Source organism: Cinclus cinclus, chromosome 2 (assembly GCF_963662255.1).
Source record: "Cinclus cinclus chromosome 2, bCinCin1.1, whole genome shotgun sequence".
NCBI classification, from domain to species: domain Eukaryota; kingdom Metazoa; phylum Chordata; class Aves; order Passeriformes; family Cinclidae; genus Cinclus; species Cinclus cinclus.
The window spans coordinates 88590723-88662811 of NC_085047.1; the positions used below are offsets into that span (position 1 = coordinate 88590723).

The 72089-nt window shown below is 39.3% G+C and overlaps 3 protein-coding genes across 3 annotated transcripts in view; 2 read left to right on the plus strand and 1 right to left on the minus strand.

Annotated features, from left to right (window-relative positions):
* The first annotated feature begins 10794 nt into the window (after positions 1-10794).
* On the plus strand, positions 10795-42787 carry SLC9A2 (solute carrier family 9 member A2). The gene is made up of 12 exons (XM_062515047.1): positions 10795-11080; positions 16669-17132; positions 22417-22667; positions 29195-29412; positions 30817-31019; positions 33540-33629; positions 34905-34975; positions 36432-36593; positions 37182-37278; positions 38197-38328; positions 40299-40389; positions 42417-42787. The coding sequence occupies exons 1-12, from the start codon at positions 10795-10797 to the stop codon at positions 42785-42787; spliced, it is 2436 nt and encodes an 811-aa protein (XP_062371031.1).
* Positions 42788-51211: 8424 nt separating this feature from the next.
* MFSD9 (major facilitator superfamily domain containing 9) lies at positions 51212-55840 on the minus strand. The gene is made up of 5 exons (XM_062515048.1): positions 55756-55840; positions 54455-54498; positions 53111-53240; positions 52521-52730; positions 51212-51999 (listed from the first exon to the last, which is right to left on the minus strand). Exons 1-5 carry the CDS (start codon positions 55823-55825, stop codon positions 51212-51214), a joined length of 1242 nt encoding a protein of 413 aa, XP_062371032.1. The 5' UTR covers positions 55826-55840.
* Positions 55841-68332: 12492 nt separating this feature from the next.
* Positions 68333-72089, plus strand: part of TMEM182 (transmembrane protein 182) — a 19353-nt gene continuing 15596 nt past the window's right edge. Inside the window, exons 1-3 of the mRNA XM_062515049.1 lie at positions 68333-68825; positions 69270-69369; positions 70824-70922. Coding sequence (XP_062371033.1) covers positions 68685-68825; positions 69270-69369; positions 70824-70922 — 340 coding nt within the window. The 5' untranslated portion in view covers positions 68333-68684. The remainder of the gene's footprint in view (positions 68826-69269; positions 69370-70823; positions 70923-72089) is intronic.

Here is a 72089-nt window from a genome sequence, read left to right on the forward strand (position 1 = left end):
CAGCTTATCAAGGCAGGGAGTATTTGTGCCCAGCTCTAGGAGGCAGCATCTACAGGCAGTGATTGATGGGTCTGGGTAGCAACAAACAGGCCTTTTGGAAGTGCCTTCTGCTTTCCAGGAGCCCTAAATAGATCCCAAGGTGCCATTGCTACAGGACAAATGAGGCACCCTAACAATAAAATTATGATTACATTTTTCTGAGGAGTTGAAGGGGGTTTAAGAGATTTTGGTCTTGATCAGACCAGCATCTGTACACATTTTCTGTGATGCTAGGGCTGAACTTGTTGAAAGTTGTTAAAAAACACGCTGATACTTTTTAGTCTAGTTGTGTACCAAGATACTTGCATGGGCTCTAAAAAAGCAATACCTAGAATCAGTGCAGCTGTGTCATCATCTGTATCATGAACTCCATGCCCATGTTTATTTAAGAAGCCCATCTATTTTGCCTTAAGAATGCATCTGCTCACATGTGTGTGGTACTGAGCTGGTCTGGGAATCCTGCTGCTAGGACTGGAATGCATACAGGATCAAAATCTCGTTAGATCTTCACTACTGGACTTCATATGGCTTCAAGTTTCAAGGTGTTTGATTTCTGAGGTAGAAAACACAGGTACAGATGCCTCTTTCCTCTCTAAGGTTTTCCTGTTAAACAACTGCTCTGGTTTATTCCACACACTGTGGGATGGTATTTGCTGCCATTACAGAACTGGCACCAACATGCTGGTCGAGCTGAGATGAGAACCAAACTGCTTATGTGACAACTTTACCTCACTACAAGACAAGCAGTGGTTAATCCTCAGAACTGGCATTTCTCAAGGCACCTGCAAAAGGAAAAGGGGATTTACTTATTTCTATGTGTCAAGAGGTGCTAAACCTTGCTGCAAATTATGTCAGAAATTTTGTTAATTCTGTATTTTGGCAGTGTGTTCCTTCCTCAGAAGGCATAGCCAGAATGTCACACAGGAGGAATTTAAAAAATACTGGTAGTTAATGACTGTGAATATAACTGCTCCACCTTTTTTTTTTTTCCATGACGCAATGTTCCAAGAGAGACTGTTGCATAAGAAAGTAATCAGAGGCAGGTTAAATTACAAGGAAATGGATACAATCTTCTCAATAAAGTAATGCTCTCCTAACATGGCTTCTATGAGTATATTTGTTTGTTGTAAGCATTGGACATGCTTTGCCATTCCCCTGCACTTTTCTACTAGGGTACTTAGGATAGTTTTCTTTAGGGAGTATTTTTTTGTTTGTTGGGTTTTGTTCTTTATTTTTCTTCCTAGGGTGTTTTTTTGTTTGGTATTTTTCTCTGTGCAGACTTTTCTCGGATTAAAAAGTAAGTTCACATTTTAATGCCCATATGTAATTGTAGGATCAAATCCTACTGCTTTTTTATGACTTTTAAATGCTTGCAATTAATTTGAAAATTCTAAGATCTAAGCCTCTATTCCTAGCTGAAATGATTTATAAATACAGGAACAGATTCTATTTGCAAGGTTTACATTAATGAAAAAAGAGGAAAAAATTTCAAACATAGGACTGCTTATTAGAGCTAATTACATGGAAGATATATAGAATGTAAATAAAATTATACTCATATATATGGGCATGTATATGTGCATATGTGTAAATGTATTGATATGGATACTAAATATACATAAAAGGAAAAGAGGCTGGCTGTCAGTCATTGAAGAAGCAATGAATTTGTTCTCTACTAATCTATTAGCTTTGAGTATACTCAAAACCAGGGTGTAGGTAGATGAGGAGGGTATGGGAGCCAGTGATGCTGTGATTACCAGAGGACTGCAAATACTGAAGCTGTTCATCAGAAAGTTAACTGAAATAATTTCACTGAGACAAAGAAAATCTGGCATCTCCCTCATTATGCCAACATATCCAGTTTGTTTCTATACCAGTGAGCAATCATTAGTTTGTTAACAAAAATTTCCACTCTTCTCAAAGCTTTCAAAGAAGTGTCCACATTTTCCATTCCTGAAAGCTCCTGTATGCATCTTCCCAGTTTAAAATGCCATAAAAATTATTTGAGAAGTTTTATATTATCAACAATTTTTGCTATTACTTTTTTTTTCTTTTCTTTTCTTTTCTTTTCTTTTCTTTTCTTTTCTTTTCTTTTCTTTTCTTTTCTTTTCTTTTCTTTTCTTTTCTTTTCTTTTCTTTTCTTTTCTTTTCTTTTCTTTTCTTTTCTTTTCTTTTTTTTTTCATTTGGAAAATTCTGATAATGAAAAGGTTGTACCTATTTCTTGATAGTCTTTTGGATTGTTAAATGAGTCATAGGGTTCAATAATACCATCTTTGAAATGATGATAAGGCTCTTTCTAGGAAAAACAAATTGATGCCTGGCTGCTGCATGCTCTAAGCACTGCAACTTTGCCCTCTAAGCCCCACACACTGATGCCATTCCACTTTGGAAGTGCTAAAATCGAGGCTGTAGGCTGGGGAGGGTTTCTTGTGCAGCTGAATGCCGTACCTTTTATCTCTGGAGTGCAGAGGCAAAATTTAACAGCTGTAGTCCTCTTGACTCTAAATTTAGGGTGTCTTCAAATCAGAGGTTTTCTTCTAACTCTCACAGCCTCATTGACTATTCTACCAAACACACCTCCTCTTTAAGCAGCAGTGGGAAGGATGGACTTTCCCATGATATGTCTTCTTGAATGAATGAATGAATGATTTCTTTAAATACTTACCTGATTGTTTTGTGCTAACTTTCCCAAGAACAGGATTATGTGAAGAGGTGAAGAAAATTTATTTTTACACATGAATCATAGGAACAATGAACTGGAATAATTTTTATTGAGAACAAAACACACATAACATTCTGTGTAGACTTTAAAGCCAAACTTCACCAAGTCAAGTGGAAAACCTATGTTCACACCAGCTGCCTATTGGTCATAGAGCCAAGCAGCTAAGCACTTAAAGACTCTGGAAGGGTTTATGAACCTTCTGCAGTGAAAATATAGTGACATAAGAGATGCAAGCAATGGCTAATTGACTCCAGCGGGTAGGCTGGATAAAGCGAAATAAATAATGGAAACTGAGTAGAGAGAAACAAAACACAAGCCAGTGAAAAGAATAATTAATCAACTCTTGAAATGCATCTTTCTGAATCCTAACAAAATTGTACAGTCTATAAAAATCACCACCTATTCTAGGTTAATTCTTTTTCTAGATAACATATGCTTACTATTTAATTCCTGCATACACAGTATTAGTGTACAGACACTTACTTCTCTGGCTGACTACTGCAGCAATTTGTAAACTACCTTTCAGTGCAATTTAAACTGCAAAACACCTTCTTTGTGTTGGGGCTACTTCAGCTCTCAGGAACACTTCCCTGGCTTCAGTGGGATACATACAGCATCACTCGACAGAGTCAGCTTTGAGGTTTATAGAGAATCTAAGGCAGTTTTTTATGTCTTTGCTACAGGATGGCTCCTTGTATGGATGACCTGAGGAAGCAATGGGTGCATTTATTTGTATATTGCAGGTGGGCTCTTGGGATAAGGAGGAGAAACAAGAGGGTGTCAGAAAGATGGTACAGATGAGAAGGGGCTGTAGGATGAACGGCTTCCTATACCACAAATGAATGCTGTTCCAGCTACTGTTATCAACTGGACTTCATCACTGCCACACATGGCATTCTGTAGACATCCCAGAAGACATTTCTAGACTCCTGCTTAAGATCTGAGTTTTCTTAGAAAAGTCTTTATCAAGGCCCTGAATGTGACCTACTATACCTATTCAAACCAACTCATGTCAGTGGAAGGGGAAGAAGAGGTTAGGTTGTGCTTAACTGAGAAAAACGTGGTAGTTGATTTCCTGCAGGACAGAGCCCAGCCTGGACACATTTTTTGCTTGCTTCAGAACTGCTTGGGAAACATTGTAGCATTTATTTTTAAATGAAACTTTTTCTGGGGAGAAAAAAAATCCACAGCCCCTCAGCATGCTTAAAGCAACACTTGTTCAACACTTGTGCCATTAATCTAGTGGCAAAAAGGGAGTTGGAAATGTAGCTTAGCAGGACTGGGTCACTCTTTACCTTGCCCTTTGCAAACAGAGGTTACACCTCTACGTTTCAAAGGTTGCCAGAGTTGTAAATATGGGTTACAGCACTAAAGGAATCGCTTCAGCCTCCAATTTCAACACTTGAACTCATGGGAAAGCATTAAGAAATATGTTTATAATATCTGCCATAATCTATCAAACTCAGCTTTCAAAGGAAATTTCTTGTTGTTGATGGCATTGTAAGGCTAAAACTGGAGGTGTTCTTTTAGATATTAACTTTTTTTATCCCCAAAGTTAAACATTTCAATTAGTATTTCTGTATTCATGGCAGTGACAGGTGCTAAGTTTGAGAACAGTGGCTACTTTTGACAGCCAGCATGGGGGCACAGCCTCAGAAATCATTCAATGACTAAGCGTCCTGGTGCAGAGTGAGCTAAAGAGGGGATTTACTGTTTAAACATTAAACATGTGCTTAGCTATTAAACAATTAGATTGTTCTAAGCCTTAAGAGAAGGAGGCCAGCCTGTAATCCTGAATTCTAAATTTTCAGCAAATGTGCCCAACAGTGTAACTTTTCAGTGATATTCAGATCACTTGAAACAGAAGTAATAAAAGGAAAAACAGTACAAGCACTCTGTAGGCAACTCCTCTTGATTTTGCCTGTGTTATGAACAGAAGGGTACCTTACCTTGAAGTAATAGCAGAAATTAACATCATGGGTTATTAGTCTTCCTGGGTTATATATGTCCCTCTGGAGCTAGAAACATGACTTAGCCCTCCTGCAGTAGTTTATGAAAGATTCCTTTTTTTTGTTCTTTGGGATGATATTTAATTCTGATGCCCTGCAGTGCTGCTAAAATCTCATTGTTATTTGGTGTGAGGCACAAAAGGCTGTCCAGAACTTCCTGGTTGAATCTGCTAGAGATGCTTACTCATGGTGAGCAGAGTGCTGTGTACACACCTGCTGGATGGGGAAAGCCTTAGGAGAAGTCCTTAGGAGAGTGTTCACATGGGTGCAATTACTCTGATACCAGATTAGTCCTGGCTTTGGGGAGGTGGTTGCCTTTGATCCACAGAAGCAGCAACACATTACTCCCTCTGGGCTTCATGCTGGAATTACTGTGACTGGTGCTGTGGCTGATGCTGTGTGGCCTAAGGAAATCCCAGGAAAGCAGAGTTTGTCACTCTGAATTCAGCACTTCATTCATGCGGCTACTTTTGAAGACTGAAAAAAAGTTATGCTCCTTCCCTTGTGCTCTGCATCTATAGCCAGGCAACCTGCTGCTTCTACCATCCCTGGAGTCCTGGAATATTAGGTGGCTGTCCCCTTTCTGAACTCTTTCCAATTAAGTAAAACAAGTTGTGCAGATACAACAACTAATAGAGCAAGGGCCTTAAAATGGCTAACCAAAGTTCAGACCTGCAGGGCTAAATTGCTGCCATTAAAGTGCCCACATGAGCAAGGTATAATGCCTCTGGTGGACCTGGTTTATGGGGACAGTTGCTAAGCAGCCCTGGAAAGGTCTGTGGAAAAACACATCCTCAATGGATTGTTGATTTTTTACTGATAATAAATCATTTGATAGTTGAGATATTCATTCACTAATTAATGGATTTAGAGACAGAGTTATTCAGTCAAGGCCCTTATGACACAGCTCTTATAAAAAGAGTCTAACCCCTAATGGAATAGGTTTTGAGAAATGATTGTTAACCTAATGCATGTAGGTGAGTGACTAGCCCCCACTCCCAGAGAAAAAACACTCTCAGTCAAGCATGTTTGTATTTTATAATCCTTAAATCCTTAAAATGAGGCTACTTATAAAGGAGTAAAAAACATCTACGTCTCATCTTTGGTGTATATTTTCACTTAACTCCTGGAAAATCATGGTTGCAGGTACTACAGGCACAGGCTTTCCTTGTGTAATTGTGATTCCCATCCAAATGCAGTTGTCAAGATGAACCATCTCTTTGCCTGATATAGCCCAGAAACTTCCTTCCTTTTTTCTAAAGGAAATACTAGATTTTTAAACAAATTTATTTTGGTAACACACTAGTGTATTTCAGAAAGGTGGTCTGTGTTTAAGTCTCCTGTGCATTAGGGGAAAATAATTTTGGGGAAAACTGGAGAAAATCTTTGGCTGTTTTAGAGAACTTACTAGGAAGAATGGTGAACATTTTCTTCTGAACAAGGAGCACAGATCTTACAATACTGCTGTATGGACTGTGCCAGGGAAAATTTAAGAAGTGTGCAAGAGTAAGCTTCTTTGCACAGGGCTAATTTTCATCAAAATAAAACATCAGCAATAGAACATAACTTTTTTTTTTTTAAATCTGCTGAAATTGTCTGTAAAACTATGACAACAATGAAGATCGTGGACAAATATTTATTAATATATTTATGAGTTTTCCTTCAACCATTTTGATTCTTGATCATATTTACAAGAGAAGACCTATAACATTTCTTGTAGGGGATCCAGTTACCAAAATGGTTACATTAACATTCCAGAATGCTTCTCTGATGACCAAGACAGGTGAGAACATCAAGAATGAAAATATGACTTCAGAATTTTTAGGAAATCCTTAAAGTATGGAGCTAAATTTAAGATACAGTGAAAATTCTCTCTTTTTTTAATTACTTCTTTTGCTTTTCATTGTGAAGACAAAGTTTTTATAATAGCAATAGACTGATCTTGCCTACTAAAAAAGATAAAGCTGGTTGAATAAACAGGCAACATACAACCCCGTAACTCAAAGCCATGCTTACAATAAGGAAGTCCCAGTGCCTACTCCAATGACAGTAAAAGTAACCTGTCCTAACACCTGTATGAACCACTCAAGCTACTGCAAACTTGTGTGGTGCGTCTGCCAATGCTTCCCTTTCCCAAACAGCAATCTGTGAGTACCCTGGGCAGCCCCTTGCTCTGGCAGCAATTTCCAGTAATAATCAATAAATAGATTAAAAGGTAAACAAACTGAATCATGTGAGTTAGCATCTTGATGTATGAAATAACATGCACTTTGTCACGTGAAATGCTGTTAGCACTGTATCTGGCAAACCAGACAATGCCTGCAAGCAGAATTAGAGAGATGAAAGTACACCGGGCGCAGATGGCACGGCACAGCACGGGCAGTGAGGCAGCAGTGGGGGAACTGAGGGAAGGAAGGTCCTCTATGGATCAGCTGGAATCAGGCAAGTGCAGCGTACGTGCTTTCTGTTTGTGCTGTCATTGAAATGGTGCGGAGAGACCTGACAGAAAATTGTTCTGAAGTGGAAGCAGATGCATTGAGCTGTCAGGTGCAGAGCCATGACGAGACACTGCGGCGCCAGGAACACACCTTCACGTCTTCTCTATAGCACTCCCTGAGCCTGAGCCCCCTCCTTTCCCTTCTTGGGCACCACTGAAGATCAGGGATATTTTTCTCTCTGTGGTGAGGTCCCCAGTCCAGGGCTGGGCACAGTGCGAGGGCAGTGAAGCTGCTGCTGCTGCCTCATACAGCCTGCCTGGGAAAGGCAGAGGTAATAGGAATATCATACCCCATTCTGCTGTCTTAGGCAAAGCTCTGCCTGGATACAAAGGCCTTCCACCTGTGGTGAAACTCTCTACATCTATGGGACCAGGGCTGGTGGCAATCCAAAGCGGCATGTGTCAAAATATTGACAGAATCTTCACAAGTACTTCATTACCTCATGCCTTGCTGAGCTTCACTGCAACCATTTCAGCTAGATCCAAAGTCAAATAGGGTCTACTCCCCTGCTGCATCATTCTGTTCTGTAAAGGCAATTCCTATTCAAATGGTGGATATTTTCATCTGTACAATCCATCCATAAAATACATTACTTTTGTGTAATAATAGACTATCATCTCTAATAATTAATCTCAATTCCCATTTTCTTTATTCTCTCAGTGTTTTAGGGTCTGTGTCAATGCATGATTCCCCTTTTTATTACTGGCATGTAAGTAAGTCTCCAGCCTGAAGATTAATGACATATTTCCCCCTTTTTTTTCTTTTAAATTCACATTTACCAACTTCTCATTTTCTTAATATAAAAAGAAAGTTAGCCTATTAACTAGACCCACAGCAGTGTCAGAGCTAGAAGGATTTCTGGTGTCTGTGCCCTTTTATTTTTGGAGTTGAGGACAGTAAGAGAACATAATGGCAAATAATGACAACTATCTGGATAGTGCCCCAAGGAAGGGTCCTTTTTCCATATGTGGGTGAAATTTTTTGACTAAAAGCACATGACCTGGGTGCTGAAGCATCTCTCTGTCTCTGCCAGCATGCAGCAGCTGTGTTCTGTCATCCCTCATTTCCTGAAATGAACAGGGCAGCAATGAAGAACATTTTCCATGAGAAGGGACCTTCTTCCACTTTTGTATGACTCAGTCTTTTCTGACTCAAAGTCTTCCTTCCCCTCTTATGGCAAAGTGAAATTCCTCAGGCAGTTCACAGATCAAACGTCGATCTGGTGGCAGGTGCACCTGCAGGGCTGTTGCACAATGGCTCAGTTCCCTGCACTACAGTGTATTTTGTCAGTGTTATTGGAAGGGGGTATGAATTTTAACATAGATCAGAATTATGAGGTGATATTAGAGAAAAGGGTCGATGGGACAACTTGCCCCTGCCAGTACTTGAGAGTACTGAAGATAAGTCTCAGCCCAGTGCAGGGTCCTGCAGGTAGATAACTAGAAGGGAGCCTAGGAGAGCAGGTATTGATGCTTTTGTAACTGTATTTTTCAGAAAGGTTTTTCTTCATCTGCAGAAAAGGTCATAAAATGTGACATGCAAGTACCATTACAGATCTTGTATTTTTAGATGGAATTAAATTTATTATTTATAATAAATAGTGCTATCATCTTCACCTGAGGGCTAGACTTCTCTTCTTATGGATGGTCTGACTGGGACAAGGAGATTCAAAAATGAAAGACCATTTTCTTTTTGTATTCCTTTTCCATACAAAGGAAATGTTCTCAGAATTGGCAATATTTATATGTTTCTCTTATATCAGAGAATCTACTAAAACAAATAAAAGAAGATGTGAAGATATTGCATCAAGCTAGAGACGTTAGATGGTGTATATACTGTTTTTTTTCCCTTGACCGAATTGTAGATAAATAAAGAACATTTTTTTTATTAATATAATGTCTTAAATTTTGTCGTTAAATCCACAGGCTTAGTGTCCTTTTTTCAGGTTCTGAAGGTAAATGACAACTACAGATACTCAGCTAAGTGATTCTGAACTTTAACACCCTACAGAAACAGTAGCCACTGATAAATCTGTGGGAAAAAATAGCTCCTATTTCCTGCTTTAGTTTTACTGGAAAGCAAGAAATACATGCTTTGCTATAGAGGCACGCAGAATGTTGTGCTTTAAAGATTTTATGAGTTTGAGCTTTGGAATACTGTCTTACTCATAAGTGGTGAAGTCATGAGTAAATCACGGGTGAGATTCCATTCTTTCAGGAAATACAGAAACCTGGTGCTCAGCACTATCTGATGGAATCAAATCCCAGTGCCTTTAGAAAGAGGATTTTGCCAATCACATGTTCAATATTTGCAACACACACCGACACACGCATAAATATATTATCACTTGTATATTTGTACACACATATATGAGAATATATGTACGAGCAATCATATATGCTTATACAATGTGCACTTTTAATTGCCTCAATTAATAGAATGTATATCTCTTAATTAGCAGAAATGGGATTGCACCTATCACATCTTTGGGGGAGGGGGGAACATATAGACAATATACTATACATTATTTCATATATTAAATATATAATATACAACTATATATCATATATCTATGTTCTATATCAGGCATACACATACATATGAACCTACATACTTATATGTATATGGTGTGTATTCTTTTAGCTCTCCAAATTAACAGATTTTTACTCTTTATTAGTGTGAAAGAAATGCTGCCTTTCACATATGTGGTAGAAGCACCTTTTCTGCATTAGGTAATAAATTTGGCAAAATGCACATATTCATACACATGTATGTAAAAATTATTTTAATTATATATATATATATATGTATATATATATATATATATATATATATATATATATATATATATATATATATATATATAAAGACATTTATATATATATTTAGACGTACATGTATAGATGTACATGCATCCATATAAAGTCCCTAAATTGCTTTTAGGTACATGTATTTAGAGACTATATATGTATCCATAGGCGTGTCCGTACAGAGTGTGCTAACACTTTAGATTAGTGCATATAAATATATGTGTACGTCCTTATGTGACCGCACACATATATCCCCCTCTTAGAGTAATCTGCAGTTCAGGGAACACCCCCGGATCTGCCTACACCTGTGCAGCCCCGTTCATTCCCGTTCATCCCCGCAGGTGCCGGGGGGCAGGAGCTGGTGCCGGGGTGCCCGAGCGCCCGCTGACGCCGGGCGGGGCTGGGACCCGGAGCTCAGGAGCACGGTCCCTCCCGCCCGGACCGGCGGCCGGACCCGGGGGCGGCGGGGGCGGCCGCGGCGGAGCCAGCCCGGGGCTCGGCCCCGCGGGGGCGGCCCGTGGGGGGAGCGGATCGGATCGGAGCGGAGCGGATCGGATCGGAGCGGGCAGCCGGCGGCGCCGGCCGGGGCGCGCCCAGTCAGTCACCGGGGAGGAGGCGGGGCCGGCGGCCGCGGCGGCGGCAGGTGCCCGCGGAGCGGGGATGGTGGCGGCGGCCGGCGCGGGGCTGTAGGGCAGCGCAGCGCAGCGGGGACGCCATGGGCAGCCGCGGCCGCCCCCCGCGCCCCGCCGCGCCCCTGCTGCCGGCGCTGCCCGCGCTGCTGCCCGTGCTGGCGGCGCTGGCGGCCGGCGCGGCGGAGGCGCGGGCCACCTCGGAAGGGCGGCTGCCCGGAGCCGCGGCGATGGGCACCGGCACCCCTCCGAGCCCCAGCGGCACCGCTTTCGAGGAGACGCGGCTCCACGTCTTCACCCTGGACTATCCCCACGTGCAAATCCCCTTCGAGATCACCCTCTGGATCCTGCTGGCCTCCTTGGCCAAGATCGGTGAGCGGGGCCGTGGGGAGACCCTCCCTCTCTGCCGGTACCTGGCCGGGCCGTGGGGAGACCCTCCGTCCCCCCCTCCGTCCCCCCCTCCGTCCCCCGGGGCCGGTGCGCTCGGCCGCGCTCGGGCGGTCCGTGCCCGGCGCGGGGCGGACGGACGGGGCTGATGCTCCTCCGCGGAGCGGGATGCCCGGGCGGGATTTCCCTGGATGTAGTCGGGGTCCTCTCACTTAGGAAAGGTGCGGAGGAGAAAAGAGACGAGGGAACCCCGGGCTAGGAGAACCCTGAAGCCCGGAGTTCACCCGGTGCATGACTGACTTTTTCTTGATCGCTCTGCTGTCATTTGAGCAAGGTCTTTTTTCTTAAAATAACGCCGGGTATAATGACAGTCTCTAAGCGGAACAGCAGATCGATGAAAAGCAAATATTTATGAGGGTTGAGTATGCCTCCTCTTTACTCTGCTTTTCCACCATTCATTTACGTCCCGAGAAAAATATAAAAGACGGAGTAAGAGTAAGGAAGGCCACCTCTTCCCTCATGTGGAAAACATTTGCATTACATAGTTTCACTGAGTTTTGTGCAGCTTATGTGTCATGTTTTTAGTTAGCTTCTATGTCCCAAACAGAGAAGTGAGTACAGCATAATAATCTAAAGGATGTCAGGTAATGGTGTGCTGGATAGCTGCTTTAAATCCGGTAAATCTCTGTGAATTATGAACTTTGTATCTTCTTACTTAGAAGATAATGTAAGGAATAAAGCTCTGGAAACAAAATAAGTAACTTTACCCACACTACAGTTGTTTTATTTGGACCTCTGACTTTGCAGCACAGATTATCATAAAACATATCATCATGCTCATTCTGATAAAACATTTTTATCAAAGTTAAAACTTTTAACCTCTGCTTGTGACATTTAAATGGGCAGTGTTTCAGTTTGGTTAGTGATCAGGTAATTAGGATTCTGAAGAAATAAAAATTTGTACTCACCTCCTGCCATGTCTAACATTGTAGCTGGGGGCCTGACCTTTGACCCAAGTAACTTGGTCTTCTATCATTATTTTCTGCAGAAATACTGTGTTGCAGCCATTAAGCAGGCATCCATCCTGATGCATGTGCCTTAATACATTAAAGGTGTATGCTTAGTCTTAAATATGTATTTAGGTGTTTGCAGAATCGGGACTGAGTTCAAAAATGATACCCTCAAATATATTGTGAACTGTAATAATCAGGAAATGGGGAGTTTGGTAGAGAATTTAGCCCGTTGAGTACTGAAATTTTCCCTGGCTTCTGAGTTTAGATAAAACTTTAGATAAAGTTTTAGATAAAACTCTTGAATAAGCTAAAACTCATGGAAGAGTTTCTGTTTTATTAAAGGTTTTTATTAAAAGGGAAGCCATTTGAAACATGTAAGTACACATAAAGACACAATAATATATAATTTCTGTAAAACTATATATTCCGACTATCATGGTATTTTTGCTAGTGCATAGGCATCTAGAAAGTTAAAAAAAAAAAAAAGAGTTGCCTGACTGCTTTAATTTTCCAGTCTGATTCTAGTAAGTAAGCAAGCAAGCAAACAGCATAAATGAAGAAAAACACATATAATTTTAAAATCCTTTCAGTTACACCAGATGAAAGGAAGTGTGGCTAATCTAGGGCATGCTGTTGTCAGTGCATGTGTACGGAGAGATGAGGGCCAGATCCAGGAGTGGCCCTAGGTGTGGCAGTGCTCAGCTTCACCACACCTTTCTGCAGGCGCCCTGACTCCAGGACTGGAATTAGGAACATCCAGTTCTTGCTCCTGGAGCTCTGTCTGTGCTTCCTTATCCAGTGAGTGCATCAGGTAAACCTTCCCAGGTCAGGCTCCCAGCGCTCCTAAGTTACATTCCACATCAGATCTTCACCGGTTTATGCCTTCTTTTCTATTGAAGGTAGCCCAGACAGGCAGTTTTGAACCACCAAGATTCCTAAATGATGCTCTGCCGTGTCCTACTGGCTACCAGGAGTGAGCCACATGTCTCGATTCAAAAGGATGGAGATGGGTTTCCCAGCCCATCTCACTGCCTGTGGCCCTAAAAGGGGCCCTCTGAGAGAGGAGGCTCTCTGATGCATTCCTCTCCTCATCATTTCCTGCTGGGTAGCACAGGCATCTTCCCCCTGACATGCCAGGCAGCATGAAATCCACCTTGAGACTCCCTCACTGCCCAGGAAACTTCGGTGCTTAATCTGGCATCACGAATTCCTTTCTCGGGCTAGGCACTGAACGTTTACACTTGGCACTGCTGAATATCAAACCTTTATGAACAGATCCCTAAGGTCTTCTCAGCTGTGAGGAGCTCAGAAGATTGGGTCCTGTATAACAGCAGCTCTCTCAGTGTGTGAAAGAACCTGAAGAATACTCAATTGCAGCACCTGGTTATGAATTTTTAAACAAATATATTTTCACAGAAGTGCAGTGTCACCAGAGCTGAAATGTTCCAGCATTTGCTAATTTTTGTAGGGAATTTACCTGAAAGGTTTTTCTGATCCTGCCTGTGATCATGTTGCTGTAAGCTTGGTTTAGAGGGAACAAGAAAGGCAGCATAAGAAAGGAAAGCCTGAGGTTGTCAAGGAAAACTTGAACATTTTGACAAGGTGCATTTTCACTTGGATATTAGGATCATGGTGCTTTTTATTCATGTCCTAACAGGAGCACAACTTGAAATCTAATGAATTGCCTTGAATGGAATTATTTTATGACTACCTCTACTTATTTCTTATTTTGTGTGTTGATACCAGAGGTGTGTTACTCACATGCTGATGAACTCCATGAGTATATTAGAGGGGATCATTGCACCTGAATATGCTGGAGTCCCTAAGCAGTGAGAGTAGTCTACATAATCCCCAGTTTTGCTTAATTTTTATGCTACTAAACCTACAAAATATTGTGTAACTGATCCAGAGTCCCATCATTTCTGTGTTTAATCAAAAATGCACAATGAGAAGTGTTTTTTCTGGCAATTGAGCTGATACCCTTTCAACCCTGCTCCCCTGAAAGAAGGTTTAAGCTGTTCAGAGGTACTCATCTCAGTGGCATTTCTAGCATCAGAAAGCACTGGAATTCACACGACCCCCCCCCCCCCCCCCCAAAAAGGAAACTGGGGTTCTAAGAACTTTTATCTTGAAACATACTCGACTTTAGCTAAGTGTCCTGCTGCTGCTGTTTTTGCTATGATATATGGAGGAGGCTTACTCAATAAACATTTTCCATGCTGTTGAAGCTGAGTCACTGCATAACCTGAAGCCCAAGGACAGGGTCAGAGGAGAAGAAAGTAACTGTAGTCTTGATTTTCAGCATGAAAGTCTGAGTATTCCTGTCTGGCAGAGGGTCTGCTTCCAGGGTGATCCTGACCCTGTGGCTGTGAATCCATCAGAGCAGGGAAGGCAAGGCATCTGCTACTGACTTGATATGCACTGGATTCTAAATCCTAGGTCTCCACCCTCAAATCAAGAACCATAGCCTGTCCCTAGTCACCCTTGAATACTTTTCATGGAGGCAGGAAGTCTTCCAGGAGTTTTGATGCTGTTTACATGAATAAAAAGCATATCTAACTTAGTGGGAGGCTTTCCATTACCTTTAAGAAAGAGATGGAATCCCAAATCTCTGAGAGGCTATGAACTTTCAAAAGTGATTTGTAAAAAGAAAAGAAAATATCTTAAATTTTTATTCACATTAAATATTTCATTGCTGCTGTATTACAACTGGTTAGGATTTTTTGTTTATTTGTTTTTGTCAAAACCTGCATTTACAAAGTTTCGGTTCTCTTGAATTTTTATTGATAAATTATTTAAAATTTACTTTTGAAGGGTTTAAAAAAACCTTTGGCAAAACCTTCTTACTCAGGGTAAACTTCCTGACCATTGTATTGGAATTGTATTTCTGCCACTGCAGAAACTAAGATGAATCATAAAATGTTTATATGGAAGTGGCTGAAAGGTGAAGAGGCAAGTCTCCAACTGCAAATTCTTGATTTTTCCAGGATCATTACCTTCTTCTGCCAATATAGGACATTGGTGATCCTGGTTTTTAAGAATGGCAATGAATTTGGCAGTCCTTCTAATGAATCATATCGGCTGTTTCTAATTATTTAAAGCACTCAATGCTCATTCTAAAAGGAAAAAAATCCAGCTTGAGCTTTTTTTGTTTTTAAAAGTAGCTTTAATAGTTGCAGAATATATAGTTAAAAAGTCCGTAGAATAAAGCAACTTTCCTCTTACTCCTTCTTAACATTTTTTTTCCTTGTTACAAGTTCACTGGAAAAAAAATCCATAGTGAAAGGAGAATTAACAAAATAAGTGTTACAAGATACATAACCCTGAAACTGGGAAACTGGATGCAAACTGTACCAGGATTGCAGCAATTTAACTCTTTCGACTACAGGTGTGATTTTTTTACTGAAATAGTTTTACTGAAATAGACGCCCGTTATTACCACACCCAGTGTTTCCATGCAGCTCTCATTTAAAATAATTTAAATGCTTTTTAGTTAGGCAGGGATTGTGGGATCTTGTGGGTGTGGATCAATTTCTATATAATTATGTGGGCCAAATATAGATAAGGAGGAGTCTGGAAAAGATTGGCATCACTGGGACCTGGAATGTGACCTCGGTGCATAAGGTTGATCATTCCATTAGATTGGCCAGAGTAAGTTCCTTCAAAACTTTTCCCATTCATTACCAGAATTATCCTTACAACAGCCAATTTTTATAAGCAATTGGAATATTTAAATCAAAGCTGCATGACTTTGAGAGTTTTAGAAGGCTAAGTAACATCCAACCACTAAGTCCTCATTCAGAACCTTTCAAAATTTATTTCTTCAGTACTTTACACAGGCTTTTATGAGAGAATACTAACTACTACAATTCATACGAAACAGAAGAAATGAACATAGTAACACAGGCTGTGACTTACTGTCATTTTATGGAAAACATATTTATTCTTATGAAATTAATTTGGAGGCTCCACTCAAAGTAATAGCAATTGTATCTGTGAACGTTTCCTCCTGGTGGTCGGGGAAGTGATCATGGGTGACTGGGTGGAGGTCACATGTGTTAGTTCCCCTCACTAGCTTTGAGACTCAAAAAGTAAAAATGAAATTGAAGTACTCTTTAAACTCCTTTGTGAAGCTGTCCAGAGAGGAAGCAGTGGTTAGTATGAAGTGTTTTTTTTTCTCTTTCTAGAAGTAATTTACCCTAGAGAAATGTTTGGATTGTGTTTCTGGAGGATTCAATATTTAAAAAAAAAACCCCACAGTATCACAAAGAGAATCCTTGCACACAGCTGCTCCATCTAGCCTAGCTGTTAAGTGGAATATCTAGCTATTAATTTGTCTCTCCACCAAATCAATTGACTTAACTGTATATTCAAACGGAATATAAATTAACAACATTGCCTTGACCCACTGTGGATATCCAGTTCAGTCTTTGCAATGAAAATGAAATTGCCCTGCAATCACTGTTTAAGATAGAAATGACAATAGCAGAATCCAGAATAATCTTATGGATTCTGTGCAAGTAACAATTTCCCTTTCTTGTGTTTGAATTTCCTTTGAAGGCTTTCATCTCTATCACAAGTTGCCCTCAATAGTGCCTGAAAGCTGTCTCCTTATTCTGGTCGGATTGCTTCTTGGTGGGATTATTTTCGGAGCAGAGGAGAAGTCCCCACCTGTAATGAACAGTGATGTATTTTTCTTGTATCTGTTACCACCTATTGTACTCGACGCTGGATATTTTATGCCAACTCGTCTGTTCTTTGAGAACTTTGGTACCATATTCTGGTATGCTGTGGTGGGCACACTCTGGAATGCCATCGGCATTGGAATTTCCCTGTATGGAATTTGCCAGATCAGTGCATTTGGTTTGACTGATATCACTTTGCTGCAGAATTTGCTCTTTGGCAGCCTCATTTCAGCTGTGGATCCTGTGGCGGTGCTAGCTGTCTTTGAAAATATCCATGTCAATGAGCAGCTTTATATCCTGGTGTTTGGAGAGTCTTTGCTGAATGATGCTATAACTGTGGTAAGTTACTTGATAAAAGATTGATTGATAAAACTGATATATGATTGTTTACATGCCACTCCATTGTATCTCTTTGGTTATTACAGTTTGCTACTAGATGGAAGTCAAGGAGTGCTAGTTTGTCTATCTAATTCTTTAAACATTAGATATAGAAACCACAGTAGTCTTACTACGTGAGAGTAATGGTAGCATATTTGCTGTAGGGATTTTACTACTGATCACTCTAGCTTCTGTATCTTTGTAATTCTATTACTTCTGTAATCTGAAACTGTAGGTTTTCCTCACCTGCAGAAATGTTGTTGGACAGGAAGGGGAAGGGACCAGTGTGGGGTGTCGCAGTGTGTTAATGGGGGAATGGCAAATCATGGAGATGGCACAGGACCTGGTTGAGGTTAACTTTTTGCATGTGCCCATCCACTTGGAACAGCCCTGAAATCACCAATACATGTATCCCAGGCTACAAGTGAGATAAGACAGTCACCTGGAGGTAGTAATTTCTAATCATTAACTAGCTGAACTGGGGTTGTCATGCTGACCTGAAGACAGCAATCCACAAATTCCATTATCCCCCCAGTGTCCCTCATTTGTACCTGATGGCACTGTCTGGGGCATTACTCCCATTTATCCATGCCTTGAAGTCTTGCTCATGCCAACCATGTCCTAGCATGCTTTCTGCTTAGTGAGACGTAGAAGTACAGTTTTTCATATGCTGGAAGTATTAGAAAGATTCATGAATTGGGTCTGCACTTTCCTGTCTCTGTCCCCGGCTTCTTATTCCAGTCCCATTCAATGCAAAATTGTCCTGTTTTCCCCTTTTCTTGGACTTTGCCTTACCTTTTTTCCTTTTTCATGGACTTTCTGTCACCTGCTTAACACATGTATATATCATAATTAGTTTTGAGCCTTGGTATTGATAAATTCTTGTGTGTGTGTGGGAATACTGTTATGTTTTCACCTACGCTGCATGCATTATTTGAATCGGTTGCTACCCAGTCAGCTGAATCACATCTCCTTTTAAAGGCTTCCCTGAAAGCCTATATTTTCTCATTAGCTTGCTGTTGGCTGCCAATGCTAAACTAGTACTTTAAGCCAGTCCTGTAAATAAATAGGTGTTCATGCTGAGTTTCAAAAGGCTTAGCAGTTCAGCCATGGCTGGGTCTGTCTCTAGTCATTTGAATGGCCACTAGTGCAATGGATGTCTATTCCAAATATTTTTTTTTTCTGTGGGAAAAGGATCTGGTTATTTAAAACTTGTTTTTCAGTGGATTTTTCCAACCAAAATCACTTTTTTTCAATAACAAAGTCAGCCACTGGGGCAGCAGTTAATACAGCATGATTTGCTAAGAAAACTCTGCATTCTGATCACTGGCATATGTGCTATTTCTCAAAGGCAAATTTCTCAAAACCACCATTTTTATAGGGGATGGCATGGCAGTTTAATGGGTAGCTTTCCTGTAGGCATCATTATGGCCTTCTTTGGAGGTTTCCTTATGGCCTGCCTCCCCAGATGCCCTAACAGAGGGAAGATAATCTGTGGAGTCTCTAGGGACAGTCCAGTAATGAGCTGGCCTTACATATATTTATGAAGGAGTGAAAAGAATGTTCAGTACCTTTGAACTTGCTTCCTATTGCTTAAAGGTAGCACTTGGACAGAGATCAAGTTGTTTCCATGTACACAGAATTGGTCTGCTAATGGTTCCTTGTTATGTTTTTGCACACCTGCAATCATGTGATTGAAAGCTAAAGTGTGACCCAGGCCATCACACATATTCCTGGGGCTGCCCTTAGAGGACCTTGCCTTCCCTGCCCATAGCAGATGCTGCCAGAGCAGCCCTTGCCAGCCTACTCAGCCCTGAGCTTGGAGGAGGTGATGTTTTGTACTCTCCCTTCCTCTGCCCCTGTTTGACAGGGAGCTGATAACACCAGCAACCAGCAGAGCTCAGAACTTTCGGCTTTCATCTTCTGGAACTCTGGGAGTCCCACCTGCCCTGGCTGAGGGGCCTGAAGTGGGATGTGGGGATTAAATAGAAAGGAGGGGAATGCAGGTTGGCCATCCATGGAAGCTGCCTAATTCCTATGGCCACTGCAATATCAAATAACCAGGGACTATGAAGATAGGCAGTGCAGAACAGAGTGGCTTTATTAAATGTGCATTTATTAAAATAGCAGTGTCATCTGTGCTTTCCTGTCCAGAGAACATGCTACCACACCTTCATTTTGTATACAAAGAGAGGTGTGTTTTTTCAGGAGTGTCAGTTCTGCTGCATTTTTCAAGTGGTCTTCCATGCCTAATAGTTTTTGCGATATGTCTGTGCATTTGAATGTTCATTTTCCCCCACTGGTGGAATTTTGGAATTTGAGTTTGGCAGAGGACAATACTTGACAACTGGATTCTTGATCAGAGTTGGTGCTTTACCAAAAAACTGAGTCCATAATGAGCAAGGTGATAATAAATGATAAGATCACAGCTGAGTGTTAGCAGCTCAAACTCCAGTTCTGGGCTTAAAATCAGAAAGAAGGAGCCAGTGTCATTATAATAATATCACTCCCATGTTAGAAAACATTACAGCAATACTTTGTACTCTGCATCTGCTGACAATATTTTTTTGGAGTACTTTAAAGTAATTTTAGAATTAAAAACTTAATGACTGTGAACTGATGAAAATAAGCAATTAGTGTTTCAGAGATACTCTGAGACAAGATTAAAAAGTGATCAGTGACTAATATTGCATGGTGTGACCTTCAGTGAGTTCAACTGAAGGCTACTGAGTAAGTGAAAATCCTGAACTTCCAAAAATCCCCCTGTTCTCACACCAATGCATTGAAAATATGACAGGAATTGGCGTTTGATGCACCTGGAAGTTTAGAGAAAGCTCACTAAAATTGAACTGCTGTAGAGTAAAAGGGAAGCAAACCTGATTTTGATCTCATTTGCAACAGGGTAAATAAAAAACAATAGGCCTGAGGTTAAAATTCACATTCCATAGTTGTAGCTGCTGCTTTAACCATGGCTGTTAAAGGAGAAAATTACTTTTCTTCTTTCAGATAATGTACAGCATTAGACTTGAGATTTATGATGATGTCTCCATGTGGACCAGCAGGGTCCATTCTATTTGCTGGTTGAATGCTTTGCTGTGAAGATGAAGTGACATTACGGAAAGGCTTGGATAGATCAAAATCTTCTGCTTTTTTACAAGAACCTTGCAGTTCTCTTATTTTAGAGACAAGCCTTGTATGTATTTATATAGTTACTTTTTAAAATATAAAAACATACTATTTAAAACTCCAATTAAGTAAAATAATCATCTTCCCTAATATGTACCAACAGAGTATTCTGCCAGGTCAAATTCTGTAGGTGTCTTAGAGAAAAACACAGCTCTAGGATAGTCCCAAATTTCAACAAGTGACTCAGGAAAACTTCTTGCACACAACAAAAGTCAACAGGATTTTTCAGTCCTTGATTAACGGAGTCCTGGGAGTCTGTGGAATAAGAGGTCCTTGTACAGTGACCAGCAAGACACTCCTACAGTCAGTAGGTTTAATTCTGGTATACTTCTCTCCATGCAAATCCATAAGGTCCTCAAATCAGAACAAGTGGAGAAACTGTGGAGGCCGTGACATTGCTTTCCTCTCCTGCACACTACATAGCAACAAGGACTGGGGAAAAAAGGCTGGGAGTCTGCCTCAAAGCAGCAAGGGGTTTGTCTAGATGGAAAAGGACACTTCTCCCAAGTGGACCCATCCTGAGAGCATCATTGTTATCAAATAAATAGTTCATGATCCTGCTCTTATTGTATTTGCTGCTTTGTAATGAAAATTACTGGTGACCATTCTATGCTTGATTTAACCTTCTATTTTCATGCTTGCTCTGGTATATATTTTCTCTTTTCTGTTTCAGTTTTTTTTTCTTTCACTTAGCCCAAAGGACCCATAATAAGCCATGTCTTTGCATTAAACTTTTAGTTCTGTAAAACTTACCCAGTTTTGACTAAGAAGGGCTGAACAGCTTATGCTCTATCCTGTGAGAGAGAACAAGACTGCAAACATGAGAAATCCTTCCACAGCCACTACTCAAACACCCACTTTGTTGGCACAATGCAAGTACTGATAAAACATTGTTCTCTCAAATAGCATTCCTGATAGAGAAACCTGTTTGGTGTACTAAGAAGTCCAGAAAGAAAGCTGATATTTAACTCCTGCAAGCCGTCCAAGATTACTGGTCTTCACTGGCTTAGTCTGTGAACCCACTGTGATAGCAATAGGTGCCTGTGACCAAAATTAGTTCTGTACCAGGGGACAGTATAGCCACCCTGGTACTGCAGGGCTGGGAGCATACATGAAACACCAAGGAATGGTTAAATCTCCCAAGTGGATCTGCAGATGGGGAAATCCTTTAAAGTTTCTTTAAGAGTAACTGATTCCATTGGTTTCTGTTTTGAAGAAGCTAAAATACTGGGTATTAGACAAATGTGGACTTTAGATTGTTCTGTTTCCTGTATAAAACAAAAACTGTCTCTGTCTAAGAAAATGCAATAATCCCATTGACCTAGTTAGTTTTGGAGGATGGTTATAAATGCTTTGACAATTAATTTGGGCAAACATATGGCAACAGGTTTTTAACAAATGAAATCCAGATCTCTAGAAATACTCAATATTTTGAACAGTCTTTAAATCATTGGATTCCTAATGGTCAATAATTTTGAGAAAGAACACTGTCTTAATGAATACCATGTTTCTTTTACTCCTCAAGGAGGTCACAGTCCGTCCCCAGCTGCCTCTACATCCCCTCCTACCCCAGCAATTTAGATTACTCTGTGATCTAGTTCAGTACTCTACCTCTCAGTGTCATGTAGACCAAACAGATTTGAAAAAGCCCGATTTTTCACTGGTTATGAAACAGGGTTTTTTTTCTCCTTCTGTTTTATTTCTTTTAGTCTGAGGAAAATCTGAAATGGACATTTGTGGAGAAACTAGAAGCTCTGTAAAGAAATTATTTTGAAGAAGAATTAGATAGATTTATGGTCTTGGCCCCTAGAGCAGTATGGGTTAAGAAATCTGTCCCATTTGCAAAAATGAGGGTAATTATATTTACTTGACTTTGTGTGTTTCCCTGGTATATATGGATAACAAATAATATGCCAGACATAAACAACATGATATATAAAAAGCAAATTCAAGGTAGATAGAGAAATGCAAAGTTCAACATTTAAGCTGAGGAACATAACAACATGAAGGGAAATTAAGAATAGTTCAAAAAGATAATGTGCTTTCTTTTTCCTCATAGGTCCTGTACAATTTGTTCAAGTCTTTCTGCCAGATGCGCACAATTAAGGTTATTGACATATTCGCTGGGATTGCTAACTTCTTTATAGTGGGGATCGGTGGAGTATTGATTGGAATCCTTTTGGGATTTGTAGCAGCCTTTACCACCCGTTTCACCCATAAAATCCGAGTGATTGAGCCACTCTTTGTCTTCCTGTACAGTTACTTGTCATACATAACAGCTGAAATGTTTCATCTCTCGGGCATCATGGCGTAAGTACCCCAAACTTCAGTAATCATAGCATCCAAGTAAGAATACCAAAGGAAATTGGAGAGAGGATCAGATTTTGCAAACCTTGCCCATGTGGCATTGTTCCACAGTGCATGGCAGAGTTGCTGGCTTGAGGATTTCTGGCCTCTTCCCTCCTGCTTCCACCCCATTCTCTCAGCTTGCCACCACACCAGCTGTGTCACTAAAACTGCTCATGGCATCACATTATAAGCCATATCTTTGAAATGTTCCAAGTAAAAAATATTCACTTGTATTTTCGGTGGCTTATTTTTAACCCAGGTCACTTTGGTGACCTGTGTCCTGATGTGACCCTTCAACTAGTCATAAGGGCATGGCTAAGGAGTGGTCCACAGTGATGTAGAGGCAATGGTGGCAGGGAGGGAGTGGCAGCGGTAGCAGGGAACTTCATCAGCTGCCTTCACTATCAATGCCAATATATTGTGAAACTGTGTTTAACAGTTATGTGAGCAGCCAGTAAGTACCAATCAATGAAGGAAATGTATATATCATTAAGGCAAACTTCTGGATTGCAGGCACAATAAAGATTGAGTGAATGTAAAATTTGCAGTCCAATGGTAATATAATCCTATAGTTTAGTATCTTGATACATGTGCCTGTGTGTTGCAATGTTCTCTGTATACATCATTATGTATAAAATAATATTTTTCTTCCCACTTCCAACAGATAGAAATATTTTCATTTCTGGTATTCCACTCTGTGTCTTCAGTAAAAAAAGAGCACAGCCTCTCTCTTCACTCTGTTTATACTGTAACAAGTTCAACATTAAAAAGAGCCTTTATGACATTTGATAAAATTAAATGTTTTGCTCTGGTTCCAAGTAATATTTTTAAAGTCAACTTTCTTTAATGACTTTTTTATTGTTCTAGTGGCAAATATGAGTCATTCAGGGATGAGGAGCAGAGCTTTTTGTGTAAACTCAGATGTTACTGCTGAGTGTCACTAATACTTGATAATACCTCACCTGATTATTATCTTCTAGGCAAGTGAAGATAGGTTTAATATCATAGTCATGCCAGTATAAGGTTTTCTGGGGCTGGGAAGCAGTTTACAAGAAAACTTATGGGTGATGATTTTAGTTGTATAAAAATAGGAATAGGTCATGGAACAGCAGGGGTTGAAACTTTAATGTAAGTAAAGAGCTAAAGATTGCATGGGTTGCTTTCTCTGATATGAGCCTAAATAAAGCAACATATGCATCCACTTTGACCGAGTTCATAAATGTGCCATCATCTCTTTTCATAGCTTCTATTCATAGCGTTTGTGTGGTTTCTAGTTTCCTCCACCTCTTAAGCCAAACGTCCTTGACATCCTATGATCAAATACTTACAGGGTTTCTAAATCAAAAGCGTGTGGCTAAACTGTACATGGAAAAGATTGTGGCAGTGTTTATGAAAATACTGATTTGGACCTGCTGCATCCGGGACACAATGGAAAGGGCATGGTGGGTCTGCTGGTGGGCCAGCGGACCCACCACATGCCAGTGCCTGCCAGCAGCACACCAGTGCTTCCCACAGCAGCAAAAAACTACTCATTTTCGTTTGTGCAGTTTGTGCCCTGAATGGGCACAGAACAGAAGAGGAAACAAAAAGTATTTTTGCCCTCAAAAAGCGCAATAGCAAATAATTATCTTTAAAAAGTTAAGCATATTTTATAATAGCTGACAAAACTGTGTACAGCAGTAACATCCCGGCTGAGATGGAAGGGCTCTCTGCTGCCGTGTAGGGTCTCAGCTGCTATAAGGCATAAACCTTGTCCCCTCACCAGTGCTCCTGACAGCCTTGCAGCTCCTGCAATCTCTGCATCCCCTTGGAACAAATCTAACCTGTTCTTGTCACATTTCTTTGGCCTTTGAACTACAGAAAGTAATTTGCTCCGTGTCACAGTGCATAAACGCACACCAGTGTTGAGTTTCCTGTTGTTTTCTGCAGCAACTGACTCATGTAAGGATTGCTTGGGTCTGATTTAAAAGTCAGCTCTCCTGAGCAAATGACCTTGGAATGTCCCTTACAACCGAGATTGTTTATTTATTATTTGCTTCCATGGCCGTTTACAGTTCAGCCTATGAGGAATAATTGCCTGGTCTCCCCTTTTTAGACCACATCCACATGAGTCTGTTAAACTACTGATTCCCACTTCTTTCATAACCAGGTTTATACAGATACTCAGTGAGACCTTGTAGTTACGTGCTGTGCCATACTTTAGAGGAAGGACATGAGCAGCAACGTACAGTGTTACCAAATAAATAAGATACACAGATTGCCTCATTCCTGGGCAAGTAGGAATTCACTGGCGGAGGAAAAGAAGGGAATGAAAGGCACTTGTCCCTCTTCTGATAAGTTTGTGTACTCATTCTAAGGACAAACGATTCTTGAAATGTCCATGTATAACCCCTGTACCACGTTACTTGGCTGGAACAGTGAAGGGACTGAACCATATCCCTGTGAGCTGCAGTGAGAAAATCCTCTTCAGAAGGAGAGGAAAGAGTTCCTACAGTAACTAGAGCTGGGCATGAATGAGGGTCACAGGTTTAAAATATACAGATGTGAATCTGAACTTTATTTGCTTGTTTCCATTTCTAATTACAACACTGCATTTTGTGCTTACTAATTTCTCATAAAGGCTGTGAAGCAGCAGAACTTCTAATATAATTTTTTTTCCTTTGAAACAATGAATTAGCAGGCTGAAAGGAGCAAACATTGAAACTACTGTAAATTTAGTAGGTCAAGGAAACTTGAGGATTGAGCCCAGTGTCCTAGTTTATTGCAGTTCTGACAGAAATGTACTGTTTATACAGTGAGACTTTTATTCTTCAGAAGTACAGAATGTTGCAGGTTAATTACAATGAAGTGGTTTTCCCTTCCCCTTCTTGACCAAGGCAGCTACTCAGGTCACAGACTTGGAAGCCAGAATTAATGTATGTGGATAAGAAATGTAAAATAAAACACATCTGAGCTTTGGTTTTGATTATTGTGACAGTAAAAATTTAAGTTTGTGAAGAACTTATTATAATAATGTACATAAAATCTTACGTAAAGACATTGAGTTTATATTAAATAGTAGCATTATATCCACATACAATTTTGAAATGAAGGAGACTTGAACATTTTTTTCTAATGTAGATAAGTACTCTAAAGAGATACCTGATACAAAGTGAGCGGTGATTAGCTGTGGAATATTACTTGCCTGAAGAGTAACAAATCATATGCAGCTCTATTTATTATAGCATTGTCAAGCAACCTCAACTGCTTGGCACTAATTGAATGAATGCAAAATGTTACTGAAAATAAGTGTATTGTCCCTTTAAATTCTAGTGGTTAAGCATGGTAGGTGTTTTAAGTTACAGCTTGCAAGGATTCTGATTAATCTGGTGGCAGATTCTTATCAGACATCTATTTACAGTGTCTCCATTACCTCAGGTTCCAAAAACAAACCATGTCCAGAGCACGATTCCCTGCTCCCCATGCTGCAGGGCTTTCCTAAATTACTATAATCATGAAAACTATTTATTTTAAGAAGGTAATAAATAGTAATAAATAGCGTGTTTCACTGTGCCTTTGATGCAGACCTGGCAGCCCTAATGCTTTACAGCACTAAGCTGCTGCTTTGGGACTCTAAATGACTGTGGGCCTAGAAATGGCTGTTTTCCAGCCCACCCAATGCCTTCTTGCTCTTTTGGTTTGCTGCCCCTGCACTTGCCAGCTCCACTGAGTGTGCCACTGGCTGGAGTAGCCAGGCTGCATCAGACTTGTTACTCTTGTGCAGATAAGCAGTGTATACACAGGAGAGCTGTCACAACCATGGCATAGCCTGAGATCTTCGTAGTTGTATCAGTGCAGTGAAGAGCTGGTTTGCCACGGAGTAAGAGACTTTCGGAGGGTCAGAGTGTTACGTAGATTCGAGAAGATTTGTGCATGTTCTTTTGTGGTTGATCATCGGAACTGTGTGCCAGTTGAGTAACCTGGGAGTGTTTGACAGCTTCTGGGCTGGGAGGGTATGTCCTGACCAAGTTGCTCTTTCTTGTTAGGACAAAATCCATGTGTGTTCCAGGTCCTCTCCCACTTTATTGCTCAGGCACATAATATGGGATCTGTTGTGAGCCCCCAGTCTGGGAAACTGTAGGACCAGAACAGGGAGGAAAGCTGTGAGAAGCATCATCAGTTTGTCAGTATTGGCAAAAAATTCAGGACCTCTGTTATCCTAACCACGTGCACAAACTAGAAGTGTTACCTTACCTACTGAGTGTTTCAGGGAGAAAGCTGGCATGCTTATGAAATCCACATTATATCTTCCACAGTGGGCCCTGTGTAACCAGGATGAGCTCTGTTCCCTGGCAGCATGCTACCTGAGGACCACATAGGATCTTTCTGTTCAGGACTGTGGTGAAATCATCTGACAATGAGGAGAGGGTTGATAATTATATTAGCACTAAATATAGATGGGGGTCTGAGATAGTCTTAGTGAGACTTTCCTCCTTAGACTTGGAGTTTGCTTAGGGTTGGAGCTATTCTTTGCATATCAATGGACATTTTATTTTGTGCTGACTAGATCCTTTTCCACCAACTAGTGTAGCTGGACAGAAATTCAGAGTGAAGGCCAGGTTAGGTGCACTATTCTGCCTGTATTTGTAAGACACTATCTGCCCCATGAGACTGCATCTGCCCCCATATCACATCTTCTTCCTTGGGTTTTATTCACTCTGATGTACTTCAGGGCCTCTGGTGCTTGGGAAAGGTCAACAGAGTATGCTGTGTTTTCTCCCAGTGTCCACATGTCCTCCCAGACTTGTCCCTCACAAGTATCATTGCCCAGACACTTCAGGGATGTAGATACGGCTCCATGTAAGAGGACAAAACTTCTGGACAAAACCAACTTTAATTAATCAAAAGAAATGTTTTCAGAGTCTGGTAGTGACTAGAACCTGAGCTGCTGCTATGGACTCCGTCTTGCAAAATGCCAAGAAAGTTCACTGTATGAAGATCCTTTTGAATTTACTGCTGCTACTGGGATTCCTCCCAGAAAGAACTTTGCCTTGTGAAATTTGTTTAAAATCCCTTACTTAGAAGAAAGAATGCAAGCATGTGAGTTCATAATATCAGTGAGGTTTTTCTGAGCTCTGCCCCAGTCTGCCTCTCCATTTACATTCTGGTTGAGGGATGTTTAGTTCAGAGTGATTCAGAGATGGGCTTCTTGGTTTAGAGGCAGGACATGCTTAGCAGAAGAGTTTCTGCAGTGAAATCTCCACAAAAATCTCCCACTTGAGTGATTTCAAGAGAATTTTTCCAAGATACTAGCAAACCTGCCCTCCTCCCCCATGAGAGACAGAAGTGTAGAGATTTCAGCTTGAGAAAATATCCCCAATGTTAGCAAATAATTATATCTGAAGACTTGGTGTAACTGGAATAAATAACCATAGATGAGTTGGCTGTATTCAGAAAGACACTGCAAATACATGTCTCTTCTTTGTTTAGATTTAGTGTGCATGATTTGACTGAGAACCCATACATGGATGTGTATAATGTTTTTAACTGGGAAATCAGAGCAGATGTTGCCCTAGACAGTAGAACCAGGAACAACATCTGTTTCACAATGTATCTTGCCTTAGTTGTCCTCCCAGATAATTATTACTCAGCTCAGACTGTCCTTCCCTACACTGAGACACCACCTTGAAGTTATCCTCCAGCCAGCTCTGCTAGCTACTCTTAAACTTGTAAATGTGTGGCTGAGAGGTCCTCAGCCATCCCTGATGTACCATCAGCAATGCCATTCTTTGCTTTTCCTGAGGATTAACAAACTCTCTTTTCTAACACAGAAAATGGACTTACAGATGTCTTCACAGTAAGCCCTTTCTTTTCTCTCATGTATTAGCTGAGATGCTCATTCCATTAATTTGTGGATGCTTTAAATGTGCAGCAGCAGCAGTGTGATTTCTGGTGGTGTTTTTCTCCTGTTCAGCCCTATGTGCAGTCAGAGCAGGCCTAAACTGGTGAAGGATGACAAATTGTCTGTAGCCTTGCTGCTTACTTTGCTTGGAAAGAGGAGCTGGCTACTGTCACTGCTATTGAGGTGGGATAGATGCTAGTAGGGAAGGAGGGAGGTCCTGCCCTGCCCCAGGATATGCAGTTTCCAACCTGTCTGATTTCCCTCAGCAGCAAGAGATGCAGCAAGTTTTCCAAGGCTGTCCCTATCTCTCCTCATTTCTGCCCCTTTCAAAACAGTGTTGGAGTGACCCCTGCACAGATCATGTGCATTTAGTATGTGAAAAAACTCTTTATACACTGATGTCTTCTCAGAAAACTTCCCATTGCAGAAAAAAATATTGTGCCCAAAATTGTAGATTCACCAAGCCTTAAAATTTGAGATTGGTTATGGAATAAGTTATGCTTTGCATTTTATAAAGAAATATGGAAAATTAATAATATAATGTAGATATAAGAGAAGCTAAAAAAAATTAAAGCAAATGAAATATGGGATAATGTTTGCCTTTCAGGATTACAGCTTGTGCCATGACCATGAATAAATACGTGGAGGAAAATGTTTCTCAGAAATCGTACACAACGATAAAATACTTCATGAAGATGCTGAGCAGTGTCAGTGAGACTTTAATCTTCATCTTCATGGGTGTGTCTACAGTTGGGAAGAACCATGAGTGGAACTGGGCCTTCGTTAGCTTCACCCTCCTCTTCTGTTTAATCTGGAGGGCACTGGGTAAGCAAGCCTCAGACTATGGGTCAGTATTCTTTGCAAGTGAAATGTTTTATCTCTTGTCAAGTAGAAAATGCCAAAACTTGGACAGAGACCCATTAGTTTGTAGGCTGGTTTTTGTATTAGCAACATGCCCTATATTGCAGGGTCAGCTTCCACCTTTCCCTAAAATGGAACCTAAAAATCAGTTTTGCCCTGATCCTGCTCACCTAAAGTGAGAGGCAGTCTGCTTCATAATCACAGTACATGTATTTAAGTAAACATTTATTTACAAATAAGCAAATATTGGCAAAAAGAATTAGTAGTCATACAGAAATTTAAAAGTTTAGGGGGTGGCATTCTTGTTGTTTGTGGTGGTTTTTTGTCTTTGGTTTTTTGTTCTGTTTCTGTTGGGTTTTTTTTTTTCCTTTGTTTTTGGTTTCGTTTTCAATTTATGTTTACTAGCTTTGGGATTTTCACAGTCATTGACATAAATAGTATCAAATCAAGAAATGCTGTAATTGAAGTGTAAAGAAAAACTTCTGTAAGAAACTAATCCCTCCTGAATTTACAGTACTAGCCCTTTTACCTAGAGAGCTAAGTGCAGGGCAGGCTGGTGGGTCTTAAATCTGCTCCTCTCCTCAGCTTAATCTCTAGTGATTCAGTCCCTGCATGTGTAAAGGAGGGTCATGCTCTAATCTGCAGCCCCAGGTCCAGCTCCCAAGTCTCCTGCCAGAGCAGAAACCTGGGCTATTTTCCTATTGCACCTGCAACCCCACAATCAATACTTTATGATGAAAAGCAGCCAAACAGCCTGATTCCCACCCAGCTCTTGTCCCCTGTGCTTGCTCTCTTCACCTGCCTTTATACCTTTACTCCAATCTGCCACATCTCTGGAACCTTTTTCCAAGGTACACCAGCATGCACTGGTGTTTCTCTCTCCATCCCCAGTCCTGCATCCTTCCTGTCTGTATGAGTAAAATTAAGTGAACTGGAGTTTGCAGGGTTCAAAGGACAGATTGGTGGAGGGGACAAATCAGTTTTCAAAATAACCTCAAAAATCTGTGAAAAGCAATTAGAAGTCTGGGTCTATACTGACACAGAGAATTATTGCTGTTCCAGAGGAGTAGTCTAGCAGTCTTGTGGAGATTTATTAGGTGCTTCAGGTCCTAAGTTCAGCTGACCCAAGGCTTTTAGCTCACTAAATATGTTCAAAATGATGTTCCTAAGGATTTTTAATTTAATATTATGGTATTTCAAGCTGCTGCGTAATGTTTCATTTCTTCAGTAATATAGCTTGAAGAAGGAAATAAAAGGTAAGAAGGAAATAGAAGTGTTTTAAAACAAATATTAACATCGTGGGCTAGTTCTGTGTAATTTAAGTTCCCTTTTTCCCCTCCTCTCTGTATTTCTGTTTTTCCCCCTCAGGTGTTTTTGTTTTGACTCAGATCATTAATGTATTCCGGACAATACCTCTCACTTTCAAGGACCAATTTATTATCGCCTATGGAGGTCTCCGAGGAGCAATTTGTTTTTCACTTGTATTTCTGCTTCCTCCTGCTGTGTTTCCCAGGAAGAAATTGTTCATCACTGCTGTTATCGTGGTGATATTCTTTACTGTTTTCATTCAGGTAGTACCCTTCTTCTCCTGGATTTCTTCTTTCTCAGACAGGTTGTAAATAAGCCATGGTTAGAAAAACAGATTTTTCTAACTTACTGTAAGGAGCATACTTGAAGGTACTCTCCATAGTCATAGTATAAAAAAATGCTATGCATACCACAAAAAGGTAGCATAAGTATGCCAGATATTAAGTACTTATGCTTACATATAAGTAGTATTAAGTATTTAAGACTAGTGAGGTTGGAGTAGTGACAAAAGATAATCTGGGTACAGCTTCAGCACTAATTCCTTTTTTTGTAATGTTTAAATTTGTGCGTTTACTCAGGAGTTCAGTGTTGGATATAGTGCACAGTGAGCTAAAGACACTGAGGGCACAGACAGGTCTGGGTGATAGGAAGTGATGCTGCAAACCAGCTGGACATCCCTCAAAAAAGCACCAGGTGTGTGGAAGGACACAAAGAACTTGTCTCCAGTGACCACCTGGCCATAGAGACTGAAACCTGCAAAATGCAGAGGAGGCCAAGCCCATCAAATAAATATATCAGACTACTCATTATCCAGAACAGTGAGGGAGATGTGAGTGGCTAATAATGAAATTTCAGAGCTGTGGAAAAACATATAAATATAGAATTTTGTTACTCTGCCTTTTAGATGGAAAAAGGTGCTTTGGGAAGCAAGTATCTGTGTTCATGCTTGGGAAGAGGGGCAAGGTGGAAGTCAGTTGATTTTAGCTGTGAAAACTAATTTAATAATTTAAAATATGGAGATAAATGGAATGTGCTATGAGATGCAATTTGATTTATCAGAGCAAAAATTGGCATCATTCTTTCATAAGGCAATTTATTTTCTACAGTAATCTAATTTAACTGGAATATTGTAAAATCTTTGGGGAGGGGGTGGCAGAGGAGATTGTTAGTGTTGCTACTGATTAAACTGAGGTTTAGATTGATATTAGGATGACCGTAAAATGAATGAGGAAGGAGGTGAAAGTTTCTCCTTTAAATGGAAATAGAAGCAAATTGTCCTTTGGGTCAGAAAGGATCTCTGGGGGTCTCTAGTCCAACCCTGTGCTCAAAGGAAGGCCACCTCAGATCATGTTACTCAGGACCATATCAAGCTGAGTTCTGAATCTATTGATGGATGGAGATATCCCAGCCTCTCTGGGCACTTGCTCAGGTGTTCAACCACCCTGGCCAGATAATAGGCTGATGAGATATTACTAAAGGAATTCCTCAGGGATAAGTTAATACTCTTGTTAATTGACCATGGCCCATAAATGTAGGAGTTTTTGATGCTTATGTTTCTTGATGACAGATTTTGAAAAGTGTACTCAGGGTGACAGTGACACGATAAAGTATCCTGTAGAAAGAACTGAGGGTCAATACGAAAGGAACAGAATTAAATTGAACGGTAACGTGTGCAAACGTGTTCTAGTAAGGATTTTTGTACTAGGAATTTCTCTTGTGAAATGGGAACCTTTGATTTGGAAAAATATAGAGAGGGAAAAAGATGGAGGGGGACTAATTGGTAATGGGGTAGATTTTAAATGAACAATGCAGTGCAGTGGGGACAGAAGAAAGGCAAACCTGATCTTAGGACGCACTGAGACAGGTATTTCCATTAGAGCATAGTGGCACGTTCTGGAGTGATCAGGGACTGGTAAGCTTGTCATGTGAAAGGAGACCAGGATGCCTTGGCCTTAGCAAGATGAAGGAGAAAAGAAGAGATAATTACTGTTTATATGAGGGAGTGAACACTGTTTAAACTAAAAAGACAAATGTTGGCACAAGAACAAAGTGGTACACAGTGACCATGATGCAATTAAGAAGCAGCTTTCTAATTATTAGAACAATAAGGTTCAAGATGAGTGTTCCATTATGAGCAATGGGGCAAAGAAACCTAACTACTTTTGAGATAAAGCTTGATTCATTTATGAAAAAAAATATGACCTGGGTGTCTGGGATAGTAGGGACTGATCTCAACACCACAGGAGATTCATTCCTCTCCCCTGCACCAGTGTACATGTAAACAAATTATCTTAATTATTCCACAAATAATGGTTGAAAACCATTATATCATTAAGAGATAGCCAAAACTTTTTGTTCTTTCTCTGAGAATGGTCGGGCAAGGATATATATTTACAAAAAACCTTAGTTTCATGATCTTAGATGTCAATAATAGTACTGTTTGCATATCTGTGAATACCTGTTTTGGAAGTAATCACTAAAAAATAGGACTTTACGTGTTTGTTTTGAAATTACAGGGAATCAGTTTACTAATTCATGTTTTTCTAACATATAACAAAACTAAAAAAAAAAAGTGTAAAATTACTATGGATAGGATAGGTGATGTATTCCTGAGAGGTTCTGTTAGGCTGACCCTCTTGGACCTCTCAGTTCTAGGGTGCCCCCTTCTTCCTCCTTTTGCATTAATGGAGTCTGAGCTGACAAGGACTTCATAGCTAAGTGCAAAACCTGCCAATCAGAAGAATTAATACACTTTTATGATTATTGTGTTTTTTTCTTCACAGGGAATAACAATTCGCCCACTAGTGGAGTTTCTTGATGTCAAAAGGTCAAATAAAAAGCAACCTGCTGTCAGTGAAGAGATTTATAACAGGGTATGTTTCAGCCTCAGTATCATAGGCGAAACCTTGTGCAGATGAAATTCCTGGTCACGTCCAAACAGACAAACATTCAGCATCAGTATTATGGAGAGGTTGTACTAGATTTCTTTTTGGTAGCTGTAATAAGCACAATAATTGCAAAGCTTATATTTAACTTTTAGCAATTACTGAAATTATTGTTACGTATCACTATTTTGGAATCTCTCGCTTTCTTAATTGTTCAGATCTAGAAGTAAATTAACTTTCTGTAGTTTATTTCACACATGAGATACATGTTATTTTATAATTTGGCTACATCAGGAAACCTTTGGCCTTATCTAATTACATTATACTGCATTTGGTTTCATCTAATTAAACAAATGCAAACTTCTCTTAAACTTACTTAACTCTTACATCATCAGCCTTTTTATGGACATATGTTTGGTACATGTGTGTCTCCAATTGTTGCAGAGTATTAGCCATGCATCTTCTTGAACGTATTTCTCCTTGCAGCATACCTGAGGCAAGTGGTTTGAGATTTCAGAAGTGAGGAATAGTAAGGGCCATATTTGGGAAAGAAGCCAATCTAAAGGTCTGTCCTGTTAGATCTTATCCTTTGGACCTGTCTACCAGGGTTTTTCTCTGAGACTGAGAGACCCCTACAATGGTTCCTGAATTAAAAGCAAACATGCTGCCTCTGGGATCAAGTGAGACCTTAGCTGAACCAGTTCAGTTTTTCATAATTGGTAATAGACTCGGGAAGAGTGTGTTTCTAATATTAGGTGGACAGAATGCTTTAGGATGATACAAATTCCTTAAATAGGAGCTCAGGATCTAATGCTGGCTCTCAGTTGTGTCTGTGCATCTTGAGAGGCTGGTGCTGATGTAGGAAGCTTCTGTCCACTGAGATTTTCTTCTCCACAAAGTCATACTTGCCTCACTGTCAGGCCTGGGGAAGTTCCAGGCATAGCAGCAAGAGGTTAGGGAATTTCAAATAAGTGAAAATACGGGAAAAACCTTTAGTTTCAGGCAGGAGCTGAGCAAGATTGACATTGAGGAAATTAGCAACTAGCTTCTGTCCTTTTTTGGCTGTGAGCTAAAGAAGATTCAGGGTGAAAGAAACAGATTCTGGTTTTGAGCTTGCTTTGGACTGCTTTTCTTAAAACTGAAGTATTGTCCTGAGCTGTGACTAGATGTTCCTGTTTTAAAGTAAGTTGGAAACTAATAAGGTCTAAGGACAAGCTGAGTGATATCTATAAGTTTATGTAATTAACCAAAGTTTTCCTTCAGTTCTTTGACCACGTGAAGACTGGAATTGAAGATGTATGCGGACACTGGGGTCACAACTTTTGGAGAGATAAGTAAGAGCTGCTTTTGAAACTCCTTGTTATACAGGAGAGGTTGAAATGGCTCTGCAGCAACAAACAAAGGCTGTTGAGCATCATATTTCATTTCCAGCATTCATTCTTGAAAGTGTATGGTTGTTTTTAGAACATGTGGGTTTTGAAGGAAAAGTAGATAAACAATGATTTTTACAAAACCACAAGCAAGTAGAACAGAATCTCCAGCTGGGAAGAAAGGCAGCCCTCTGATCCCAGGGTGAGGGATGGCACCTTCTGAGGGTGCATGTTTCTGAGTGTTGCAGAGCATTTCCTGTATGTCTGCCGAGCCTTTCATCCCAGCCAGCTGTCTTCCTGAAAACTGTATTTCTTAAGGCAGTTAAGTGATGGGTTAGTTTCCTATTTGGTGGTAAACATACAGAAGCTATTTGATTTTCTCTAGAAAGATCAAGGCAGCAGCTGGCATGAGATACATGAGAGATCCTAATGGCAGGTAGCTCCACAGCTCTTAATGGTATTACTTAAGACTTAGTATCAGTTGGGAAGATTACTCCTGGCAATACCTGAATAATTAATATTTTTACTTTATCTGCTGAATCATCATCATCATCATCATCAGGTTGGATCTAATTCCTTTTACACCCAAATTCTTTAGACCCAAAGCATAGGTACTGCTCACCACCCTCTAGTCTCTGCTCCAAGAAGAGTTTAAGTGTTTTATATCAGAAGAGAATAATAGCACCAGCAGGAATGGCTGAGGAGAGCCTTCTCCAAATGACTTGGGGACAACACAGTGAGGGTACTTTCCTCAGATGGGTGATATGGGTACAACTTTTCCCTACTCAGCCTGGTTCTCCTCTAATCTACGTGGGATCTTTAATGAAAATACTGCAGAGCAACAGAGAGTCCCACGTCTTCCTGACCTTCACACCCAAATTCAAGAATAACTTCAAAATGTCTGGAGGGCAAAATATTTTCTGACAAACAAAATCAATACCAGCTGCAATCAATATTTTTTCACTAAGCATCCAAGAGGGTGCAGTTTCTTTGGAGAAAGGAAGAGCTTCTAAAGTTTTATAAAAGCAGGCTAAAATTTCAAAGAAAAAGCAGTTGATGCAAATTTTGGCCTTTTATTTGTTATTACAGTAAATATTTAATGTTCTCTTTGTCTTGATGAAAACAGAGAATTAAAAATAATATTTTCTAATAACACAGAATAGAATAGAATAGCTAAAACTTTAAAGTTGCTTCTAGGGAGACTGCCTGTTAACATGTTAACCAAACCACAGATTAAGACTATCTGAAGTAAAGTTGAAATTGACCCTTTCTTAGGTTACTCAGCATTAGGTCGTTAACATGAACAGGCACATTCCCAGACAATAAAGTCCTTTAAAATTTCATTAACTGCAGTATATTGGCTTTCCTTAACTATGCACAGTAAAAATTAACTGGTTGGGCTGGTTTGCCTCATGTACAGGTTTAAAAAGTTTGACAATAAATACCTGCGAAGACTTCTAATCCGTGAGAACCAGCCCAAATCCAGCATTGTTTCTTTATACAAGAAGCTAGAAATCAAGCATGCCATTGAGATGGCAGAGAGTGGAATGATAAGCAAGGTCCCATCATCAGTGTCTCTCAGGTAAGCAGACAATGCCAGCATGGCCAAGCATCTCCTCTGCGTCACATAATTTATTTCAAAGCCCAGGCTGGAGGCAAGATAATCATTTTGGCTTAGGATATTTTGGGTCCTGATGTCACCAGAACAGTAAGAGGATGTGAAACAAGAGCTTTTTGCCTGTAGCTTCATGTGAAGTGCTGTGTTCTTCCGGGGTATGTAGTTTTACTGGGGCAGCTGCCCACTGGAACATTGATCTGCTCTGTAGAGCGCAGGTGGACTTGAACATGTGCCTGCCTCCCTGCTGAGAATAGCTACAAGGGAAGCCTGAGGGGCATTTTAAATAGTACCTAAATACAATGGACAAACTATTGTCATTTTTATCACATTTTGTTTCTTACCACCGATTCAAATGCAATCAAGATTTCATTTCTACATGTTATATTTTCATCTACTACTTGGTTGTTTTGAAATGTTGTTTCCACCTCTAATGAAGGAAATAATTCAAATGTCATTCCTGACCCTAAAAATAAAAATAATTTTTCTCTCTCCCACCCTCTCTCTCTCTCTCCGTCTCCCTTATATTTTCCTTTTTTTTCCGTTCTGCCACAGTGACTATCATGAAGGAAAGATAAAGCCCCTTTCTCCCACTGAAATGGAAAACATGAGAGAAATATTAACAAAGAATCTCTACCAAATACGACATCGAGTAAGGATGAACTTTTGCCTACTTAAACATCCCACTGCTCCTGTAATATACTGATTATCTTCCTAGCACATCTTTGAGCTAGTACATCTGCTCTATCATATAATAACAAGTAATGCTCTTATTTACCTCTGTTGCCTTGAGTCCATATCCTGTCGTATGTACAGTACCATATTCACATTCCTTTGTGTAAATACTTACTTGATCTTATACTATTGGTAAAGCTTAATGTTTTTGTCTTACAACCTCTGATGTACCTACAGTATTAAAGTAGGATCATAGGCGCCAGTTCAACCCAACATTGTCTGCTTGTATCAGTATATTGGTCACTTTATGATATGGGATTAGATTTCCTATTTGCCTCCATTTGTAAAGTTGTTTGTTTAAAGAACAAAGATGACAAACTGGAAAAACAGTGAAATAAAAGCAAAAGGACATTTCACATTTGTCCTCCTGTGGCTAAGTAGTTTGAATGCCTGAGCCCTTGGAAAACATTCAAAAATTGAGCAAGCTTCAGCTTGCTGGAGGTAAAAATTACTTCCCTCTAGGGGACTCATCACTTTCAAATATGTGTCCTCTACTGACATACTGACCAAGCTACTACAGTGTGGGGGTAAACACGGTATTAAGCCAGCTTCTTCCATTTTGTCTTTCATTATAAATGTCAGCAGGTTAAAAAAAAATGAACCAAAAGCAATAGGAAAAAAAAAACCAAAACAAAACAGGTGGTTGTGAAGCAAATGAAAAAAACCTTTCTAGGCATAATTATTGTTCTTGCTCTTAATCATCTGCAATACGGTCTTGTTCACAAGGATTTATGATGCTTATTAAAGCAAAAAAAGCCTGGTTTTCCCTGTTCATATAGTCCAACACATTTGACATCATACTTTACAAGCTGTGATCACTGCTTTTCTATTTTAGACAATGTCCTACAACCGACACAGCCTGGCTGCAGATGCAGGTGAAAAGCAGGCCAAAGAAATTCTGATCCGTCGCAGGCACAGCCTTAGGGAGAGCCTGAGGAAAACAAACAGCCTGTCAAGGGAAAGACCGGTACTTGCATTTTCTGGTGTTTTTTGTTTTGCTTGATTTTTTTTAATTTTAATTTTTGTTGAAAGCAGCTCTTTATAGCTAAATTTCATGCAGAAAAAACAATCTTCTAACATGCAGGAAAAAATCCTGAGTTTGGAAGACAACTGCATGTGTAATATCACACTTACACCTTGAGTTGCACACATGAGCCCCTTAATTTGTGTTGACACCTTTAGCAAAGCTTCGGTCTTGTAGAATGTGATAGGAGTGTGATCTGTGCCATACTTTTACCTCATGTGGTGGGAGTGGGATCTGCTGCCATAATTTTACCTCAGAAAAGCTGGACAGAATGTACTCAATGTAGGTATGATCAGTATTCTCTATCAGTATTTTGATGAAATGTGGATTATTAAAGGTTAAAAATGACTTTGAGATAGAAAAGCTACTTAAAATAAGCTCCAAAATATAGGAGAGGACTTTTTACCACATCAGTCAGAGCAAGCTCTTCCCTTAAAAAATATTGTATGCTCCTTATTATTCATAAAATATAGTCAGGCCTTCAGATTTTGGCACTGGTTAGGAAAACTCCTTCCACTTACAAGGATTGCTGTGGCATGATAATATCTGGCTCTCTGAGGCAATCCTGCAATTTGTAACCTTCCAATCATATTGGAATGGAGCACACTAATTAGCCAGGGAAACTGATCCTTTGGGTCATATCAGGAAATGACATAGGACAAGGTCATATCAAGGAAATTAGCCCTCCTGTGAATATGTATTTTCATGTTACAGGAATACTTAGTGACTGTTGTCTTCATTGATACAGTTGTCCTTCAGCAGTTGAGACTGGAATAATGTCTCCAAAAGGGCTGTGCCTCATAGGTGATCATTACCAGAGCTACTGTGGTGTTAATTATGACAATAAGACTGTTCCTGAATGATTTTTTATCCTCTCAAGCACAGTTACATATGTTATCTTTTTCATACTATTAAATTATTTACTGTGTGGAATAGTGAGGAGACTCAGCAGGACTTTTGGGGCAGGGAGAGAAAAAGCATGTCTGATAACTTTTTAAAATACACCAGCTATCATTTTAAGAGTAATTATCCTTGGATAAATCCTCCACAGAGGAAGAGGAGAAAGAGGAAAAGAATAAAAATCCAAAGAGGAAAAGTCTCTAAGGGAAAATAAATTTCCTTTCAGGTTCCCTTTGTGTCTGTCAAAAGTAATTGTATGACCAGAGTAAAGCTGGTAGACTGTAAAGATTTTAAAATCTTTGTAGCAAATGTAAGAAAGGATGTCCTTGAGAAACTTTTGAATAAAAAAAAAAAAAAAGATAGCAACTTGTCCTGGGAAGTACCTCTCATGTTCCAGGAAGTATGAAGTATGGTTCCCAGAGCCTTTAAATCTTAGTCTGGGGAAAACAAGGATTTTATGCCCTGAACTGGTAAATGATCATGCTGGTGCCTAACTTCCTCATCAACTTCAGTGTAACTAGTCAACTGTATAAAGTCATTTATATGTATAAAGTGCTTGCAGGATCAGAATACAAATTAGTTCTTGAGCTCAAGCTTCAGTCTCACCCAAACTTTTGCAGCTGACTAATTAAAAGTTTCAAACAAGTTTTAAACATTGAGCTGCATGAAATGCCATGCTTGCAGCATTTGCCTTCCTTAGGAAAACCTGGGCAGGCAAGGTTGAGGTTAGAGACCATACATTTATTAACTCCCATCTTAGAAGGCATATCACTAGGCTTTCATTTGATTAAACTGCTTGAGATTATTCAGTCATTACCTTTCTTAGCACAGACTTCAGCCAGCAATCAGCACTGAGTGTGTAGTAAAAGATCACATATTAGCTAATCTGAAACTACTCTCCAGCCCTTTAGCTACATAAACCTGTTCAAGCCTCAGTCGTGTACCTTAACATGCATTATGCAGGTTCACTAGGCTGCAGTGGCTTAAAATGTTTTGGTTTTCTTTGCATGCAGGCTGCAGCAAATACAAAAAGATTTCTTTCACTTCCTAAAAACACTAAACTCCCAGAGAAACTTCGAGTGAGAAATAAAACATCTTCCAGAGGTAATAAAATTTTTCTGCTTTTCTCTTACTGTGCTGCATTTTGCTTACATAGGAGAAAGGTTTTTCCAAGGATGATGTAGAACCATCTAAATCAGTGAATTACAGCATTTATAGCAGCGTGTCCTAAAGCAGAAATGTTAGTGTTGAGAAATGCCCTGGACAGCAGGGTTTTGTGGGGATTTCTCACTTCATATTCTATACTGGCATAGTCCTCCCAGCACATCTCATGTTAGCAAGCAGCAGCCTGCTGCACTTTTGCACCAGGAACACTGCTGTGGCTCATTCTCCTTATCTTTATTCCATAATCCAGATATCCCTCCTGGATTATGAGCCTATTTGGTTCTTTTCTTCTCTGGGGTCAGGGTAGAGGACACTGCTCTGAGAACCAAACCAGAGAGGGTAATGAGATCTAGTAGTTTATTGTTCTCATGAAGAACTCAAAATGGTGTACAACCAAATTGTTGTTTTTTTTTAATCCACTGCCTAAACTCGCAAATGTTTTGTATTGTAGTTCTTGAGTTCTAACAAAAAAAAAAAAAGTGTTGAAGCACAAATATTTTATGTGAAAACTTTGCCCAATTCTATATATTAGTTTTGATTGTTAATGGTTTCCTTACCATGCTTATATCATACTTGGAAGCATTTTCTTTCATGACAAATTGTCATCAAGGTCTCTTGCTGGGAAGACAAAATCTCTGCAGAGTGGCAAAAATGTCTTGATCTCCACCCCAATTAGTTTTCCACCATTCCCAATTAATTTAATAATAGACTGTTTTTGTCTGTTAATAATGAAATCTTTGTCTTCTGAGTGTAGGATGCCTTTCATTCCGTAGTTAATCTGCAGAGGTCACCTACTGTCACCTAGAATTAAAGAGAAAATATGCCTCCAGATTATTCAATTGTCAAAAAATATATTATTTGACATATTTAGAAGGGAAAAAGCCTGAAAACACAGTCTGATGAAGACCTTCCTTGATATATAATTATCTGGGTGAATGGACAATTACATGGTGATATATTTTGTTGACCCCTTCCTCACCTTTTTAAAAAGAAATAACATGAAGGCTACTAATCTAAGTTGTTCTTATGACAGTTGCACTATACACAGTTGTTTACTTTGCTGTATTTAAAACATCATATCTGATTTAAGTCTAAGAACAAATCTGAGGCATTCATAAACTATTGTTAAAATTATTATCAAATGACTGAAGTGTGCAAGTTTTGATGAAAATGTTAATTCTTTTTAAAGAAGACTGGTGGGGAAAAAATATATGCACATGTGCACATCCAGACAATCTCCAGCTTGCTTTACCTGGCAATGACCATTTAAAGGCATTCCTTAAACAATTATGCCAGTTTTCCCTACAGCATATTCTACACTTCTGTGAGAGGGAAGAAGAGTCTGCAGCACTTGCAACCTATAACATTTGCCCTGTTGATTCTGTTTCATGTCTTACATTCAGCCTTATTAAAGATGGGAGATTTCCACCCATCTGTACATTCATCTTGGAAAATCCTTTGCCTAGTAGAGTCTTGATGCACCTTTTCCAAAGTCAAATTTCTAGAGCCCCAGTACGTGTTGTGCTCTGGAAATGCCTCTCAGTTTAGATTTCATGAGATGTGAGGCTGAGAAATCTACTTTTGGTATCCTGCTTGGATGTAAGCTGGGACTAGACTGTAAGGTCAGAGAGAAGCAGGGTTTTTTTTTGTCCAGAGAACAGGAAATTTCCCAGAACTGGGTAAATGTTACTTCAATCAAGGGAGCACTTGGTAAGCAAGGAGCAGCCGAATGAGTCCTTTCTAAAAAAATCACACTTTTGAGGGTAGGGACATTTTAAAGTCAAATCTATCCCCTATTTTGGCAGAGTTAAGAGGCTGTTGCTGCATCTAATCAGAAAGCACTGAATATAGAAAAATATGGGGAAACTTTATTCTGTGGCTGCAAGGGCTCAGTGTGCTGTTACTCAAATATTCCTGAAACAGTTTTATTCTACACCTAAAACTATACTTTTGTTTTCAATTGACAGTGGGTGACAGCAGTGACTCTGAGTTGGATGCTGCTACCACAGTGCTCAATCTAAGACCGAGAGCAGGGAAAATCTTGAGAGACCAGAGACTGAGACAACAGAGACCACTACCTGAGTTTAGGGTGGAGTGGAAGAATGAAGTTGACGGGAGCCAGGATGGGCGAGGAGAACAGCAGGACCCAAGCACCGTGCCTCAGCCATCCATTGGGTTCAGGCAGCCACTGCTGACGAGACCAAGATTTGGCACTCTGAGCAGGGAAGATCTGACTGCAGACCATGGGTCAGCAAGACCCATGCCACCACCACGGTTAGTTAGGCAGGCATCGCAAGGGGACAGGCAGAGAAATAAGCCTGAGAACCAGCTGTATTAAACACAGCCAAAGGAGAACTATTGGTAATAAACCATGGACATACTGAATTAGGACTCTAAACTATCTGATCAGACCATGGGATCCATTAAAATAACAAAACAAGCCTCAGTCTGGGTCTAACCACTTCCATTTGAGTTAAGTCGACTCCATTAACTAAGTGAAAGGAATACTGGAGCAATTGCAAAGTTAAAGACATAAAAAAATGTATTTCTTTTATAAATAACTTATGGCAATGCTTTAATTTAATTACATTATTTACACTGTTAAAATAGTATGGAAATGTGCCTTATAACATCATTTCTCACAGAACCAAGTCACAAAGGTTCAATACCCAGTTTTCTATTGAAATCCTTGCTGAAAGTCCAGTGATGAATGGATTCTTAAAAAATACCCCCAAAATTATGTGTAGTTTCAGATTTTATTTATAATCAATAACACTTGTTTTAACCAGAGCTTCAACATGAATAACACTGAAAATTGCACAATGCACCTATCATATAGACTTCTAAAGAAGAATAAATATATTCCTGAAGCCTAGTTTGTTCGAAGACCTCTGATGCAGAAAAAGAGGAAGAAGAAACAAGCTTTAGGGGCAGAATTGCAAATACAGCTTATAAAAAGGACTTGTAACAAAGACCTGAATAGCTTGAATTTTTACTTTCTGAATTTTTGGCAATATGTTACCTTTGAAAGGTACTAAGGATCACCAAAGAAAAACTGAATTACCTTGGCTTTCACTTATGTCAGCAAGAACTGAGAGCACTTATTAGGACACCAGAAGGCCTAAAACCAGAAAACTTCAAGTGGATAAATAACGTTGTGAATCAAAATTGCTTTTTTGCACCTTAGGCACTTGGTTGCAATGTAATACAAACACAGCAGTAGAATAGTTGCAGAGTACTGCACGTAGACAAAGCGAGCAGTCTCCTGTTTGAGTCAGGGACCACTGATACTCAAGAATGCTCATTCAACTCATGCTTGTGACCCTGGTTAATTTGTTTTACTTTTTGTTTCCTCATCTGTAAAAGGGGAAAGATAATCTTTTCTTTGTCTGAGCTATGCACTCCAAGGAACAAAAATGTTCCATCTAATTTGTTTTTACAGAAAAGTAGCACAGTGGGGCCCTGGAATCAGCTGAAGTCGCTGTGCACCTTAATAACATGGACTTCTTGATCCATGGCTACCATTTGAGGGCATATGGGAAGGGAGGGTGCATTTAAATAAATGATACTTAACTGTAGCTCTCAGGAATTTGCACTTTCTGTCTCATGTAATCAAAGTACTGAGCTTGCTTTAGCACAGATACACATTTCAGTACAATGCAGAAATAATTTTTTTTCTACTTGTTACAAAATTGATAACTTTCATTGAAGAATGTACACTGTGAAATCATAAATTTTCTCTTTCATTAGCACATTTCTAAATCTCTGGGCAATAAGATTATTTTTTTTAATTTAAGTTTGTTTTGAAAGAACTATTAAAAATCAGAGTTTCCTTTTAAAACCACAAAGTAGATTTCTTTCAAATGTTCATGGGTGGGGGTTGATAAACGGGGTTGTAAGACTTTCCTTCTTCTAAAAGCATTTACAAAATATTTATTTCATGTATGAATTTGAACTATCAAGCCTTCCTAAACTCTTTCCTTAGCACAGGTCCTTTAATCTTTTTCCTCTGTTCCAGCTATGAAAAATTCTGCTGTGTGTCAAATTCAAAGTCTAAGAGGAATGACTGTGTGAACCCTATAAACCTCAGTCAAATGTTCATGGCTAATCTCAACAAATGATTACTGTGGAAATCAATACTTAGCTGTCCTCTAATGATCATCTCTTGTTTGGAAATAAAATTGGGTTCAAACAAAGCCAGCAAGTTTTAAAAAGAAATTTAAAGTTGCCTTTCAACAGGAAAATCTGTAAAATTGTCAGGGAATGCTATGTCACTGCATTATTTGGATCATGTTTTAATAAGAAAAAAGCCTCAAGTTTTGATTTCAGTTTTGAGACAACATCCTCCTTACAGATCAGACTGTTTAGATTAGCTGTTTTATATTAGGCCGATCTGAAATCTGACCAAATAAATAAATGTGAAATGTTGCACATCAACATTTAGTTTACTCTCCGTGGAGTTTTCTTCTTTGTGTGCTGGTAATGACCTAGCACTTGGCTTCTATCTGGGGAGAGCTGCTTTTCAAACAGTTGTTTTTTTATGGCACAATTTTAAATAATGAATGCAGGTTTCAGGAACTTTACTGCTGTGCTGGTTGCCCATTAATGCAGGGCATGCTCACATTATTTGTGCTTAAAGTGGTGCCCCATAGTACAAGCACATCAAAGTAAAGGTCATTTTTATAAATATGGTGCTAAGCTCTTGGTGCTCCAAAACATCATAGCATGTTTTTACCTTTCCAAAGCACTTAGAAAATCCACAGAATACGAGCATCAAGGCACATCTCCAGCATGGTCACATTATGAAGCAGAATTGCAAATCTCCTGGGACTCTGTGTCCTTGTGAGTACCCTCTACTTTCTTCATTTCTGCTCTTCCCACCAGTTTCAGGGACTCTTTTCCACTATTGTTGAATCCGACCCTTGCCATGTCTGGGAACTGATTTCCAGATGCTCTCCTTTTCAGTAGCAATGACAGCAGCAGGTGACACAGGCATTGATCCAGTAAGCCCTTATCATTCAGCTCATGCTCTGGTTTGGGTCAGAGGTTTATAAATTTTTTTGTGTTATTTTTTTTTGTTTGTTTGCATTTCTTTTTTTGTTTTTTTTTTTTGTTTTTTTTTTTTTTTTCCTTTCCTGCAAAGGAAAAACACATGAGCATTTTTTTGAGCCTGCAGAGGAGACACATCTTTCATGTCATATCAGTTTGTCTGCTGGAGAATGAAATGCCCAATAAATCTGTCCTCGAGCACCATCTGATGGGGAAAGTCATGTATTGACTGAGGACAACGTTCCTTGCTGTTTAAAGGAAACCAGATCTTCAACAGTAACTGGGAAACTTGCCAGAGCCACATACAAATTATTTTGTTTCCAGATGGACTCCCCAATACACTCTCTAGTAGAGATATTTTAATGCATTTTTGATGAAGAAAGTCCAGTTTTAGGGACAGTGGGGAAATACAGTTCCACTCTGAATTAGGGTTTTCAGTATTTCCCCTCCAGATCCTGAGAAGCCCATAAATTGAAATAGGATAAGAAAGAAGGTATAACAAGGCCTAGAGGGGATAGACACCCAGTAACCTTTTTTAGGCAGATAGTTGAAAAAAAAACCCAAGAAAAATCTGCCCAAAGAGCTAGAATTTTAAGGGCTGTCCTATTTTGTACTAAAGTATCATGCAAATTCCACTGAAACCAGTTAAAAGAAAACCTTACTGCATAACAATTTAAACATTTGAGAATATCCTTCTGTACTAAAGCCACATAGAAATCACATGGAAAAACAAAGTTTAAAGTTTTGCCAAAATAACATGCCTGCTGTTATGAAGGGTATCTTGGGCTCTCTGGAAGCAAACACACTGCACCCTGCACCAAATTTTTCAAGAGCTGCCAAGTCCACCAATTCCAAACATCAGCTCCAAGAAAGGCCTTAGCTGGTCACCACTTCCAAAACTGTCCAAGTTCTGTCAACACCCCTGAACCCCTGAAGAAAAGAGGAAAGATTTTGAAATAGGACGTTGGAATGCTTTTTGTATCACAAGAGCTCTGATCCAATAAAAATATCCTGTTAATGTGCATAAATATGGCACCCTAATTGCCACAGGTTTTGTTTCAAAAAGTAATTTTTTTCCCACAAAAAAGAAAAAACTTAAATACTTCCACTTCATTTTTCCTCTCTGAGACCTCCTATTTCTTAGATATTTGACAGAATGGAAGACTGAGTCTTCCGGTGTAGCACATCTCAAAAAATAATTTTTTGGTGCTGAGATTTAAAGTAATAAAAAAATTCAATTATTTTCTCTTCAAAAATTAAAACAAATTGTTTTTCAAGAATTCCCTTTAAAACAAGCTGTATACTTTCATTTCTAAAAGCAGTCTGACCTCCACTCACAATCATGATTCTCAAAGTTCAGGCTCCAGTACACTCTTCCAAGATTCATGATCTTACAAGATTCATGATCAGCTCTTTGTGAATTAGTCTTCAATATTATAGCAGTAACAGCACAGGCAACTATTGGGTTTTCAAATGCCAAAGTGCTAGGCTAGAAAGGATCATTTACCCAAGTGTGTCCTGCAACACCCATAACCAGATTGGCACTGGCAGCACCCACAGAGGTTCCCAGCAGCAGGAATGCAATGGCACTACAGAGAACCTGGAGTAATGAGCAAGCCACATCATAAACACTTGTCCCATTTTGTGGCTGCATTATCTCCTCAATGATCAACTTGTTCTCAAAAGATGAAAATGGTACTGATCTCTGTGATTGTGCTGCAGTGAGTAAATTCAGAAGAAGGAAAACTGGACAGGAAATGGAAGTCTACAGAACTGATGTATTGGGTCTGCATGGCAAAGTTTTGGTAGTGGGGGGGGATATAGTGGTGGCTTCTCTGAGAAGCTGCCAGAAGCTTTCCCTTTGTCTGACCAAGCTAATGCCAGCTGGCTCCAAGGTGGTCCCACTGCTGGCCAAGCCAAACACAATCAGTGTCTAATAACATATTAAAAAAGGAAAAAAGTAAGTTTTTTCATAGAAACACTTGTGGCCAGAGAAGAGTGGAATGAGAGAAACAACTCTGCAGACACCAAGGTCAGTGAAGGAGGAGAGGAAGTGCTCCAGGTTCTGGAGCAGAAATTCCCCTGCAGGCTGTGCTGAAGACTATGGTGAGGCAGCTGTGCCCCTGCAGTTCATGGAGGACCACAGGGAGCAGAGATCCACCTGCAACTGCTGGAGGAGCCCATGCCACCACCCCATGTCACAGCAGGTGGATGTCAAAAGAGGCTGTGACCCCATGGGAAGCCCACATAGGAGCAGGCTTCTGGCAGGACCTGTGGACCCATGGGGAGAGGAGCCCATGGTAGGGCAGGTTTGCTGGCAGGACTTGTGGGTCTGTGGGGAACTCACACTGGAGCAGTCTGCTCCTGAAGGACTGCACCCTGTGGAAAAGGGACCCATGCTGGAGTGGTTAGTAGTGAACTGTAGCCCATGGGAAGGACTCACATTGTAGAAGTCTGTGGAAGACTGTTTCCTGTGGGAGAGATGCCATGCTGGAGCAGAGAAGGACTCTCTTCTTTGAGCAGCATCACAAACAAAGTGTGACAAATTGACCATCTCATTCCTTGTATCCCTGCACTGCAGCAGGGGAGGAAGTAGAGCCTGGGAAGGACGGAGGGGTGGCAGGAAGGTGTTTCTAAAATTTATTTTACTTTTTATTATCCTGCTCTAATTTTGATTAGTAATAAATTCAATTATCTCCCCAAGTTGATTACTCATGACAGTAATCAGAGAGTGATTACTCCCTGTCCTTAACTCATGAATCTTTTGTTGTATTTTCTCTCCTCTCCCCTGTCCATTCCAGAGAGGAGTGGCTTCGGTGGGTACCTGGTGTCCAGCCAGGGTCAACACCCCAAAACTGCTATGTTTATAAAGGATCTCTTCAAAAGTACACAGTCTACCCCAACAGGAAAAAAAAAAATCTTACCTTTGCTTCATCATTTAAAAGCAACAATATCAGTATGTATACACACCTCTTCAACATGAGCTGATCAAAATCATCAAAAAAGTCACTTACCAAATGGAAAATTTTGAAGGGTAAAGACCAAAAAAACCCAACAAACCAAACCAAAACCCAACCCTTCCTACAGGCCCCTGGAAACCAGCCCAAAATAAAGTAACAGCAAGCAAGAGAAAAATCTTAATTTGCAGTGGTTTGCTGGCAGAAAATTGTTTTTAGTCCATATTCAGATCTGTTTTGTTACAGTCTTCTACAGAAGATTCTACAACTGGATTCAAGAAACAGCTGAGTAATTCAGTAGTTCGCCCACTAGACTGTAGCCAAAATTAGCTGCAACTGCTCCTCTCTGTATCTGCAAGGAATGTCATTGAATCTTCACTCTCTGAACTTGCATGGTTATGGCAACTATGAGGCAACACAAGGGTGGCAAATGTGGTCTCCAGGTACAAGGAACAGTAGCTTTAAGGACTTCATCTTAAAATTGCAGAGTTCTCAATTTTATTTCTTCTTTTTCAGTCACTGTCAAGTCACTTCTTGGTTGAATCCTTGGCTCCTGTGCCCTTTATGAGAAAAGTAGACAGGTTCAAAAGATTTTAACCACAGCTTGAGAAAATAAAAAGCATCCACACTTCATATTGACTTGAACACTATTTTGTGCTATAGCTTCAGCAGAGGAAGATGGGAAAAAAATCACAGTGACATAATTATACATGTGGAATGCCACTTCATTTTATTTCTAGTCCTTAAAGAAAAAAAAAAATATAGTTCAATTTTTCTGTACCTGTACAGAAAAGAAATGTTTCTGTGGCACTTCAGGAATAATTTTGGCCTACAAGTAAAAAATCTTCTGTAAAATGTGTTGCAATGTGTCCCCAAGACTACAGGCTCCCACAGATTTCTCAACTGTGAGGCTTCTATAACCAATATTCAGTAGGATATGTATTAGGATAGATGTTCACAGAAGTCAAATTATATTAATGCAGCTATTTAGAAGGGTAAATGTTATGTTACATCATATAATCAACAAGTATTGGAAAAAAATACTAAATCATTAATAAATGTTGATTTTTGAAGCTTTTTTCCAACCCTTTTCCTTAACCCCTTGCTAGAGATATGTAAGACAATTCGCCTACTTACAGAAGGGTGGTTTTAGGTAAAGAAAAAAAACCCAAACTTTAAAAGACAGAAAGAAAGAAAATAGGAAATTTAGAGTAATACTGTTTTGGGCATCTACCAAGAAAGGCAAGAGAAGGTAAGAGACCTGAAAATACCTCAAGTTCCTTAGGAGAAATGAAACACATATTACTGCAGTAATGAACTCTGAGGATATGTACTTAAATAGAACTAGGAATAAGACACTGATTATGTCAATAAATAAAATTAAAACAGTTCAGAGTTCCATATATAAATTCCTATGGTGCTGCCACTAGAATCACTGAGGTTTCAAAAAATATTTGAAAGCTAGTAGGCCGTGGAAAAGGTGAAGAAGAAAATGAAGTGAAAATAAAAAGCAAGCACCATCCATGATTCACGTGAAGCAAGAAGAGTGTTTGCACTGATGTGTTCAAGGAGATGACTAAACTGCATAAAAAGCCCCCAACCAAACACTTACATAGTTGACTTTATACTTTCATCAGGTAATATAATGAAGATCATAGAGAACATTATCAGAGCAGAATACCTTTTTTCCATGTTTCATATGAAATACAAATAATGGTGACTGGTATGTAATGAGCTTGAACAGCAGTGCTCCAACTCTGTACAACTCTTGAGAGTAACCTCTCTTCAGTTAATCCATGCACACAAATGAGGACTAAAATACCAACAAAACCATATTTCTCTTGTCACTGAAATGTCACTTATGCCTGAGATAAGACAGGATGCATTAATCCAGATCCATGAACTACTGCTAGATGCTCACACCTTTACAGTAATTTGAAAAAATTAAGAAGGGAATTTATTCTTAAAATGAAGGTAGAAAAATTGCACAGGAAATATAAATAAAGAAATTATGACAAAATTCCTCAGTAGAAGTTATTACTAAACAGAAGCCATCAGTTAAAATTCAATAAAACTTGAATTCAGCCTCAGTTCCAGTCTGAATGGCCTGGTACTACTCTAGGTCTTCTAGTACACGAAGTTAGCATATACCCAATTCTGTTACTTGGGAAAGACCAAGAATCAGCAGGGGGTGCACAATTACCCCAATGTGCCTAATCACTGTCTGCAGAAAGTTTTGTGGACAAAATATGCTACACAAAAATCACATAAGCATCCTATATAAACATATATCACATAAACATCCTATTATATAAGCTACTGTCATAACAGACAAAAGGAAACAGATCACAGCATAGGAAATTAAGGCCAAACATATTGCAAATTCTCCTTCTGATTAAGTAACAAAAATTCACCTTTGATTCATCCTCTTTAAACAATCTTTCAGTCTCAACACTGTTTCAAAAATAAGCTACAAGCAGGATTTGTGCGTTTCCCGACATTCTTTTTTTTCCCCTCCAAAAAGGTTAAAAATCCATTTAAGAAATCACAGCCAGTGCAATATAGGAACATCTGCCGCTCTTAGAAATGTCCTAGTGGTACCTGTTAGAATAACATCTGTCTAGACTTAACATCCCAGCAGCAGAAATATGTATATATACTTGCTTCCATGGGAACAGAATGTGCTCTCTTTAAAAATAATGTAATCACTGTACAAGCCTGGCAGGTGAAGATACATCTGCAATCCAAAATTGTGACTACTGATTTTTTAACTTCACACTTCCATGACTACGGTATTTTTCTTTGTTTGCATTCATTATCACAATAGCAAGTAATGCTAATCCCACAGCTAGACTTGGGGGTCCACAAGGACTGAACTCCTGAGCAATTCCAGAAAGGAGTGGGGCAATAATACGTCCCACTGATGTCACCGACTGTCCAACACCTAGGAGTGTACCGCTGGCCTCGTTCCCACCAACAGTCAGCTCCAGATCAATGATACAGGTACGGCCTATGGTTGTGGAGAAGGCCAAGAACGTGGAGGACAAAATGACCAGCCATATGCTCGGTGCTGATGCATACAGGAGAATCAGCATGCAGGTAAAAGTGCTGGAGTGCAACAGAAGTCTGTAAGTGTTGTGCCCATAGAGTCTTGTTATTGGTCCAAGCAGACAACCAGCCAGGACTCCAAGTGCACTGCTATAGCTCATTAGGTATCCAGCAAACAAGGGTTTCACCCCAAACCTCTCCTCCAAGGCCAGAGTAAAATTACTATAGTACAACAGTATAGCAACAGACATCAGGAACCGCACTAAAAATACATCCCACAAATTAGAGCACGCAATTCCTTTAATCTTCTTCAGCACTGTTGCAACTTGGATCCATGAAGACTGGAAAAAACTATGGTTTGTCACAGCTCTACTACTTGCTGATTTCAAGTGAAGGTCATGATTTGATTTTGCTGAGCAATTGTTTGTTCCTTTGTCTTGGTAATGGTCCCTGTTGCTAGTGTTTTCTTCACTCCAGGGTAGCATCCAGACAAGACCTATAAAGACCAAGAAATTAGTTGATTTCATTCAATTGCATCAACTTTACGTGGAAGACATTAATTTGACCATGACAATTTAAAAAAATACTTCAACAGTATTTATCCTTAAAAAATTTGCAAATATTAAGTCTAGCCTTATTCATACTATCAGTTCAATTTTAAATGCATTGAAATAAGAAAGGAAAGCACTGAAATGCCACACTCACACTATATAAATAAATGAAATGGCTAAAACCAAAATTCTGATTTCTTGTCTTCATCTTTGGGCACATCAAAAACTCCCATTTGTGTCTGAATGTAAGAGATACAGGCAATAAAAAGTGAAGCACCTGGAGGATAACAGTTTCAAAATTCCCACCCTTTCCACACAAGTTCAAATTCAAACAGCAGTACCGACATACAAAATATTTATGCCATAGATGATAAGCACACTATGAATTTAAGGTATTACAAATGGCTTAAAAGGACAAAATGAGGAATGAAGGGATGCAAGATGCAAAATGTGACATACAACTTACCACCATTCAGAAGGAAGATAGAGGCACAGATGAAGGATGTTTGGTAAAAGCCACCTTCGAACTCGGCAAGGTAGCCACCAACAACAGGACCCAGAATGAAGCCCACACTGGAGGCTGCATTGAAGCGCCCCATGACTAAAGGCCGATCCCTCTCCGAAACCAGGTCAGACAGCAGGGCTTTAGAGATGGAAAGCGTGTGTTTGAAAATACCTGCAACAAAATAGAAACAAATCAATAAGCATGTATTTCTCAGTACAAAGAAAAAAAAAAGCTATCTCAAGTAACAATGGTCCAAATTTGTATGATTTATATTTTTAAAATTCCACTGATCACACATTCTTCAGTGCTACAGTAAGCAGCTTCGTGGGGTTTGGATGCCTAGTAGGTTAGCCTCAACATTTTGAATTATTTTCAGGAAAAAAAACAATGAGAATTCTTGATTTGTAAAGACATTTCCAATATTTAGGTTCAGTTGGTGCTACAGGGTGATGATGCTGCACAGCTATCCATATGACACGATTTCTACCATAGTAATTCTCAAGCTGAGACTACACAGAATTTAAACCGCAAAATGCCAAGTGTTTACTCACCTACAGGGACTCTAGAAAGAGCAAACAAGAACACTGTGGTGGAATTTCCAAGAAGGAAGTAACCCAGTGCACTGAGAAGAATACAAGCAAGCAGGGAATACCGTCTTCCTACTATGTCACTCCAGCAGCCCTTCCACAAAGCAGGAAAGAAAGATTAGCTTTTTGTAACACTAAGCTATGTGCAGTGATCAATCAGTACTTCTAAATTAAATTGAGAAGAGATCAAAGGACTGTCAATGAAAGCCTAATAAGCTTACTACATAACATTCCTAAGTGCTCAAAATCTGGAAGTCACAAGCAGAGTTCTGCCCTGCTGGCAGGCTACCTGCCAAAACCACGATTCCATTTAATATTGTGTATAGAGCATTTTTATACAAAAAAAAATCTCCCTTTAAAAAAGACAGTCCTGCAATAAATACCACAAAATGTTACCAGTAGAAGCCCTCTGAAAACCTTACCATAACCAACCACAAATGTTTGCTTGCATCACTCAGGCTGCTATGTATTAGACACTTGTTGAACATCCTAAAAGCAATTATCTTGGCTATGAAGAGCTTGTCATCTGACCACAGACAGGTAAGAAGTAGTTTGCAGAAGGCAAACAGAAAACTTGCATTTATCATGCTTATAAATCAGCTTGATTCCCACGAGGAAATAGTTTTTTAAGAAAGTAGACAAGGGTCTTGCACTTCCAAGAAAATGCCACAAAGCTATAGCAGTTTAGCAGGAAATTACCCCAGGTGTCCTGCATAACAAACCCAGAAACAGTTATTTTTATGAGACATTTCTCATAATCTGTTCTCTTCAAAATGAGAAAACTGGTACCAGGATAATATTAGGACATAAAAAATTAATAGCCAATAGAAAACAAAACCAACCAAACAGCAAAGATGCAATGATTAATTTAGACCATATAGTGAATTACAAGACACTGCTCATTAAGCAGGGATAGCAAACTAGATCACAGGCTGTGAAAAGCTGACTCATGAGACTGCTTTTTGGCTAGGCTACTGCACTGAAGGAAACTGCTCTACCAGCACAACACCAGAGAAGACAACCCTGTGTAACTATGACCTGTTCAGTAATGTATCTGAGCCCAAATCTCTATTCTAGTTTTTGTCTAAAAACTGTATTCTGTTTGGGTCTGAAAAACCTGGCAATTCCCCATAAACAAAACTGCCATTTCTCTTGCAAACTGAAAATTGGTTCCTCCAACCAAAATGCTTATACGAACATTTTACGCATTTTCAAAATGTCAATACATGCTATTATTAACCTCACCCTTTTTCCCCCTACAATCCATAGAAATACCACTATGCTCTGGAAGGCAGTGTTGGAACTCACCACAAATGTGCTGGAAAATAGCTGCATTACACCATAGAGAGATCCTAAAACCAACAAAATACCAGTGTTAAAAATCAAGCTTTTTACATGAAAACTGCACAAAAGTTTAAATTATGAAAAATGGGAAATCATGGGAATAGTTTACTAGAGGGACAGGAAGAGGGAGAACAAAAAAGCAAGGGTGGAGTTCAGCATTTAATAAAGGAAATAGTTTCAGGGAATGACAAAATAGAAAGAAAAAAGTGCTGAAAAGTCATCAAACTATGTAAGGTGAAATGATGTTGTTTTGTATGGAGTGTTAAACAAAACAGGTCTTGGCATTTATAATTGCTTTCTCAGAATCAGGAGAGAATTTGCCTACTGGAGAGGACTTTCCACATGGTGTTTCAGTCTCCTACAAGGCATCACAGAAACCCTGAAGAAAACACAGACCCTATTTTCTCATTTTGGAGGCTAGGAGTTTAGCAGCATTTAGTAACAGAAGAGAAGCAGAGAGAAACATCTGCCAGACTCTTTCATTTATAAGAATACATCTCAAACTTATTTTTTTTCTAATGTTAAAAATCAAAGCAGACTGTTGAAATAAAAACATATTTCTGACTAATTGCTGCTTAAAATAATACTGTCAACTCACTGTAGAAGCAGTATTATTTCATACAAAGTGTTAAATAAAAAAGCAAAATAATAAAACTGACTAACAGCTCCAGTGTCTGGGAAGAAAGAACATATTGTAACACTCAAAACCATAAGCAATACCATAAAAGATACTTTAAAGCCACAGAACTTATCTTAGCACTAAATACTTTAAGATAAAATTCCGTATCTTCAGAATTTATTTGAAAACATTCCAAAAAGTGAGTAAATATTTTGCCATGACAGCTGTAAGGATTTGAATCAAACTGGGAGCAATCAAAGACATTGGAAAGCTTTGGAGAACCAGCTGCAGAGGTACTGTTTGCGAAGTGTAAATAACAATAAAACTACAAGCAACACCTCTGGCTCCCTAAACTACTAAGCTGTGAATTCTTGGATGCCGGAAAAGTAGCTGTACAAAAGCTAGTGCAAGACTTCCTTGTTCTTTCCAACTGTGCCCTTTCACATGCTTTTGGCTACTGTCAGTGCATGAGTTTGGACAGGTCTCTGGGTCTAACACAGTATGGCTGCCCATACAGTTTTACTTGGAAATTGTCTTTACTTTTTATTACGGTATTAGCAAGGAAGAAGCATGTTACAATGGCCAATTTGCAGTAAGGCAAAATCCAGGCCTTATCTTATCTCGTAAATCAAGTAGTGCAACTCACCTATGATTCCAGCAACTGTATGACTTGCTCCTAGAGATTTGATATGAAGATTCATTAAAGGAACAACCATGCTCACCCCAAATAAGTCCTGAAAAGAAGGCAGGAAAAGTTTTAGTAACTTTCACAAAGACAATAGAAACCTGGCCAAATAACAGTCAACATTAGGAAAATAAATTTTTATGAAGTAAATTATCACCACATCAACACAAGGTTAAAAGAACATTTTTCGTATTACAAAACACATAAACTGAAAGGTAAAGGATTGTCTCACATAGGAGCTAATCCTACAAGAACATCAATTTCCCCCCCACTCTACATCTCTACATACAATCCTTCTGAAGATATATATTTAAACATTAAATATTCTTTTAACGTATATTAAACTTTATCTGTTTAACAAGAAAACAGTCCTTTAAATTCAAAGTGGTCTAATTTCAATCACTTAAAAATACTTTTTATTTGCTCAACGAACATACATTTTAAAAAATGGTATTTTAAACCAACCACAATGAGGAAGAAGCTACAATAGATCTAAACCTACTTACAGATTGCCTTTGTGTATAGCTTAAGAAATGTGACAAGACAGAAACTTGAAAAAAAAATAAAGGCAAAGCAAATTGAAAAGCATTTTGTAAGAGAAGGGTAAAGGACAATGCCCATCCTGAGAAGTACAAGGATCTCCTGCTTGTTCCTTTTGCTTTATTACTTTTTGTTAAGCTCACCACATTGACCCAGTAGTTCTTTCAGTACTACTACAATCTGGCACAGCATCCAGAGTCCCCTGGAGATCTATTGGAACAAGATCACCTTTCATCACTGTTTGAACTGAACTAGACTACCTCAAAAACTGATTAACTGTAACAATGTGTGTCACTAAGTGAATTCTCAGTCTGTCACTGATTACTTTTTGATGGTTGAAATTGAGGCTTACAAGTTAGAATCATTAAATATACTAGCTTGAACAAACAGAGCACACCAACTACAAACATCTTCAGTAATACAATCTTAGGTGTCATCTGTGAACCTGAAGAGAGGTTCAGTGATCTCGTCCAGGTCATCAACAGAGACATCAAAAAGTACAAGTCTCAGACTATACCCTGGCAGTACTAGACTGCCACAGGCACGCAAGCAGAGCACCACCCATGAACCACTATCCTCTGACGGGCACTTACATCTCTTTGCACGTTTAATTCCTTGTGGGGAGTGATAGTCACGCTGTATCTATTCGTCAGGCTACAGGAAGTTTGCATCACCACACCCTCTTAAAAGAACACTCACTTGGTTGATTTTCTTGTGCGCTGCAGCTCAGTGTCAACAAGCTATGTCAGGGCTGGAGAACCACAGCGTTTAAAAACCAGTTAAAAGGAGCAAAGTTCTAATGCACATTTCCCTGGGATAGTTGCTCCAGGACACAAGCCAACGGGGGTGTTTCTAATTGCCCAACCTAAAAGTAGGTAAGGCAACAAATATCTTAACATTTCACAGTGCAAACTCGTACTCATTTTTAATTAATTTTCCAAATCATCGAATCATCGCTTTTAATTTCAAAATAATTAAAAGGCACTTTCCTGAGGCTCAGGAATTAGCCTTTATGAACAGAACATGGTTTGTTTATTTTTTTTTTATTTTAGAAAAACGTATTTTTAGGGGTTTGGCTTTTTTTTTTTTGGGGGGGGGGGGGAGGGGGGAGTGGTAAATTTACAGGAACCACGGGTATTTCAAGGAAACAGGGAGCAGCTCTCTTATAAGCACCAAGGCAGGACTCAGCTTTTTGCGTGCTGCGCTATTCCACGGCATTGAGAGGACAAAAATCCGGCCTGTGTAGCGAACCGCGCGTCTGCTTGCACGGGTACCACAGCACAGCCGCCACACATCCCCAGCGCCACAGCACCGGCGTTCCCAAGGAGCAGCTGCAGCGACGCACCCCGGAACGGGGCCTGGAAAGGAGCCATTCCCGCTCCCGGGCCCCGCGGCCGCTTACCAGGAATCCCACCGCGTAGAGGCACCGCACGAAGCGGGCGGACGCGGCCGGGCTCGCCGCGGCCCTGCGGCCTCCGCCGCCCTCCTCCTCCTCGCCCTCGTCCATGCGGCCGGCGGCGCGGGGCCTGCGCAGTGCCCGCGGCGCGGCGGAAACGGAGCGGCGGCGGCCGGGAGCCCCGGCTGCTGCGTGGCTCGGCGCCGTGTCCCGCGTGTGCCCTCTTTTTCGGGCCAAGATGAGGCAGAGCAAGGCTTCCCGCTGGCCTCGGGAGCCGTCGGGATTCCTGCCTCCACCCTCCCACAGACACCTCTGTAGGACTTTGCCCTTCCCGCCACTCGCGTGTTTGTACGCAGGAAGAATTTTGCAACCCGTCCCCTCCGGGCCTGAGGCTCTGGGGGAGGCGGGAAGAGCCGGGTGGAGCCGAGGGGCTTTGGAAACAAATACGCCTTAGGAGCATGGTCGTGGGTCTCCTGCATAGTTCTCGTGGTTGCTGTAATGTGGGGCTGTTTTCTCCTGTGCCATTGGCACCAGTTTGTCGTGTTCTCTTCTTCAATGAGCCAAGCAGCTAATAGTTGCTATAAAGTTGTTTATTGCAGAAGCACATCAGTCTTGTTTAAATGAGAAACAAAATCTCGATATTTAGCAGAATTTAAGTTGCTTTATTTGATACTGACGGAGCAAGCAGCGCTGGGGAACGTGAGGGGTCACTGCCCACTCCACGCTCCATTGAACCTTAGTTTGCAGCTCCTTTTTATAGTATGGTTTTCCTTGTAGTAATCAATAACTGTTATTTTTTTGTTTTCAAAATTCTGCCAGGTAAGCGGTGGTAGTCAAAAAACCATCCGTGGGACCGCTTGTGAAATCTCTGGACAATTTGTCAAGTAACCGTCTGGTTTTGGTAGATAAAGAACAGCAGAAGTGGGAAGTCTGGTCTTAGCAGATAGGTTGCAATTGATTACACAAAGGCAGGAAATCTGATTTTGCAAAATCTTCCAGGCTGTGGGAAATCCTCGTTTTGCAAACTGGTATTGAATACAATTTACTAAGAAACACAATATTCATAACAGGGGGATTTAAACAGAATGATTTAATCATATATATTTTTCTCTATCTAATGTCCATGCTTCATTTCAGACCTAAGTATTCTGGTTTATACAAACCTCACTACTTTTATGATTGACACGAATTCTTTTATCAATTATCACAGTCTCAAAAGGCAGAAAATCACAGGCGCTAAAGTCCATGGTAAGTTTTGGTGTAAAGTCCCAAATAGAAGAAGCTGCTCCCAGAGGTCCTGGCAGGGCCGACGTTGATGGGCAGCTCCTGCTTCTTGGGTACTGATGATGGTGGTGAGAGAGCAGGAACAAAAGCAAAGCAAAGCTAAAGCAAATGGCAAAAGCACCAGCTCTCCCTAATGCATGTTCTTATCTAGAAACTTCCCAACAAGCTAATACACAAACTCGAACCACCACTTCTTAACCTATTAGAATTCTAGTTTCTTAGCACGCCAGGTTACGTATAAACTATGCATATGGTCTGTCTTGTTCTATCTGAAAAATGTAAGCAATATACCTACTATAGTTTTATTATGTCTAAAACTATGTTCCAGGACCCTCCACGTAAAACACTAGGACTATGTTTTTCAACCTTCACTAGAACTCACACTTCTACTCTGGCATCTGAGACCTTTTACTCACTAAAAGCACTTAAAACTTACTCTACTCACTTACTTACTTACTTGTTTATTGTAAAACTTAAACTTACACCTCTACTTTATGTGTGAATGGCTTAACATACTTCAATCCCTCCAAAGGTTTGAATTAAATCCCTGCACTCTGATTTCTCTCTGAAGAATTCAGAGATACTCTTGACTTACTGACTCCCAACACTGTAGAAAAATGGCTTCTTGGCCCTTGCCCCTCCGATCCTACCTGGAAAAGTGGTCCATATGGAAAGTGTCCCAGTGCTGCTGCTGTTCCTCAGCCATCTCCCGGGCTCAGCCTGGTGCCTGCATCGAGTGTTTCTGGCAGCAAAGTGTTTTCCTGCCTTGTTACATGGCTTATGATGGTCATACTGAGCCAAGGAAGAAGGGCATCCCTCCTTCTGCTCAGCACATTCACTGCTGTTCTGTGTTTTTTTGTTAAAAGTCAGGGATAACTGGAATTGTTGACGGCTAGTATGTTATAATGCATTTTCTTCCAAAGCAGTGAAACTTCATAAATCTCTCAGATGCACTGGTGGAGATGATTGTCACATGCAAAATGTGACCACTCAACTTTGTGTTGGAATCAGAGGTGCTCTTTTATATGGTTGCTTCGCCAGGGATCAGTAAAACTGCTGCAGTTTTAAATACTTTTAAAAATGCACAAGGGGACAGGAGATGCTTTAACTTGTTTTTAGTTATCAGTAAGAAGAAACTTCTGAAAAATGTTGATGACTCATGTTTTAGAAGTTAGTGTGAGTTATAAAGTTTGAGAAAGAACTGAAGTTATGCTATTGTCAGTTACTAAATGATCTATCTTCATGTTTTCAGAAGTAAAAGGTATCACAGGGTTGAGGATTTTAGATATTTAGGTCACAAAAAAAGAAAAGGAGAGGGGAATGTGATTTTCCTTATGATTATTAAAAGTTAAGCTAAAAACTCCCCAAAACACCAAAACTGTAAAGAAAGGCATATATCTAGATATGCAGCTTATTTATAAAATACCAAGACAAAACTTAGCTTAGTATATGCATAGGGACAAAGAAGTTATCGGAGTCCAGACAAGAATAACTCAGTTGTTTAATATTCTGGTGGCTGTGTTGTTTTTGTTTTGGGTTAACTAATATATCCTATTAATTTATCTTTTTGAGGCCGCTTTGAATAACATACTCTCTCAGTGAGGTTTTTAAAATTCTGGATACAACACTAAGGGAGATCAGTTGCACACAATTTCTCTGAAAAGGACAAAATGGTGACAAGATGCTGAAATACTAGAGCATCCTGGGAATTGCCGCTACATTGTCTGCTCAATATTGCGCTAATTTTATCCTTGGTCGTTTTAACTGATAGAAGAAATGGAAAGTGCCTGAAAATCTATTAGAAGAAAGTATTAACGAGGTGGATGATTAAAAGATCTTGCAAGGGTTTAAGTACTTTTCCTGGGGTCTAAGGGACATTCATTGACTTCTATGCAAACACTGAGCCCAGCTGAAATTTTTCAGGTTTTATATGTTAGTCTCTGCCATAAGTCTCTGAAACCAGTTAGCTGTTCTGCATTTTTCTCAGGTTCTGAAGATCAGAATGGTTAAATATGATGGGGACAAAGTATTGCAGGTGGGAATATTGAATTCCCTGATAATGAAAACCCTTAAGTTTTGTGTGTTATTTCAAGCTATCTCCACATGCCATGACTTGTAAAGCAGAGAATAACCAAACTTAATGACAGTAACAGCAAACAGACATTAATGCTAAACAGCAAACTGTTCATGGAAAAAAATACAAGCATTTAAAGAACACATAGGTGTCTCTTCCTTTAACTGATCTCTTACTGTTTTTTCCTGGCAAACTTGATCATATTGTTAAATTGTGCATCTTACGTGCTTACATAATTTACATTATATATAAGAAAAATGCATTAATATATTGTAATGGACAAATAGCTCGGTTACTTTTGAACTGAAGCTGAAATCATCTGCTTCAAGGTTCCCACTCATGTTCTGTAATTGCAATTACAAAATTTAAGATAAAGGCTCCCAAATAAAGAAATCTTACATAAATGTTCTCAAATAAAGTGATTTTATGACTGATAAGGAAATTGACTAGCAATTAAGGGAATTAAATGCAATGAAGACCGGACCAGAAGTATCAGAGTCCTAAGGAAGATAGACCTAGTCTAGTATCTTTGGGAGTAGAATTACATAGCTGGTTGATTAAAATGATATTATCAATATAGTACACTTATATTACTTTAAGGTGTTTGACTTATTACTGGGTGATTCTTAAAAACAGGAACACAATAGATACTCAGAAGTGGCCAGCAGCATGTGTGTTCAGAAATGCCTAGATGATCTTTGTATTTCTGTATTTTTTTTTCTGTGACCTGGTAGTAGCAATTGAATGAAATGTATTGGTTTTATGGATGATGCTAGAACCAGGAAGAATATTCAGACTACTGTCACTGCACAATCAGAGTACTCTGTTTCCATTATATGTAAGTAAGAAACAAAACATGAGGAGGTGCACTTCTCTGTTGTGACTGTGATTATGAGATGAACTTGGTAGTCATAGTACTCAGCTAACAACTGTAAGTTTTTATTGCTATTTTGTGGGGCCCCCCCCCAATAGTGCTCATCTTTTGTTAAGAAGTGGAGGAACCAGAAGTAAAAGAACAGGAAAACTTTATTACATTTCTATCAGGTTTTCAGTTTGTGTACTAATGCAACATTGTGTCTAGATCTGCTGTCCTAATGGAAGATCAATTTTGAATAAATAGAGAAGTATATAAAAAAAGAGATATTTTAATGGCAGAAGGGACATTTCTTCCAGTGGTGGGTTGCTGGAGATCAGATTATCCATAGCCTTGTTGGAAGGGGTGAGGAATCTTCTTTTAGTGAAAACATCTACTGTAAATATTGGGTGTCACCTGCCAAGCAAGGGGTTGAGGCAGTCTGCAGCTGCCCTTCCTCAGCCAGCTCTGTGGCTGTGTGTGCTCCAAGCCCTGACACAGTGAAAGCACTGATGGATGTCATCTGAAGTCTAATAAAATTCTTTTAAAAAAGATCCTCACATTACTTCAATAGTAATAGGAGAAAATTTAAAACCTTATAAATTCTTAAATAACATTTGTAAAATACTTCTGTGTGACAGATATAAGACAACTACACTGATTTATTCCAGTAAATGGAATATATTCTTGAGTTCCTGCATTACAAATAGGTAAGGTCAAGACCCCCAAATGTGCACTTTGTCATCAAACTTAGTGAATCTAACAATGACTTATTTCATTCTGGTTTACTGCTTCAGATCATTAGGGTAACTTCAACGTCATTTCAACTTTTCATATACAAATTGAGTGAAGTAGAAAAAGTTACAATCCAGTGGTCCAGAACATTTTAAGAGGTACTTGTAAATGAACTTGAGTTTGGAATCTGCTGTTAAAGACATCTAAAGTCATGAAAAGATCTGAAAAATTTAAGGAATGTGGAAAGAACCCTTCTAATTGATGCCACCCTCAAAACTGTAAATTAATCAGGTTGATATGTCAGAGAGACTTGGAAAGCATTTAAAAAATGGCTCGTTGAAGGATAGAATTATTTCAGGCATTGGGTCTACTTCTGCCCTTCTGGAGTTTTTCATGGCAGCATAACTAAGGCCACATGGCTTTTTGTGTTTCTTTCAATTAATGTTTAACAGATAAAATAAATACGTCGGGAATGGTTTAGATACTACTGATCCTTCTCTGGAGCAGAAGGTGGCTGGGATGACTCCTGTTGACCTCAGTCTCTTTTCTGATACATTTCAGTACCCTTACATCACACACATCAGTCCGTGCTGGACCCCAACTCCCCCCAATCCCTCACCAAGTCTATGATTTTATTTATTTAATTATTTCTTTTAAAGTCAGTAGCTCTGTAGAAGCTGGAAGGGAACAGAAAGACCTAAAGACTAGTTCCTTATGCTTCCTCAGTAAATAAAAAAAAATATATATCAGAAAGTACCTATGCAGTAAATGGAAGGTGTAACAGCCTCAGGGTGAAATTCATAATAAAATCCTGCTGTGGAAGGACCCATGTAAGGCAGCAACAAGAATGGTGAAGAAGACTCCAGCTTTTAATTTCTGACTATTTATGCATAACTACTTTTATAGGAAACTTCCTGGAATACCTCCTGGAATTAGGTAACTCTTTCATTTCTGTGGAAATTGAACAGGTGATGTGTCATGACTTTGAAGTATTACAGGAAACATTAATGGCATTGGCCTGGCTTTCCTATAATTGCATGAAAAATTTAGAGCACTCACAATGGCAATGTGATAAAGGAACTCACATGTTCTTGTACTTCTGATGATACTAGTTATCTTGCCCAACTTGCAGAGGTGTGGATTCATCACACCTTGAGTCAGTGTTATGACACAATTAAAAAAGAAATTATACTTTGCTTTCTTTTTGCCTATTTTATCTAGTGCAGATTCTATGCAAGACATAATATAGAATGGGATATATGAAACAGAGTGATCCACTCAGTCATGCTAAAGTCTTGTCTTCCTTTCTGTGGCTGAATAAATCTCTGATGCTTTATAGTGTCAAAGTCCTGAACACAGAGGCAAGGTTCAAATGGGATGTACAGCCTGCAGCTTTGTTCATCAGGATGATTGTAAGTCTATCATGTGTTCCTGCAGGTGCCTAACAGTGCGTCCTGGATACACAGAGATGTGTGGAAGTAATGCCTCATAAAGATTTTTGTTGTTGGTTTATTAGAATTCCTGTTGAAGCTTTTGCTGACATATGGGCTGCTTATGTCCCTTTTGTTCTTACTGTCATCTCTGTGACCTTATTATAGCTCATGCAGAATGAATGACTGTATTCAGAATGGCTTGATTTCCTCATTTTGTGGGGGACTTCAGCACATTTCTACAATCCCCACTCAATTTTTACCTGACCCAGCCATGTACCCTCTCTGCAAAAGTAGATGGTGTCCTGGTCCACATTAGGCAAAGCATTGCCAGCATGTTGAGGGAAGTGTTCCTTTCTCTTTACTCAGCACTGGTAAAGCCACATTTGGAGTGCTGTGTCCAGTTCTGGGCTTCTCAGAAGAAGCAGAAGAGACACATGAACACTCTGGAGGGAGTCAAAGGATGGACAACTAAGGTGATGAAGGGACCAGAGCATCTCTCCTATGAGGAAAAGGTGAGAAAGCTGGGACTGTTCTGCCTGGGGAAGACAAGGCTCAAAGGGAGTTTTATATAAATAACTGATGGAGCCAGGGTCTTTTCAGTGATGCACATTGACAGCACCAGAGACAGTGGGGAGAAGCTGGAACACAGGAGGGTCACTTTGAACATCAGGAAACACTTTTTATTGTGATGGTGACCAAACACCAGCAGGTGTTGCAGAGGGAGGTTCCAGAGTATCCAGCCTCAGAGGTATTCAAAAGCTACCTGGACATGGTCCTGGGCAATCAGTGCCAGGTAGTCCTGCTTGAGCAGGGAGGTTAGACAAGATGACCTCTGGAGATCCCTTCCAACCTCAGTCACTCTGTGACTGTGTGATTTGTGGTCTGATTTACTGTAGTATTAAGAATAAAGTGGTCAAATATTTCAAAGTAATTATTCTAGACCATCTCTTTGTCAGTGAACAAACCATACCAAACCAACAACCAACCAACCAACCAAAGTAATTGTACTTTTAGGGCACAGTTAATTGCACATTGAGGTGCTCATCCAAAGAAAGATCAGACAAACTGTGCCATACAAGTGACATATGACAGTAGAGGAAACCTGGAGTGACCAGCCTAAAGATGAACTCCAGGCACACATTTAATGGTTTAATGGACAAGGTGTGTGCAGGTATGCTGTGTAAGGTGTGTGGCTGTTTGCCTAGTACTTTGCTGACAAGTGATTGTGTTGGTGCAGTTTGTAACATCTGCCCAGCTGGGGAGGATGGACAGGGTGAGGATCAGAATTAGTAGGTGCGATACTCCCATTACTGTTCAGAACAGTAAATGAGCATTGAGGTCTCAGAAGGACTCAGCTCTGAGGCATTTGCTGAAATTGTTTCTTGGTATATAGTGAGACATGCAGCCAGTTCTAAAAGGCTGTTTTAGATCATGGACATATCTGCCAGCACAGATAAGGAGCTGCCTGCCAATTCCAAACATACGCACCCGGCACTTAGTCACACACAAACATGAACTAGCAAATAAACAACATTCCCTTCCCATAAATATATTTCTTTCCCCTTCAGATGGGAAAGGAAAAAAATAAGCAGCTTGCTATTGTTTTCTGATTTTTTTTTCTTTTCTATATTTAAGTACAAAGAGGGGCTCAGATACTGTATTGGAGCTGGAGCCATTATATGCATAAATAAAATATGCGGATTCAGGACTTAGTTTAGCCCTATCTATCTGGTGAATAAACAGAAATAAAATCAAAAAACTTTTGCAGCTTTGTTAAATGAGACTGGAATCCATCCATTATGTGGGTCCTTCAATATTCACACCATGAGTCAATAAAATCAATGAATGTTGGGCTTAATTAGCCAAACTGATTGAATATTAAAGCTGATTTAACTACTTCGTTGTCAATATAGTAGGGATAAATTTGGCTAAGTAATTTTGGTTTAAAATGACAGCATTCTGCAGAAATTTAGGAGTTTTGAAAGGAGTTGGGGATTGACTTTAAGATTCAGAATAATGATTGTTTTGCCTTGATAAGCTTGGCCCTGTTTTCTCTGCCTTGAAACTTTCTCTCTTCTATTAAGGAACCTTCAGAATTTAATTTAATTAAAGAAAAAGTGCCCTGAGACTTTCTTTGAGTATTCACGTGGTGGATAACATGAATTTTTAAGCTGACATAACAAGTCTTAACATGGCTTCTGATTCATTCTTGACATAGACGGGCATAATGCTGGTGTTGTTAGAGCATTTGGAAGATAACACTGCCAGAGAATGTGCCATAAATATAAAAGAGAATAATTAAATTAGATCCTCTCAGGATGAACATGCTAAACTGAGACCACAGTGCATGTACAGTATATTAAAAATAAAAACCTGCACTGCACTGGCAGTAATTCAGCTGTCATTTGAATTCAGTGAAACTTTCCATGCAAACTGATTTTAGTGAAGCTACTCACAAGAGTAAGCTACTCTCATGCAGAAACAGGCTCACAGAATCAATGACATATTTCTGTCCTGAATGCAGGTAGGTGCAACATGACTGGAACTGGCCATTTGATATTTTTTGGTTGTTTGTTTTATTGATTGTGGTTCAGTGGCTAAGACAGGGGTCCTGTGAGCCTGATCTAGGTTGGGATGAGCTCCTCTCTGGCTCCACAGCATGTTATCACTATTGATAATGATAGAAAGACATGTAGCTTATATAAATTTGTTTAAATTTGGGCATGTTAGTGCTGAACTGAATCCTATCCTTTTTTTTTTTTTTTTTTTGGCACATTAGAATATTTGCTGGAGGGGACCTACAACAACTATCTAATACACCTGTACACCTGCCTGACCAGTTTAGGGCTGGCCAAAAGTTGAAATATTATTCCAAATTCAAGTAATTTTACTTCATTTTATGGCATGTTCTATGTGTTCTTCTTTTGCCTGATTTTTATTCTTTAATGATGAACAATAAAACATCACATTCCAAAATTAGGTTTCCAAACACCTCTCTTCTGCTGTATCAAAATGAACTGCATCAGTGGCTGTCAGGAAAAGCAAATATGACAAAAAGAGTCTGTTTGAATATTCAATTGCTGCTCCGCATACACTGAAACTCTGAAGTGCAAAAAGGCCACAGAATATTAGATGTGCTTGTGTATGAAATTAGTATAGTATCAGGTTTGAATAAAATATGATCCATAACAAATGTGAATATGATGTTGGGCAGATTGTGTAGTGGTATAAAACTACTGAGGACACAACACCAGTTCATCTGTGTAGAAATGAAGGGAGGTGGTAGAAACAGGTTTTTCCTTGCTGTCCTCACGCATGCTGATGCACTGTCCAAACCAATACTGGCATATTGAAAGTAGGAGTCCCTCTGGAGTCCTAAGTCTATTGCCATAGAATGTTGTGACAAGTGCTTTCAAGAGTAAACTGGCTTAATTCTTCTCTTGAGCCCAGAACTTCCCAGTACACAGTATCAATTGAAATTTTCTGCTGTGGTGATAATTCCAATGAAATTTTATTTGGTAAGAATGGTAGGATCTGCTGCATGTTATAAACTCTACTTTTTTATAGGAGCATGCCCTGTAAGCCATGAAAGATGATTGGGAAGGCCTGCTTGGCATGAAATGAAGTTGTTGAAAAAGCCTTTTTCTTGTACAGTGTAATTTAAATGTTTTACCTCATCACTTTCCAAAATGGCCAAAGCATGTGTTTGGCAAAGTGTCTTATTGTTTTAAAAGGATTGAAGTTTTTTATCAGGAGCTTGAAGGAGTTTTTTTACTGCCTACATTTTTGATATATGCAAAAAAGGTGAATCTGAATAATTAAAGCATTCAAGTGTTTTTGTGTTTAGTGTTCCTCAAGTTATTACTTTAAAGTTAGAATGTAAATATTTAAAGATAACTGAATTTTTATTATATAGGATTTTTCAGAGGCATCCCTTCATTTTGGCTACCATATTTTAAAATTCTATAAAAAAGTCCTCAGCCTTCTTTTTATAACACGATTTATAGTAACTTCCAAAGTGTTGCAGGTGTTTCCTTTCCCATTAGCAGCTAAGGGAATGTTCACCACCAGGCCTGAGCTTTGGAAGTCCTTGCTACTACTGTGTGCTCTGTACACTGCTCACATAGATGGGCAGAGCCATTGCAACTCCATCTCCATGTCCACTGATGTTGATGCACCAGCTGCAATAATATTTCAAGTCAATCCCTGATTAGTTAGGGGAAGGTCAGCTATTTCTGACTGGCCTCGCCCAGACAGTGAAACAGAGCAAACCTCTGCCATCAGTGTCCTAAAATAGAAGGCCCTTTTCATCTGTCAGACTTGAGTCAGCCACATGGAACACAAATTTGGAGACACGAATTGACTCACAGGGCATTGGGAAGAAGGGCACAGGCAGAAAATCAAGTGAAGAGAAACTTCTTCAAATATGAGCTGCATTCTCCAAAGAGTTTTTTAGTTACTTTCACAATAATTTTTAAAAAATTTTAGTTCTAATATTTTAAATAATTAAAGGATTTTTTTTGGGGAGGGGGGCTTTTTTGTGTTGTTTTTTTTTTGTTTTCTTAAACTTCAATAATGAAACTGAGTGTGGGAATATTTTTTGGAGGCTTCTTTGCAGCTCTGGGGTTTTTGCTTTTTTTGGTGGCATTTGGAACTGATTATTGGCTTCTTGCTACAGAAATAGGAACTTGTTCAGAAACACCTGAAAGTGCTGGGGTTAGTATGAACTTTTTATTTATAATGAGAGTTATATATGTTGAATTCTTGGATATGTTTATTTTCTAAGAATTTACTTCTGTATGAACTTTTGAGTAAACCAATTTGATTTATTTTCTAAGAATTTACTTCTGTATATACTTTTGAATATACTCATTTTGACCTTCTGGAGGCTTACAAGCCTGCTTCAAAACTTCTTATAATCATTTGTAATCAGCTGTAAAATGAATTCTTATTTTGTGATACTGCTTTTGCAATATGATATTCTTTCAAAAGAAGACTGTCTGTTTATAAATGCTATAGCTGACCTAAATTCAGACAGGTTGTGTGTCGTTATGATGGTGGTGTTTTTTACCTCAACATCTAATTGAGCTTAATTCTTTCAGCCATTCAAAAATTGTATGATAATGGCTTTCTTTTTGGTTTTTTTCCCTTCCTCTGTAGGGAGAGAAGGCCACTTTCCATCATGAAGGTTTCTTCTGGAGGTGCTGGTTTAATGGAAATGTAGGAGATAATAATGCCAGCATGTGGAATTTTTGGTATAGTAAGTGATTTTTTCCTTTTACATTATCTACGGTAGTTCTCAAAATTGTTGGGGCTTGGTGTGTTTTTTTTGTTTTTACTTCTATCTTATGAGTCATTAGCTTTCATATGCCTTCTTTGGGGATCAGGTTCTTCAGCTAACCTAAAATAAATTCTTGACACACACTTTTGTAATCTGTACTATAGGAAACCCCAGGACAAAATGATACAAGTTTAGCTATCAGGTTACACTGTGATTGTTATGGATACCCTGTTAACCAGAGTCCATTCTTGGCTACACACTCTTTTAGCTCTTACTGTTAAACCGTTGGTTTTTTTCTGTTAAATAGGGGAAAAAGATCTTAGTGATTAGCCTGGTCCATGAATTTTTGCTTGGAGAGTTTCTCCACCTGTTCTTAACAGACTATGAGTGGGTTAAGGGAATAGACAACTCTACAGTGCAAATGGTGTAGGACACAGCATCTCCAGAAGAGTTCCTTTATTACATTCACAGATGACCCATTACTTTCTTTCACTACATTCAGGATTCTAAGAGAAATAGAATGCCAAGATCAGATAGTGTTTTACAATCAAAATATCCCTTTAAGAAGTCAAGCAAAACTTCTCCAGTCTTTGACACTCCGAGTGTCAAAGATGAGTTCCCTCACCTTATTGCAAGATTTCCATAATCCTTGTAAAAAGGTGCCATTAGTCAAGTTTGACTTCAATAGTCCATTATAATAGAATAATATAATAATTACATATTATATTATATTATATTATATTATATTATATTATATTGTATTATATTATATATAATAATTCAATAGCTAAATATATTGCTTTGTTTTGGGTGGAAAATGTAATACTCACAGTAGTTAATTTCCACTTGTTATATATCTGGAAAATTATGTGGTCAGGAATATTAAATTTAGATGGGATTTAAGTTATAGTCAGCTTTTGTCTCTTGCCAGGAAGAAGTTGATATTTTTTAGAAGAATTTAATATAAAGGGTGAAATTACCTTTTTTTCTGGAAGATATTAATTCCATAGACTAGACAAGCAAAGATGTTTGATATTTTTGTTGTTCTTTTACAAAAGAAAAAGTAATTGCCTTGATTTTGTTTGTTTGATTTTTTTTTTCTGCACATGTAATAATGAGAACATAATTAACCCTCAAATGAGAAAGGTACATATGCATACAGTGGCATACATATGCATCACATATAAATTGCAGTGTGCTTTCAGCAGGGGTCATTTACTGTCCCAGAGTACAAATCTGTGTTACTCCTTAAGGAATGTTCTTGTTTGGATAACAAGGCTTTTATATCTTACCAAACCAAATTCACTGCAAGCTGTTGCCTAGGAAAGGACCTGAAATCTTGACCATGATGCTCAGTTTGCCCATTTGAAGAACAGAGACACAATTTTGTTAAGGCAGTAAAATATTAATCATTAGCTGTCTTTCATTTTTAGCCAACCAGTCACCTTCTAAGAATTGTACTCATGCTTACCTGTCCCCATTTCCTCTTCTCCGAGATGAACACAACTCAACCTCCTATGACTCTGCAATCAGTAAGTATTGTTTAGTGCAAATGCCTATAGTTTCAAGAAAACAATTTGGATGCTTCAAAAGAAAATAGCCTTATCACTCAACACAGTTTAATTAACAGAATTTTTGTATTTCATACTTCTCATAAATTTACAACATGCTTATTTAAGCCACTGTTTAACAAAACACATAAATAAATGCTTAGCTTTAAGCATGATGACAAAATGGAGGTAATTTCTGGAAAAAAAAAAGTTTCCTTTTTAGTGCTTTTTTTCTTCAACACAGTATCTTCCTTGGGCTGAATGCATTTAACAGGTACTTCTTGTCATGTATTTCAATAAAACTGGTTTTTGTTTTGGTTGGATTTTTTTGTTATGTTTTATTTTTGGGGGGGAGATTTTTTTTGTGTTGAATAAATAACCACATATGGAAATGTATTGCATTTTTTGTTATGAGGAAGGAGGAGCAGAGCCTTGATGCTAAGATTATTTAACTGACTCAGGTATACTTCACTGAGAAACTTGTACTGTAACAGAGATACATGTAAGTATATATTTATATACATGTGAAAGATAAACAGTAATAGAAAACTTTATGTTTGAATATTGCCTAGAAAGCTCTGTCTTTACAACACTCAGAAACTACCTAAAAATATAAGGTGCATTTAATCAGATTAAGAGCTTTATGCAAACATATTTTAAGTAAATAACATTTGATATCTATTTCATATGACTTTTTAAACAACCGGTGATGCGTGCATGCTACATGTCTCTGAGCTTGCTGACTAAGGGACTTAAGTGATCCCTTCCTGTCCTGAAGCTGTAATTATGCTTTTGCTGACCTTGAAATGTCTTTAGAATCCAATTTTTATGCTGAAGACATGAAAAAGAAAATAAACTAGAATTATAATGGTTCTGTTAATCTTTAGAAATTATGAACTGTTTGTCCAGGATGAATTCGGACCTCATCATTCAGAAATCTAATCTGTAACTTCATAGCACATCTAGAACAGTTTATCTTTCCATTTGAAAGTGACAGAGCCATCAGCTCCTAATAGCCTAGACAGAGTTTGTATTCCACCATTCACTCATACATTCACAAAGGTTCCTCAAATTATATTGCATGATTACACAGAAGTGGACAAACAAAGAAAAAGGAAAGGAGAAGGAATATCATCAAAAGTTTAATTA

Excerpts from the sequence above, each read along its gene's own strand:
- SLC9A2 (XM_062515047.1), top strand. The coding sequence starts at position 10,795 with ATGGGCAGCCGCGGCCGCCCCCCGCGCCCCGCCGCGCCCCTGCTGCCG. Across the intron at positions 17,133-22,416 it reads TGAATGATGCTATAACTGTG|GTCCTGTACAATTTGTTCAA; the intron begins GTAAGTTACTTG and ends TTTTCCTCATAG. Across the intron at positions 33,630-34,904 it reads GTGAAGAGATTTATAACAGG|TTCTTTGACCACGTGAAGAC; the intron begins GTATGTTTCAGC and ends GTTTTCCTTCAG.
- MFSD9 (XM_062515048.1), bottom strand. The coding sequence starts at position 55,825 with ATGGTTGTTCCTTTAATGAATCTTCATATCAAATCTCTAGGAGCAAGT. Across the intron at positions 54,499-55,755 it reads TACAGTTGCTGGAATCATAG|GATCTCTCTATGGTGTAATG; the intron begins GTGAGTTGCACT and ends TGTTGGTTTTAG. Across the intron at positions 52,731-53,110 it reads TCTTTCTAGAGTCCCTGTAG|GTATTTTCAAACACACGCTT; the intron begins GTGAGTAAACAC and ends ATTTTGTTGCAG.